The 72089-nt window shown below is 40.9% G+C and overlaps 2 protein-coding genes and 1 long non-coding RNA gene across 7 annotated transcripts in view; all 3 read right to left on the reverse strand.

The window, feature by feature from the left end:
• Positions 1 to 10226: 10226 nt before the first annotated feature.
• LOC124860741 lies at positions 10227 to 36770 on the reverse strand. Of its 3 annotated transcripts, none has more exons than XR_007036425.1 (5): positions 36545 to 36768; positions 34928 to 34996; positions 34606 to 34811; positions 28844 to 28947; positions 10227 to 10555 (listed from the first exon to the last, which is right to left on the reverse strand). It is a non-coding gene; the product is annotated as an uncharacterized LOC124860741 (long non-coding RNA). The 3 variants fall into 3 exon arrangements; XR_007036426.1 differs by lacking the exon at positions 10227 to 10555 and adding an exon at positions 24180 to 24295 and having other exon boundaries at positions 36545 to 36770; XR_007036424.1 differs by lacking the exons at positions 10227 to 10555; positions 28844 to 28947 and having other exon boundaries at positions 34302 to 34811; positions 36545 to 36700.
• Positions 36771 to 54559: 17789 nt separating this feature from the next.
• spry1 (sprouty homolog 1, antagonist of FGF signaling (Drosophila)) lies at positions 54560 to 58291 on the reverse strand. The gene is made up of 2 exons (XM_047352620.1): positions 57721 to 58291; positions 54560 to 56503 (listed from the first exon to the last, which is right to left on the reverse strand). Exon 2 carries the CDS (start codon positions 56451 to 56453, stop codon positions 55380 to 55382), a length of 1074 nt encoding a protein of 357 aa, XP_047208576.1. The 5' UTR covers positions 56454 to 56503; positions 57721 to 58291; the 3' UTR covers positions 54560 to 55379.
• Positions 58292 to 61483: 3192 nt separating this feature from the next.
• Positions 61484 to 72089, reverse strand: part of spata5 (spermatogenesis associated 5) — a 180137-nt gene continuing 169531 nt past the window's right edge. For all 3 annotated transcript variants that reach the window (XM_047352892.1, XM_047352891.1, XM_047352890.1), the window contains one exon: positions 61484 to 61805. In XM_047352892.1, coding sequence (XP_047208848.1) covers positions 61626 to 61805 — 180 coding nt within the window. In that variant the 3' untranslated portion in view covers positions 61484 to 61625. The remainder of the gene's footprint in view (positions 61806 to 72089) is intronic.

Genomic DNA, 72089 nt, shown 5'->3' on the forward strand with positions numbered 1-72089 from the left:
TTTCATCATGACATTATGGAAAATAATGAACTTTATCACAATATGCTAATATTTTGAGAAGGACCTGTATACATGTATGTGATGCGAAATGAACATTGCAAATCACCCCGAACATCCCCACGAGGAAACAGTGGTGGTAGCATCATGCTTTTGGGATGCCTTTCTTCAGTGAGGATGGAAAAGCTAATCAGAGTTGAGGGACAGAGGGATGGAGCTACATACAGGAAAAATCCTGGAAGAAATCCAGGACACAAAAGACTTGGGAGGAGATTCACCTTCCAGCAGGACAAATACCCTACAACTTACAACCAGAGCTACAGTGGAATGGTTTAGATCAAAGCATATTCATGTATTAAAATGGCCCAGTCAAAGTCCAGCTTGAGCCGTTCTGCAAAGAGGAATGGACAAAGTTTCAATCTTTGGATGTACAACGCTGGTAGAGACATGTACCAAAAGACTTTGCGCTAGAAAAAAGTGGGTCTACGAGTTAATGTTTCAGAGGGGCTGAATTAAAATCTATGCAATTTGTTTCATGATTTTCTTAGTGAAAAAACGTAAAAGCCATGTATAAATTTTCCTTCCACTTCTCAATTAAGCAATAAATTACTACATATGTTGCTGCTCTCTGTTGGAGTAGGAGTCCCAGATGAACAAGGCCAAAACCCAACCCGAAAATTTGGTTCAGTTTACAAAAACATTGCTGGTCTCAAATTAATGCACCAGATGTCATTGTTCATTTGTTGTTAATTTTATGCAGACTAAAGAAAAAACAAACAGAATAAAGTCTTGCTAAATTTAGCAGTAGTTTTAAAGTGCTTATTATGTAGAATATTATTCTTTTTGCCATTTTCCTCTTCATAGAGTAATACACTGGAGGCCTAACAAGAGTATAGCCGGTAGTCACTCCATCTGTTCAGTTAGCCAACCTGCAGCCAGCTGCCTAACACACTGGTTGTTTGTAGCTTACCGACTAGTTCCAATACAGTTAACCTAAAATAGATTGTTATGTGGCATTCCTTTACTTGCAGAGATATCGTTCTTAGGGTTTCTGTGATCACAAATATCTCCAAACAGAGATTGTAAATATTGTTGTTGCTGGTGGGTAAAATCTTCTTTTACTCACCTTCTGACAATAAATCAGACTAAACATTACCTGTTTTAGGTCAATTAGGATCACCAAAATTATTTCCATTTGCTAAATGCAAGAATTACATTTTGTGTTATACTTTCTTCAAATTCAGAAAATTGTAATAATCGTCCTTTGTATTTTACTAAAATTGCCTTTAAACTGTATGACCTGGGTCAAACATACCTTTTCAGCTCTGCTCACACATTTCCTTTGTGACTGAACCTAGAGTTTTGTTGTGGCCAATCAATAACATTGACTCAGTTGTCCATGAGCCACTTTGTACACTATTTGGCGTTATGTGGTCATTCTCCATTCTTAGCTGATGTCTTCTAATTTTGTTTCAGCATTTCAACATAGTGTTATTTCATCATAATGATATCCATTTTGTGAACTGCACCAGTCCCTCAGCACAACAACTACCCAACATGATGCAGTCACCCCTGTGCTGCACAGATGGGATGGTATTCAAGTTTGCAAGCTTTCCCCTTTTCCCTCCTAATCTAACAATAGTCATTATACTGTTACAGGATAAATCTCCATAAATTGATGTTTTGTTCCCTGAATGAATTCAAAAACTGTAAATTGTTTTGTTTTTTGTTTTTTTTATGTTGCGGTTGGAGTAATGATCCATTTATCTCTAACTGGTCTTTCAGCTCATGTCGGTTCAGAAGATTGATAGTCTCTTACCAGCTTCAGGAAGCTTCTTCACAAGATTTTTTATGTTGTTGCCACATTCTGGTCCAAGTTTGCTTTCACAAAACAGTTGTCAAACCAACAGGCCATTTTGAATAACGTATTCCAAGTGGAGGGGAATACATGAACCAGAGGTCTCTTCTTTGATCCACACCAGTTTATTGTTCACACTAACCCAAACAAACCAGACTTTCTGAGCGAAAACAGGCTAGATATCAGTTCAACAATGCTGGTATAAATGCACCCGCATTGAAATCTTTGATATTTCTCTATTCAGGATCCATTCAAAGATATTGTTTCTCTTGGAGCACAGGTGTCAAACTCCAGTCCTCGAGGGCCGGTGTCCTACAACTTTTAGATGCGTCTCTCCTTCAATACAACTGAAATAGACTCTGGCGAAACTTGACTACATACTGAGAATGTAATTGAGCTATTTGATTCAGGTGAAATGGAAAAGGAACACATCTAAAGGTTGCAGGACACTGTCTCTTTAGGGCTGGAGTCTGACACTCCTGCCTTAGAACATTAGTTTTTCAGTGGCTTTTTATAATGGCCAATGATGAACCAATCCATGTGGCCTAAAAACAATCTAAACATGCATTTTCAACTCCTAATTCAAACTGTTTATGATTAGATGTGAGGAAATATGAGTAGAAAGATGAACATGGAGGTATTTCCAAAACTTTCTTCATGCACATTTTTAAGTCAACACTTAATTATCCCTTAGTGAGCATGAGCATCATGTGAAGCCATTTATCACATCAGTAAGGGAGAAAAAGACTTTAATCAGAAGTAACTTAACATTAAATCCATGCTAATCCAAACAGATATCATGGTTGATCTTTAAAGTAAAAAAAACCCAACAGTGCCTTTTAAAACCTGCATGCTTTCAGCCTAACCTGGTGAGATATTTTGCGATATCACAGAAATGTTCCCCGTTAAGTACCTCAGTTGTAAGATTTACAGATCATTTTTTGCAGTGGGTGCTTGGTTCTGCGGGTTGGTGTCTGCTCTCCACAGCAGCCCTTGGTACCCGCAAGAGTCAAATCTCGCTCTGGTGTTTCTGAATGAACAGATGGTCTTAGGGAAGGTTTACACTGCAGCATCTTCCCAAATCAATATAAATACTTCCGCTCTCTTCTTGTCCTCCACATGCACGAAGGACATATTGATTACAGCCCTTCAATGAGTCCAGACTGCTTGTAAATGCGTAACCTGAGAGGTTTCTGGGTTTGTCTTTCCAGCACAGACCAAAGCTTCAATTTGAGGCAGTTTTTAATTTTACCAAAACATCATGAAAAACTATTGAGATATAATGGCCCTTGAAGTCATACATTTTACAGCGTTGTGGAGTGAACACCCCATAAGGACACATTCATCAGGTATAAAATTCCCTTTCAGCACCCCTGATCTCCTACAGGTTTCATCATGATCGTGTTACATGTCCCCACAATAAGAGCGTGGGGAGTGGGCCACTTCTGCACGTCCTTATCGTAAAAATGTTTGTCCATTGTACAGATGCCCTGAAGTTGAACTCCTAGAGAGAGTAAACAGAATGAGGTACGGCTATGCAGGCCTTTCCCTCTCTTTCAGCTGCACTAATGATGTTGTGCTGGGCCACAGCTGTTTCGTTGTGGCAGGTGTGCAAGCGGGAGCCACAGCAGACTACACTCTGCCTGGATCGGAGGAATGCCAAAAACAAGACGGAAGGAGAGGAGACAGGGTGCACAGTCAGGCAGTGAAATGAATATCCACACAAGATATAGCTCCCCAAGCTCCCACAAACTTGGACACAATATTCAATTGAGAATTTCCCCTCAACACCTGGCCACCAGCATAAGTGGGATATTGATGTGGGTCCCACGCCAGAGCCCAACAGCTTGACTCATTCGAAAACCTCAGGCAATTTCATGCAGCTTTAAGGCAAAAATGCTTGGACAAGAACTCGTCAGGAGTCCTTTCCTGAGACAGGACGTTGCCAGTATGTCTTAAAGGTTAACTCTGTTGATGTAGGCAGTGAGGACAAAAATGACCCAGAGATTATTTCCTACTTGGATCAGAGGCAAGACGTAGGGAAATTTTAACAAAATATCTGCTCTAAAGATCTCTGGATTACCTGCAAGGATTTATTTTGTACTGTATGCATTGCATGTTTGGTTCATACATACAGTGAAATAAATCTTATGGTGGTCCTTTTTTTGTAGATTTCCTATAATCCAGAGAAATTTTCCACAGTTTTTAATTTTGTCTATAGTGGAGTTGAGAAGTCTAGCTGCTCTCATCAGGACCATGGATGCCATTAATTTTAGGGAAGCATTTTAACCTAATCCTAACGCATAACCCTAAAAAGGTGGAACTTCAATGATTTTTAAAAACTGGAATGGGTTAACAAATTTGATTCATTTGTAATTTATATATAATCTACACAAAAATAAAATTACTCAGAGGCTTAGAGTGGAACTACACCCCAAATCAACTTTTTTTGCCAGATAAACTTTGAAAATTGGGCTTTAAGGGTGCTATCTTTATGTTAATGTGCAAATTGTTTACATTTTCACATAAACTTGTTTTAAATTCTGCAATATTTGTCTTATAACCATCTTAGTGCTGCCCGCTAATGGTTAATGGTGGCTACTGCAGTTGAATTTTCCTGTTTGTTCAAACGGTATAGCTTGGTACATGTCTAGGTCACATGCGTTTAGGAATAAAACCATCTCACTTTATGTTTTCTACCTTTAATGATATGCTTTACTTCAGATAATATAAAGCTACATGTAAATGTAAACTTTCTAAAGGTTTGTTACTACTTTGAACATTAGCATGATGCTGCTCACATCCCTTTACATCTCAGAAACTGGACCCATTCTGTCCTCCACTGCCTTGGCAGTGCAGGCTTTGGGCATCACTGAGTCAGCGCCTTAAGCCAGCGGTTGGGATTGATAAGGTTTAGGCCCGCTGGGCTCCATAAAGCCTCCGTTAACCTCTCGTGACGAGGGGGGTGAAAAATCCTCCACCTCAAAAGACCAATCCGTAGTTACACTACTAGTGTTGCTCTGCTCACTCTCCATGTTTCAACATGTCAAATTAAGCTAGCTGCCACTTTCTCTTGACCTCCTGACCTTACACCTGCTTAACCCCCTCCGCTCCTCCCCACACCAGACCACGCCCCCCATTGTCTCTTGGCACTTTGGTGGCACGTTCCGAAATTTGTCTGTGGACAGAATTATGTTTTTACATTGGGTTTAGTTTCACTTTAAATATGTGCATAAACCTCCGCTAATGTTTGGATTGAATGGTATTTCACAAGATTTCAAGAATCTACACTTTTTGTAACTAATCTTATGCTTTATTTTAATTCTGGACTAGATTTTTAGCTATTATTAGAAATGGTAGAGTTAATTTAAGATGGTTGGATTGCTGGCATAGACTTGGCTTTTAAGCTTTCCAAAACCAGTTTTGATGTGTTTGGATTACTCTCCTGTTTAACATCCAATTGTGTACAAGTTTTGATCATCTGGCCTCAAGTACAAGTTGTTCAGATGTGTTACTACTTTGCCAAGGTCTGGAAAAAGACCTAAAATGGTGCCCTCAGATGAAGAACACAGGAAGCATTAAGGCACAGTTTTTACAGTTAATTCAATTTAGTTTATTTATGGAGCACCAGCTCACAACAAACTTTAGCTCAAGGTACTGAAAGGCAAATAGGTCTTATTTATTTCACAACAAACATTTTTTTCCATTTTACAGTTTTTTTTTCAGATAAATATAAGACTATCACCATAAAACAAAAATGTTATAGTTAACAAACCTTCTGAATCACAATAATAAAGACCAACATGGATGCCTACGACAAGTACAACTCTGCTCCTCAAACAGCTGTATTTTTTTTATATCCAACTCCAATCTCCTAAATAAATCATGAAAGATTTGAAAATAAAATCTTTAGGATTTACATTTGGAGAAGAAGGGATACCCGATTGAGTCCTGTTCTCCCTGGACTTGTGCCTCCAGCTAATATTAAAGCCGAGGCCGTACGTGGTAAATATTAGCTTTTCTCTCCCATGTTGACAGTGTGTGCTTTTCCACACACACACACGGAACAAAGGTCTGCCATATTGCACGCCCACCTGGGGACTCAGATGACTCCAAGTGGTGCTAAGTGTTCATTGCCTGACAGTGGGGTTTCTCGTTGTGTGGCTTACAATTATGAAGTAAACGCCCCCCTCAATAATGATAAATAATGGTGATAATGAAAATAAGGAAATCATTACTATCCTGCAGTGGATATGTCTACCAGATAAATATTTAAAAGTAAAATGCTTCATAGATTTTAAGATATTCTGTATTTGAGGGTAGTGGCCGTTGTTTGCATGAGATTATCCGGTATAACAGGGCCTTGCAGTAACCAAGCAGAAATATTCATACTTCACTGTCTTTTATAAGGATTTTATGTCAGTCCAGCTATAAAGTGAAAGGAAAAGGATCCCTGGTTTTCATTTTTTTAAATAAAAATCACAAATGAGTGGCATGCATATGCTTTCGACCCCGCTAAATAAAACCTAGTTAAACCAACTGCTTTCAAAACTCTCCAGAGTAGTCCCACCGTGTGTGATTTAATCTTAAGTATAAATTTAGCTGTTCTGCAAAGATCTCAGAGGTTAGGTAGAGAACTTTAGCGACCAAACAGCATCAAGGAGCATAACAGACAGGTCAGGAAGAACGTTGTGAAGATGTCTAAAGCAGGATTTGGTTATATGACATTATAACTTTGAACTTGTCATGGAGCACTGTTCAAGCCATCATCTAAAAATGGAAATAGTATGGCACTACTGCAAACCTACCGAGACATGGCCGATGGTTGCCCACCTATGCTGACAGACTTAGTAATTAGAGTTTTAATCAGCGAAGCAGCCAAGAGACCCATGGTAACACTGGAGGAGCTGCAGAGACCCACAGCTAAGGTGGGAGAATCCAAGACAGGTATTAGTCAAGCACCCCACAAATACACTTCACAATTATGCACTACTTTGTGTGAGTAAATCACTTAAAATTCTAATAAATAAAAAGGTGTGGCCTTACATGAAAAAGGTTCAAGGGGTATGAATACTTTTGCAAGGCACTGCATATCTACGAAGGTTCATTTAGACATTCAGGTAGCAGTGAGCTTCTTCTAAAAGGTTTCCACCTTCTAAATTGTAACAAAAAAATTAAACCTTTTTTGAAGAAGGCATTGTATAATACAACTGATGCTTTGGCATATTCAGATGTGTTTAGTTCAGTGTTAATTATCCTGTCACCTGGATGTATGAACACAAACAGAAAAAATATGTCCCTGTTTATTACAGTGATCAACTTGAAAACAGATGTTTGGGTGGTTTTCTTAAAAACAAACTCAAGTCTGTGAGTTAAAATTGACACTATATAACAATATTTTTTGTTAGATGAAGTAAAATGTAGTCTGTTGAAATAAATGCTTTATCTGAATATTCAAACACTACCAGCATGTGCCACTGATCAGAACTAAGGCAGGTCAAAAGTCAGTTCCTAAAAAGCTGGATTCCAGCAGTAGAGGTCCTATCAGAGCAACAGTTTCTCCTCTTCCAGGCACCATCTCCAAAACCTCCCCACCTTCTCCCACTTCCTCCGCACCTCCTTCCCTTCCATCTTTGGCCTGCCAGTGTGGTTTCCCTTGGCTGACTGATAATAAGAGACAAAAATCCTCTTATCCCCTCTGCTTTTTTTTTTTCTCCACTGAAATGAGTCACTTCCTTGCCAGAGCCTTGGTTCCTGGACTGCAGCCAGGAGATACCCTGCTATTTATTGCCCCGTTTCCACCCCAGAAGAAGGGAGCTTGGGAAGGCTTTTTTTTCAGAGGCAAGTCCACAAAAACACACTATAAAAGGCTGAATACACATCCAACGTTAGGACAACATTACAAAGACATGCAAACATACAGAAAAAATCAAAACATACTCAGGCACAAACACACAGTTTCTGGTCAGGTTAAAAGCATCCAAAAATGACCGAGAACACGTTCTTGATTCAACGATTCATGTTTGCGTTCCTCCCCTCAGCTGCAAGCCCACTGCCTTTAAGGTCTCCGTTTTCTGTGACATTCTACCAGGAGCTGGGGAGATTTATACCCCAAGCTCAGGGCATTTTTCAGAAGGAAACTGTCTCTTTTTCTGACCACACAAGCGAAGCACAAACACAGTCTTGCACACAAACAGGCTCTCATGATAAAAACAGAACAAGCTAGAGTTATAGCACGACTGAAAGCATGCATAATTTTTTTACACAGATGTTTAGTATACAGAGACCATCTTTCATGACCATTTCATGTGCTACTGAAGCTGCAGCTGTGCATTCAGGTATTGCACATTTTAATAAAATTCCTGCATGCACATGCAATGAGACAGGGGTCTATTCATTTAGAATGCACATTTAACACAAATATACACTTGCAGTGTCACACACAAGATCCTTGAAAATCCAAAACATTCCTTTCAGCTCATGTTCAGACACATCCCCCTAATAGAGGGGTTTGCATTTTATTCATAGGCCCTTCTTTGGAAATATGGCTGCTTTATAACTTTGTGCCTCACACTCGCTGAGTTCTTTTCTTCACTTCACTGCATTGTCCCTCCTATGTTGCTTTGGAACGCAAAGGATTGTAATTTAAATGGCTTTTGAATACCGCTAATCCACCGGAGGCACGTAAGTTACACAAAGGTAGCTCTGAAAAAGGCCGGGAAAATTCCTGTGGGCAAAGAAAAACTCTTAAATCCAAAGCTCAATTTAAATACCATGGAGGTGACTTTTTAATGGGATGATTTTGTCTTGTGTGTATAGATGGGCCTTAATCAAGTGTGATGGGCTAAGGTGGTTGGAAATAATACTAACCGACCATGACAAAGTGTGTGGACACTTTGTGATATTTGTCCAGATTGAAAGAGGAGGAACACCGTTTCTGCTTCAATCCAATAATTTTACCTTTAAATGTGAAGTCAATTGGTACATCTTTTGTATTTAGAAATAATAAATAAAAACTTTAAAAAAAAATGTTTTCACATTTTTCATTTATTTTAATATAATTTAGGAATTTTGTGAAACTTTTTTTTTAAATACCTATGTAACCCAGGTGTAAATTTTAACTTCCATTTCCTCATTCTCCGATTTTTCACTCTTTAGGCCCGTTCTCTCAAATCTCGCAATAGTTTTAATATAATGGCATCAATTCTCGCGAGACTACTACACTGCCAATCGCTGTTGAGTATCGCAGTCACATGTACCACCGCAGCCTATCTGCTAGGTATATTAGCTGGAGCGGGGAAGTATGAAAGATTAGGACGCGTTGGGAGGAGCAGAGCTGTAGGAGCCAACTACTGTGAGCCGAGAGGAGATGAGATGAGAAAAACCCGGTTGTGTGAGATATAAACTGAGGAATTGGCCAGGTTTTGATGGCGAGCTGAAAATCCAGGCCTAGAGCCTAAGAACGATTGCACTTTTGGTGCATGAAGACTTCTGATTCTCCTGCCAGGCTGGTAGGAGGCTCCTTGCAGCCAGTGAACAATTTGTCCCCACTCTGATCTGACTTATGCAAGTCCATGACCTGCACGGCACCAAGCCCTCTATAATTAACTTGTGTGGGACCTCTAACCAACCCCAGCTTGGGGTGGATGAACTGAAGAGTGTGGGTCTATCAATTAAGGAACTGTGGGATTGATTGATTAATTTTGTTTTTCTTTTGTGCATTTTATATGGCCATTCGGATGTTTCACTGATGTTGTAAATATGTATATAATTTTTCTCACTTTAAATACAAGGCACTTGCAACTGCAAACTTCTAGTTTGTCTGCTCCTTCATGAGTCGTATCTATCTTCTGAGAAAAACTAGCCCATTGACCTTATTGGTCACCATCCATTTACATTGATTTAAAATATAGTATACTGTTATCTTTACAGATATGCTACACCTATCTAAATGATGACATGTTTGTTCTCCTGAAAGAGAAACGAGTGACAGACCATACTCGCCACTTATTCCAAACAAGACCTGAACACAGTGTGGCAAATTGCTATAACATAATCCTTAATAATACAGACATTCAAAGCAAAGTGCTTTGTTTATAACCCAGGAGAACTCTGCATGTTATGGGCTGAAGTTTCAACGAGTCAAAACAGCAAGCTAACGTTAGCTTAGCACCTCAGACATCTTGTGCAAAGATTCTGAGCAGAGCGAAACGTAAGAATAACTGAAGACTTTTTGATTGATAGCCGTATGTGAAGTGTTGGTAGAACATTATATTAGCTTACTGAAAGTTGGAGCAGAGACTTCAGATAAAGAAATGAGGACAGTCTGTGGGAAAAAAAAAAAAACACCACAACATCCTAAGCATAATTATTAGTGAGTTAGAACATAATCTCTATTTGCTGACCATGTCCCACTAATGGAATCCAGTATGAATTTTAACTTTATATTTAACTTTATTACTTTACAAAAAGGATTGTTTCTTTACTTTCCTATAAAACATGTGCTGCTTTGTTACAAAAATGCAGATGGATAACAGATGGGTACATTTTTAATGGCTTTTAATCAAGCAATGTTTTAATCCATGTAGATTTAAGTGGATTTTCTTTTAAACTGCTGACATTTTTTACACCAACCTCATGATAACATTTCTTTAGGCTAATGAATGTGTTTCCTTGATAAAGCTCTTCTGAAATGCAGTTCTGAAAAATAAAAATGGAAAAACAATTCAGGAATAAAACAACATTTCAAAGGATCCAAGGTAGGCATCAGTTTATATGTGCGGTTCATTCTTGTGTGCAAATAAAGGTACTTTTTGTTGCATGAAAATCTATTAACTTAATTAATTTTTGTAATTTAAAAACATTATTTAAAGATTTGGACTAAACTGCGGTTTACTAAATCTCCCAAGTATTTTATACATTAGAATAACTGTATTTATTACAGAAAACACATGGATTACTTGTAGTTTGTTAAGACTAGCAAAGCACCAGTGTGTCTCCAGATGCTCAGAACTTCATGTTTTAGGGATGTAGTGAAAAATAAATTGGGATTTCAAAAGTTCTTATACCCTTTGAACTGTTTTTCTCAATTATGCCATTACAGCAACAAACTACAATAAACTTTATGGGTATTTTATTTGACTGTAAAGTGATGCATAATGGTGATTTTTTCTTTTTTTAACAAAAAATACTGACACTGAAAAATCCGCTACTACAAACTGCCTTTGTGAATCACCAAATGAAAAAACAGAGTCCACATGTGTTTAATAATAACTTGGTATAAATCCAGTTCTGTTTCTGGCCCCATAGGTTTGTTAGAGAGAACATCAGAGAACCAACAGCATCACAGAGACCAAGGAACACAGCAGGTTATTCTAAACCACGAACATCTCACAGAGCTGTTTTCAATCAATCATCTCAAATTAAAAAAAGAATATGGCACAACTGCAAACTTACCTAGACATGAGCAACCACCTAAACCAACAGGCCAAGCAAAAATAGCTTTAATCTGAGAAGCAGCAAAGAGGACAGTGGTAACTCTAGAGGAGCTGCAGAGATCTACAGCTTAAGTGGCAGAATCTGTCAATACGACAACCATTAGTTGTAGATGCCCCATGCCTGCCCTTTATGGAAAAGTGGTAAGAAGAAAACCATTGAAAGAAAGCCATAATGTCCTTTTCCCAGCATGCCGCAAGCCATGCAGGGGGCATGACAAACATGTGGAAGAAGGTGCTACGATCTAAGCAGCCAAAAATTTATTTTTTTGGCTTCAGAGCAAAACATGTGTGTCGAAAACATAACTTAGCACATTACCCAGAGCATACCAACCTTCTCAGTAATATGTGGTGGCAGTATTATGCTGTGGTGATGATTTTGTTCATCAAGGGACAGGGCAGCACACCAAAGACAATGTTCTTCCAGCAGGACAAAACCTCTACACAGAGCCAGAGATTGTATCATCAGTAACTGGAATGTCTAGTCTATTTAGATCATCTCTGACATTTTTGCATTTGATTCTCTCTTTTCTGCAGCTATTCCAGCTCTAGATCCAGATCCATTCCAGGAGGTATAGGTAACCTCTGTGCAGCTACATAATGTAGGTTTGAGTTTATTTGGTTTACTTTAGTTTGCCACTCCATAGTGCATGAATTATCTCAGTTTAGTTTGAGAAATTCTGCATGTTGTGATTACCTAGTCTGGATTAAAGCCATTAACATGATTTAAACCCTCAACCGTTCTATAAAGTTTGGTTTGACCTCCTCTTCTGCCCAGTAGGATTCTACTGCAGAAAACAGAAGATCCTCACCAAAAGATAGTTTTCCCAGTGATTTAAAACCAAATGACGCATTCATGTCAGTTTCTGACTAAATCTGAAAACCCACCCACAAAAGAAAAGCAGGTCAGTGATACAAAAAACTTCATTGTCCTCCTGGTTATTACACGTGCCTGATTTCTTTTTTTTTTTTTTACACCAGCATTACATACTCATGTGCCATTTCATCCACCATTCAGTTATCTGTTTGCTATATCTTCATTCATCCAGTAAAGAAAGAGTAAAACACTGGATATGGTGAAAGAAATTAAGATGAAATTACAAAAGCACTGGAAGCAGCATAAGATGAAAATGCAAAAGAAAGACGTTAGAGGGTAGAGGTAAAATGTATTCTGTACATTTGTTATGATATGAAATTCAAAGTCAATTTCCTTTTCTGTTTAGATAAGATATATAAAATGAGAACTCCTCTGGAGGCGACAGGGGGGGGGTTAACTTGCTGGGTTGAGTAAGAGTATATTGGTCTAACATAGGTGTTTTTTCCCCTAACCTTGTTCTAAGGCCTTGAGTGACCTGCTGCTGAAAGGAGCACAAGCTGTAACAGATGGGGAAGGTATAACCGATCCTGGAAACAGGTCCCAAATAATTTCAGTACATACATCACAAGTGACACCAGTATCTACAAAAATATTAAAATGGATGCTACTAAGATGCTAACGGCCTTTAACATTTTATATTAGTAATCAGTACAGTAGCTTTACTAAATATAAACACCGGTCTTGGTATGTATCCCTGAAGATGATATTGTAGATCCTCACCTTAACTCTAAAAGGATGCCAATATTTCCAAGTCTGGCATGATAGATGTCAGAGGATAAAAGCTCTGAAGGAAATAATAGAGCAACTGTTCAACCTTCCTGTTACCTGTTAAAGTCTTGCTCTCTCACTCAGTCTCTTGCATATAAAATCTTATCTAAATAAAATATAATATATATTGACAAAGTTTTCTTTTAATTCAGGTCAATTTAAAAATACTTTATTCATCCCAAAAGGGAAATTAAATCTTGTTGTAGTTCATATTATGTAGGTTTCTTCACAGCGCCGTTGTAGATCCTGATTGTTGTAAACCAAGATGGCGCCGACAATGGCAGCCTCGGAGCTTCATTCTCTTTGTTTTTGTGTGTTGTGTGTTTTTATGTTTTTTGAGCCACAGTACTGTGGTCTCATTCAGTAGAGAGGAACTTCACAACATCAGAGAGTCCTCTCTTGGGATTTTTTCACCATCTTTCATCGATCCGAGGTTCACTGAGCTCCTGGCAAGCAGAGCTGCGGCACTATACGGGATACTGCGCCGAAAGCGTCGGAGGGGAAACCGTGCTGGCACGCTGGTAAAGCTCCGCAAAAGGGGACTTCGCACACCACTGCCTTCAATCCACCTGGCAAATGTCGGCTCTCTAAGCAACAAGATGGACGAGCTGCTTCTCCTCACCGGTGAAAACACGGACCTCCGCGAATCAGCGGTTCTCTGCTTCACCGAGATATGACTGAGTGAAAACATGCCGGACCGCGCACTGCTGATGCCGGGCTTCCAGCTGCTCAGAGCGGATCGCAGCGCGGAGCTATCGGGGAAGAGGCGAGGAGGCGGAATCTGCTTTTATATAAATGAAGGTTGGTGCAGAGACATAAAAGTGCTCGGAAAACATGTAGCCCGGATCTGGAGTCATTTTCCATAATCTGTAAACTGTTTTATTCACCGAGAGAGTTTTCCTCGTTTATAATAATCGGCTCATATTTTCCACCACATGGCTGCACTTCTGCTGCTGAAAAACATCTCGCTGAGCTGATTACAGACGTGGAGAAAAAATACACGGACTCTTTCATCATAATACTGGGAGATTTTAACACTGCAAACCTCTCAAATGAACTCCCCAAATACAGACAGCATATTATGTGTCCCACCAGAGACAAAAACACACTGGACCATTGTTACACAACTTTAATGGACTCATATTACGCTGTTACCAGGGATGCTCTGGGTTTTTCAGATCATTATCTAATCCACCTCATCCCAACCTACAGACAGAGACTAAGAGCTTCCAAACCCAAGGTTCACACTGTTAAGAAGTGGACTGAGGAATCAAAGCAGATGCTACAGGCCTGCTTTGAATGCACAGACTGGACTGTTTTTGAAACTTCGGCCACTGACTTAAACCAACTAACTGATGTGGTGACATCATACATCAGTTTCTGTGAGGACATGTGTGTGCAGACCAAGACCTTCTGCACCTTTGGAAACAACAAGCCATGGTTTACTCCACACCTCAGGAATCTGCGCAGGGAAAAGGAAGAAGCTCACAGCAGTGGAGATTGGGCGCGGTACAGGCAGTCCAGGAACAGACTAACAAAGGACATCAAAGCAGCTAAGAGAAGCTACAGTGAGAAGCTTAAGAACAGCCTTTCTACTGGTGACACTTCAGCTGTATGGACTGGTCTGAGAAACCTGACTGCCTATAGGAGCCCCCCCACCTTCCTGAACAGAGTCGTCTGCTGGCCAACCGTCTGAATGGCTTCTACTGCAGATATGACAAAAAGCCATTCACACCTCAAACCATCTCCTCCACATCCCATTCAGGAAAACAATCCTCCCATAAAGCTACCAACAACCTACCTTCAGATCCTCTGCCTGCACTAAAGATCTCTGAGGATGATGTAAACAGGCTCTTTCAGCGCATGAAAACAAAGAAAGCTGGAGGACCTGATAACGTCTCCCCATCATGTCTGAAAGCCTGCGCACATCAACTTGCTCCGATCTTCACAAGGATCTTCAATAAATCACTGGAGAAATGTGAAGTCCCCTGCTGTCTCAAACGATCCACCATCATCCTAGTGACCAAGAAACCCACCATCCTAGGATTAAATGACTACAGGCCTGTAGCCCTGACGTCTGTGGTCATTAAATCCTTTGAGCGGCTGGTGTTGAAGCATCTGAAAGACATCACAGGCCCCCTGCTGGACCCCCTGCAATTTGCTTACCGAGCAAACAGGTCGGCAGATGATGCTGTTAACTTAGGTCTACACTTTATCCTGCAAAACCTCGACCGTCCAGGGACGTACGCCAGGATCCTGTTTGTAGACTTCAGCTCGGCCTTCAACACCATCATACCAGACATCCTCCACCAGAAGCTCACCCAGCTCAACGTCCCACCTGTCAGTGGATCAACAGCTTCCTGACGGACCGACAGCAGCAGGTGAGACTGGGAAGCATCTTCTCCTGATCCAGATCAATAAGTACTGGTGCCCCCCAGGGATGTGTTCTATCCCCACTCCTCTTCTCTCTGTACACAAATGACTGCACCTCATCGGACTCGTCCGTGAAACTCCTGAAGTTCGCAGATGACACCACTGTCATTGGACTGATCCAGGACGGTGATGAGTCTGCATACAGACAGCAGGTGGATCGGATGGTCCACTGGTGTAGTCAGAACTACCTTGAACTGAACCCACTCAAGACTGTGGAAATGGTGGTGGACTTTCGGAGAACACCACCCCCATACACCCCCCTGACCATCCTCAACAACACTGTATCGGCCGTGGACCACTTCAGATTCCTAGGAACCACCATCTCTGAGGACCTGAGATGGTCTTCACACATAGACACTGTTCGAAAAAGGCCCAGCAGAGACTGTACTTCCTGAGGCAACTCAAGAAGTTCAACCTTCCACAGGAGCTGCTGGTCATCTTCTACACTGCCATCATCCAATCTGTCCTGTCTTCATCCATCTCAGTGTGGTTTGGATCATGCACAAAACAGGACAGGTCCAGACTGCAACGAACAATCAGGAATGCAGAGAGAATAATTAGGGCTGACCTTCCCTCCATCCAGGACTTATACAGGTCTAGGGTCAGGAAAAGAGCTGCTAAAATCTCTGCAGACCCCACACACCCTGCACATAAACTGTTCAGAGCTTTACCTTCAGGCCGCCACTACACTGTTCGTTAAACCAGCCGCCACAGAGACAGTTTCTTTCCCCAGGCTGTTTCGCTGTTGAACATTTAATAGAGTAGAAAACAACAGCATACAGATGTTGCAAATGCACCTTTTTATTTATATATGTGTATATTGTACATTGTAAACATGTATATTCTGTAATGCAAAAACAAAACCAAAGAGCAAAGTGTACCGGAGTCAAATTCCTTGTTTGTATGTACGAACTTGGCAATAAAGCTGATTCTGATTCTGTGGGCAGGAAGGATCTCCTGTAGTGGTATGTCTTAGCAGATCTGAAGAAGCCTCTCATTGAAGACACTCTGTTGTTGTAGGACAGTCTCATGAAGAGGATATTCAGGGTTCTCCATAATGTTCTTCCTTTTATGAAGAATCTTTCTTTGCACAATGATCTCCAGAGGTTCCAGGAGTCCCCAGAACAGAATCAGAACTTCTTTATTAGCTTGCTGAGCTTTTTTTTAATTCCCTGGCTCTGATGCTGCTACCCCAGCAGATGATGGCAGAAGAGATCACACTCTCCACAACAGACTTATAGAAGATATGCAGCATCTTGCTGTAAACACTGAAGGACCTAAGCTTCCTCAAGAAGAACAATCTGCTCTGTCCCTTCTTGTAGATGACTTCACAGTTGCATCTCCACTCCAGTCTGTTGTCCAGGTGAACAGCGAGGTATTTATACTCCTCCACCACCTCCACTTCTTCTGCCATGATGGAAATTGTGTTTGACGTATTCCTGTTTCTTTTAAAATCTACAATCATCTCCTTTGTTTTATTAACGTTCAAGATGAGATGATTGTTTCCACACCATGCCACAAGGCAGTCCACCAGCTCCCTGTACTCAGCTTCTTGTCCATCTCATCCAGGAGGATGCTGAGCTTGTTTTTGAACTGAACCTATTGAAGAATTAAGTAGCTCTTAACATCTCTTTGCCTCCCCCGACCCTGTTTTAAACACCTCACTAATAATAAGTAATGCCGAGTGTTCTTCCCTCACTAACAGAGTCCATACCGATGGGTGTTGTTGTGACCTGTTAGGACTCAGGTAGGTGTGTTTACTAGTTGGAAAATTAGTTAAATTTCTAGTCAGCTTGTCACCAATCAAGCTAAAACAGCAGTCCAATTCTGGTCACTAGCATATTGCTTAGTGCATCTCTAGTTCTTAACTGAGACGCAAGTGATTTATTTTTATTTTGTATTTTTTTCATATATGTTTTATTGTGGTATTTCAGGGATACCATAGGGAGAAGCTGGTTCCCTACATGTACAAGGACAACTTTGTTCTACAAAAAGACATCTGGAGATGGTATCCTAATTATTTGATTTACTTTGTTAAAATAAGGATGCATGTGCCATCACAGTTGACAGGTTGCATTAACAAAATACAAACCTGTGTTTGTATGACCTTCAATCTTCTGGGTCATTTGAATATGCGCATGTGTTTGCATGTGTGTAGAGTAGGTGTGTGCTAGTTTGTCATCTGGAACTGTGAAGATGTTACAACGGCGATAAAAGTGGAAACCTTGCAGCACCCAAGACCAGTGCCCAAGCACAGCAAGTCTAGACCCATGTGATTTAAATTTAAATAATTTGCACTGAAAAGAAAGGAGACATTGGCAACTTGTTTGCTCTGTTTGCTGCTGTGGTAGCAGCATTTTCCAGTCAAAGTGAGCCCTTGAGTGCAAACCTTAAGATTTACAGTCCAAGCTCCTGCTGAAGTGAAGGCTTGCAGTATGGGGTTAGTTAATGTTTAGCCAGAAACTATGTAATTACAGACTTCCCCCTAATAAACTGTTGCAGAAAGCGGACCACAAGCGTCCTGTTGTAACGTTGTTATTATCAATAGGCTTCAAGAACTCACTCCCTCTCTACCTCATTAACACAAATATACGAAAACACACCAATGACTCCACATGCACATAAACCTTTAACCAGACAGGTGAAATACACCAAAAATTGGCTTATTATATGGTAAAGCCATTTCCAACGAAATTCAAGATCTGAGAAAAAAATGCAAAAAAATCTGAATTCAAAGCAAAAAAAGCCTCAAAAGGCAGCATTTACAGTACCCATAAGAAGTTTACACTCAAAATTGTTAAACTCAACTGAGCTTATTTACAATATATAGCACCAGTTCACAAGAATGATTCATCAGGAATGTTAAAGCTCATTTAAACTGGCTGGTTCTTGCACTTTTATGCACGCAGTGTAAATGTATGCGTAACAGTGGTGAGGTGAGGGCCGTTCCAAAAACATGGTCTTCTTTACTCGTAGTCTTCCGCTTATCCGGGACCGGGTCGCAGGGGCAGCAGACTCGGCAGAGACACCCAGACGTCCCTCTCCCCAGACACCTCCTCCAGCTCCTCCAGGGGGAGCCCGAGGCGTTCCCAGGCCAGCCGACAGACATAGTCCCTCCAGGGTGTCCTGGGCCATCCCCTGGGCCTCCTCCCGGTGGGACTTGCCTGGAACACCTCCCGAGGAAGGCGTCCAGGAGGCATCCAGGTATAGATGCCCGAGCCACCTCAACTGGCTCCTCTCGATGTGGAGGAGCAGCGGCTCTACTCTGAGCCCCTCCCAGATGGCCAAGCTCCTCACAATATCTCTAAGGGAGTGCCCGGCCACCCTACGGAGGAAGCTCATTTCAGCCGCTTATATTCAGGATCTCGTTTTTTCGGTCATGACTCAAAGTTCATGGCCATAGGTGAGGGTAGGAACGTAGACTGACCAGTAAATCGAGAGCTTCGTTTTTCCCCTCAGCTCTCTCTTCACCACAACGGACCGGCATAGTGCCCCCCATTACTGCGGCAGCCGCACCAATCCGTTTGTCGATGTCCCACTCCATTCTTCCCTCACTCGTGAACAAGACCCTGAGATGCTTGAACTCCTCCACTTGAGGCAGGAACTCCCCTCCAACCTGAAGAGGACAAGCCAACCTTTTCCGGTCGAGTACCATGGCCTCTGACTTGGAGGAGCTGATCTTCATCCCAGCCACTTCACACTCGGCTGCGAACCGCCACAGCGCATGCTGTAGGTCTTGGCTAGAGGGGCCAGCAGGACCACGTCATCTGCAAAAAGAAGAGACAGAATCCACTGGTCCCCAAACCAGACCCCTTCCGGCCCTTGTCTGCATCTAGAAATAAAAGTTATGAACAGGACCGGTGACAAAGGACAGCCCTGCCGCAGTCCAACATGCACCGGGAACAGGTCCAACTTAGTGCCGGCAATGCGAACCAAACTCCTGCTCCGCTTGTACAGAGACCGGATGGCCCCTAATAAAGGGCCCCCGATTCCATACTCCTGGAGCACCCCCCACAGGGCATCACGAGGGACACAGTCGAATGCTTTCTCCAGGTCCACAAAACACATGTGGACTGGTTGGGCAAACTCCCATGAACCCTCAAGTACCCTATAGAGGGTATAGAGGTGGTCCAGTGTTCCACAGCCGGGTCGAAAACCACACTGCTCCTCCTGAAGCCGAGGTTCGACTATTGGCCGGGCTCTCCTCTCCACTACCCTGGCTTAGGCCTTACCAGGGAGGCTGAGGAGTGTGATCCCCCTGTAGTTGGAACACACCCTCCGGTCACCCTTCTTATGAAGGAGGACCACCACCCCAGTCTGCCAGTCCAGAGGCACTGTCCCCGACCACCACACAATGTTGAAGAGGCGTGTCAACCATGACAGCCCCACAACATCCAGAGATTTGAAGTACTCAGGGCGGATCTCATCCAACCTCGAAGCCTTGCCACCGCGGAGCTTTTTAACCACCTCGGTGACTTCAGCCTGGGTGATGAAAGAGTCCAACCCCGAGTCCCCACCCTCTGTTTCCACCAGGGAATGCGTGATGACAGGATTAAGGAGATCCTCGAAGTACTCCTTCCACCGCCCGATAATGTCCTCAGTTGAGGTCAACAGCCTCCTACCCCCACTATAAACAGTGTTGGCGAAGCACTGCTTCCCCCTCCTGAGGCGCCGGACGGTTTGCCAGAATCGCTTCGAGGCCAACCGGTAGTCCTTCTCCATGGCCTCACCGAACTCCTCCCAGACCCGGTTTTTTGCCTCTGCCACCGCCCGGGCCACAGCACGCTTGGCCTCACGGTACCCGTCAGCTGCCTCAGGAGTTCCACAAGCCAACCACAGCCGATAGGACTCCTTCTTCAGCTTGACAGCATCCCTTACTGCTGGTGTCCACCACCGGGTTCGGGGATTGTCGCCATGACAGGCACCGCAGACCTTACGGCCGCAGCTATGGGCAGCAGCATCGACAATAGATGCGGAGAACATGGTCCACTCGGACTCTATGTCTCCAACATCCCTCGGAATCTGGTCAAAGATCTTCCGGAAGTGGGAGTTGAATACATCCCTGGCCGAAGCCTCCGCCAGGCGTTCCCAGCAGACCCTCACTATGCACTTGGGCCTGCCAAGTCTGTCCGGCTTTCACCTCCTCCAGCGGATCCAACTCACCACCAGGTGGTGATCAGTGGACAGCTCAGCCCCTCTCTTCACCCGAGTGTCCAAAACATGCGGCCGAAGGTCTGATGATATGACAACAAAGTCGATCATTGACCTCCTGCCTAGGGTGTCCTGGTGCCAAATGCACTGATGGAAACCCTTATGTTTGAACATGGTGTTCATTATGGACAATCCATGACTAGCACAGAACTCCAGTAACAAAACACCACTCGGATTCAGATCGAGGAGGCCATTCTTCCCGATCACGCCTCTCCAGGTGTCACTGTCGTTTTCCACGTGGGCGTTGAAGTCCCCCAGCAGAATGATGGAGTCCCCGGGAGGGCACTATTCACTGGGGTAAACCCCAACACGAGAAGGCTGAGCTGGGGGGCAACAAGCAAACCCACACCAGCCCGCCGCCTCTCCCCGTGGGCCACTCCAGAGTAGAAGAGAGTCCAACCCCTCTCAAGGAGATGGGTTCCAGAGCCCACGCTGTGCGTGGAGCCGAGCCCGACTATTTTTAGTCGATATCACTCGACCTCCCGCACAAGCTCAGGCTCCTTCCCCACCAGCGAGGTGACCTTCCACGTCCCTAGAGCCAGCCTAAGCATCCGGGGATCGGGCCGCTGAGGTCTCCACCTTCCGCCGCCCAATCCTCTTTGCACTGGTCCCTCACGGTTCCCCCTGCAAGTGGTGGGTCCACTGGGGGATGGCCTCGCGTCTCTCGTTCAGGCTTGGCCCGGCCGGGTCCCACGAGGAGCAACCCGGCCACCAGGCGCTCTCCGGTGAGTCCTGACCCCAGGCCTGGCTCAAGGGTAGGATGTCACATGACTCGATATATTAGTCCTCATGAAGGATTCTTGAACTGCTCTTTGTCTGACCCATCACCTTGAGCCTGTTTGCCATGGGAGACCCTACCAGGGGCATTTAAGCCCCAGACAACATAGCCTCTAGGATCATTCCAGTGTTAAAGTGTTTGGGGAAAGATGTGCTGCCTCGTGTAGACAGCAAATAATTTTTAGAACACCGCCAGCCGCTATGTTTGTTATGAGAAATAATTAACTCAAAACCTTAAGTTTTTGAGTTAAGCTTTTGAGTTTAACTCAAAAGCAAGGTGTGTTGCCCTTTATGAATCAATATTAAATCTGTTCAAACATAACTGCCATCAGATTAAGAGTAAAACATCAGCAAGGTATTGGTGAATATGGAGAAAGGCTTATTACCATTTTATATTTTGACTCCCAAGAAACATCTTATTGTTTAATGCATTTAATTATTTAATGAATAATTTGCAACATTGCAAATTATTCCTTTTAGGAAAACCAAATTTAGTAGCTATGATTCTTCTTTCTGTAGTTAAAACTCAGCAGCACTGCACCAGTCTGGAAAAATGTTAATATTCAGATCAGATTAAAAACTAGTTATTCTGTTTTTCTGGCTGCAGATGTAATTTTGAAACCACAAAGAAACACTGAATGACTCGGTTGAGGCTGTGGCTGGTTGACGTAGCCTACATTCATGATTGCTGTTCAAAGCATGTCTTTAAAAGACCATTAGAGGTGGCATTATTTAATGCAGGAGTATTTTTACATTCTACATGCACATTTGTGTCATCTATTTGAGCATTTTCCTCTTTTCAGAAAGATTTCTTAATTTCTGCTTTTGCTTTTCTATAATAATTCTAGACATCTTTCCCCTTCCCTGTTTAATATATAGAGACAAATTGCACTACTTTAATACAGACAGCTGTGTAAAAAGTCAAGACGGCCACCATGTCATTACTAAGAAACCCACTGCTCTGGAGATCATTAACAGTCCCAGACATATTGGAAAAGAGAAAAAGAAAGAATGCAATAAAGAAATTATTAATGTTTTTACTTTATATTGTGAAAACTACTGATTAACTTTGCACCATGCTGTGCTACTGTAGCTTCCTGTCAATCCAATAAATTAAGTTAATCAAGAACAAGTTTTCACATTTTTCTGAGACAAATTCACCAATTAGTCCCAGAAACCATTTCTGTTCTCATCGTTTGTTTAAAACTCACAGAATGGGGTGAGTTGGGGAACTGGCCCCAAGGGGGGATTCATTCTGGTGCCCACGACAGACAGACAGACAGACAGGCAGACCGACAGACACCCAACACAAACACATACTGTACTGTACTTCTAAACATATACTCACTCACACACAATTACTCAAATCGTTAAAGGTCATACAAACACAGGATACTATAACTTCAATGTGGCCTGCCTACTCTTATGATGGATTGAATCCAGAGTTAATAAAGTTAATCATGCAATTAGGATACTGTCAAGATATTCTTTTTGTAGAGCAAAACCACCCTGGCACATGTAGGCAACCATCTGCTCCATATGGTATGCTTAAAATGCCCCAACAAGACACGTCAAAAATAAATAAATAAATTCACAGATTTCATGTGTTTCTACTTCATTGAGCCATGCAGTATTGCATACTATGGCGAAACATGGAATTTGATCCCAGTATTTCCCACCTAAGTATGGAAAACATATATATTTCCAAAATGTATTCTCTCTTAATGATCTGAATTTCCCAAAATGAGTTTGTATCACCAGATCTTTTTTCACTCATTGCCTCTGAGGTTTACTTGTAACTTGGACATGGCAACCCCAATGCGAGCCGTTTCTTCATCTAACATATCAAGTCTTTAGGTGAATATTCTAAACAAAGCTGTTATTTCATGGAAAGACGTTGCTTTGGTAGTCCACCGGGTAACGAAAAAGGTGACGCCTTCTTTCCTCAATTTACTTTTTGGCATTTCATTTTGCAGTTCACATATTAAACGGCTGACAACTACAAACATCTGCTGATATTTCATATTTAATTTTAGTTAAGAATTGCTGAGCACAGGTTTGCACCTGTTAATTTTTGGTTGAGAAAAAGGTAACCTTCAGCGATGTATAAAAGAAGCTACTTGGTATGAGGGAGGAGCTGTATGAGCATCTTGTAAGAAATAGCTAGCCGACCGACGCATAGAATGCACATCTTGGACACTGGCTGGATTGTAGCCCATAAACCCATAAGAGGCCTGCACATGTTTGATTTTGGCCAACTTTTAACCAAAGCTTGCTGCTAACAGCCCTCCAGATATAAAGAGATGGCTCTATTGTAAAACCTATATGCTGATGCTGTGGAACATATCTAAGCTAAGTGTATAGCATCATTAATATACAAAGTGCTTTACAGTAGAATAAAGGAAACGGGTGTAGAAAATTACATTTGAGACACGAAATACATTAAAAGGAATAAAATAAAATAAACAGCATTACATAAAGAGAAACAGTAAAATGCGAATTCAAAACAAAAAAAACTTAATTGAATTGCAAGCCCCAAGAAATTGTGACCCTTTCATAGTTGGAGGACATATTCTGTCCTCCAAGAGATACTGAAGAGATGTGTCAACTAGAACAGCCCAACCAGGTCCAGAGGCTTCAGCATCCCGGTGTGAATCTCATCCATCCATGGTCCCATGTCGCAAGGAAGGAGCTTTAACCTACCTTAAAAACCTCTTCCATGCTGATAGACTAAACCGAAAGTCCTTCCATATCCACTACTAATTATCTATGCCGGAGTATTTGTTTCTGAAACAACAGAAGCTGGAGTTCTTCTGGCCACCCCATTCCTGTCAACTCCTCCAGGAGTCTGGAAAAGCATGGACTTCTGAAATGAAAAAGCTGTAGGAACACCATCACATTATGGTTAAACTTGCATAAGGGAAGGTAAGCATGGATACAGTAGGTGGGTTCATGAACAGGAGTGCTTTTTTTAGTGTCCTCAAATGAAAAAAATGGGTCATCCTTGCATCTCTGAACCTTTGAAAGGGGCGGGGGTTTGGATGGCGGCTGGCGGTGGAGTGGTGCAGTTTCTATTTTCCTCTCCTCCAAATCTATACTGGCCAGCTGCCTTCAACACCACCTCTTCCGTGAGCTGGGCATAAAGTGTGTGTGTGTTCTTGTACTTGTTGCTGAGTGAGAACCATTTTTCGTATTTTTATCGCAAAGTGAGGACATTTTGACAAACTGAGGACATTTTCCTGGTCCTCACTTTTTAAAATTCCGTTCTTGGGACAGGGGTTCGGTTTAGGACTAGGGTATGAATTGAGTTATTGTTAGGGTGAGGTATTAACTGGTTAGGGTTAGGGTTAGTGTTAGGGTCAGGGTTAGGCACTAAAAATCAAGGAAAATGAATGGAAGTCAATGGAAGTAACCGAAAGGTCCTCATAAAGATAGTAAAACATGGATGTGTGTGTGTGTGTGTGTGTGTGTGTCTGTAAAGTGGCTCTTCTTGAGACTGAACAGAGTGGAACCCCTCACATTGTCTCACCTCCTGCGCCCCACCTTGTTGCCATCTCACCCCCCTTCTCCCCCATTCCTCTCCAGGGACAAAGAATGCCCTGAATGCCTGGCGTCTCCTGTAGTGTCAAATAACTAAAAGGATAGGTCGAGTGGAGCAGGAAGAAAACCAAGTTGAATGAGAGCAATACAGTAAGAGCTAAGTAGCATTTTTCCACCCTAGATTCATGCTAGTCACTTTACTCCTAGAGTCCAAAAACATGTAAAGTTAATTTGTGTCACTAAAATCTTCAAGTGTGTACAGAAAGCATTTGGAGGAAATGTATTTTACCATGTACTATTAAACAAAATCATACTTGCAATCTCACTGAGCTTGAGCCATTTTGCAAAGAAATAGGCAAACATGTCAGTCTCTAAATGTGCAATACCGCTAGACAACCTAGAAGACTTGCAGCTGCAGTTAGATGAAGATGTGGTTCTACAAAGCATTCAGTCACACAACTCAAAAGATTTTTGATGTGTAAAACGTTTTTAAAGCATTGCATCATTTTCCTTCCAGTTGACATTAATCTTCTACTTGGTGGTGATCAATCACATAAAATCCCATTAAAATAGCAATAAATAAAAAGAGGTTTGTGGTTGTAATGTTTCAAAATGTGAAAACATCCAAGGGGTATAATTATTGTTGCCTGGCATTGTAAATGTCCACAATCTCAACCTTTGTTATGAAAGATTCACAATTCTACCAAGTCTTTAAATTGCCTAAAATCTGTCCCAACACATTTTGCAACTGCATGCATACATAACAAAACTCAAAGGCTTTACTCATTTAATATCATTCAGAAGGGGTTTAGATAATATTGTCCAGAGAGGCTTAAAGTGATCGCACATGTTTGAACATTACCAGAGGTTTTCGCTACCATCTTATTTGTGTGAGGAGGACAATGTTCATTTGGGTCAGAAAGTGCACATGCTCGTTTTTTCCTCTTTATACTTTGAACCTCCGATAAAGTACAGAGGGCTGGTGTGACAGAAGAGTATTTTTGGAAAAGCGAGCCAGAAGCAGAACATCCTCTGTGATATCTCTATGATAGCAGCCAAAAGACAGGAAAAAAAAAGTCCCTTATGGTGACCATCTTAAACATCTGATTTTAAAATTTATATTGATTTTCCAGTGTTGTGCCCCATGTAAACCAAATGCTGAGTGATGTCTTTTCTCAGAGAAATAAACCAATTTCATTCTGAAAGTAATAACTACCGCCATGTCAGTGGAGACAGATTTATTTTTGTAGTGTTTCTGTAGACATTAGAAACAAGTTGGGTAATATTTATGCTTCATGATGATTTGAATGGAATTGAGTAATCCTCTTCTAGTTTGATTATGGGAATTGATTGTTCCCTTCCTGAATACCACGCAGCATTATGAGGTCCAATAACTCATGGGAAACTTTTGTTTTCTGCATCGAAAAGCTTAATTGTTTACTGGTGATGCTCAAACATATTTCACTCGTCGCAACAAACATTTACCGAAGCAGTCTTTTGAAACTGAAAAGTGTTGGTTTAAAATTGTCCTTTGAGGTTTTAAGTTTACATCTACAAACACACTTATGCTGTTCTTTCTTTCTAATTTTCTATAACCACTTAGACATGCTGCATAACTATCATGCAGTAAGTGGCTGTACTAATTGCTGCAGCACTTCAGAGCAACATAAGCAACATGGATTATTCTACAAGTTAATGTTAAATAAGACAACATCATCTGGTTGGGAGTCCATCAAGCTGTCATACTAACATCCTCTCCTCTCCAATGGTCAAACTCTGTATATTTACAGGCTGTAGCCCTGAAAATGCAACAAAGAGTCCAGTTTGAATGATTTGCTGGTGATATTGTGTTGGGATTTGATGTTCACACCACTCAAGTTACAAATAAAATAAATACTCAATTGTACAGTCCTGGAAATTTTAACGACAGTGATGGACAAAAACAATGATACCCCATGATTTAAAAGATTGTTCCATTTAGATTGTAATGTTCTCTACAGATGAGTGGACCAGATTTGTTTTGTGTTGAATCATTGTCCTCGTTTATGTGTCAGGTTGGCACAAGCTGGCCTCATATTTCACTACATAATTCTTTGGTAAACGGCTCATGGTAAACTCAATGATCACATAATGCCCTGCTTCTGTGGGTGCAGAACAAGCCCAAATCAGAGATACCTACTTTTTCATGTGTCCAAAAGACATTGCTCTAGAAGCCTTGTCCTTCACTCACATGTAATTTTCCAAACCTGCAACATTCCTATTAGATGCAACCTTTTTAAATACACTGTACATGTTCAGTCTTTCTCCAATTATCCCTGTGAATAACCTGTCTCACAGTAGAATAATGGACTTTATGTTGTTTGGAATTAATTTATAACCCTTCTCCAACTCATGGGTATCAAGGATTTTTTTTTTGTCTATTGTCATTGATGATGTCTTTCCACTCTGTTGAGAGAAACCTGCAAGCTTTTGCTTTTGTCCTTGTGGTCAAACAAATGATTAATGAACTGATCTAGTGCATTTGATTAGCAGCACCTGGCTGCTGCTTTCCCTAATACGTATTCTAAAAGCAAGAGTTTTTCCTTTTGCTGTACTGACATGGAAACCCATTCTCTTTAAACTGCCATTTCACTACAGTAAAGTACACATGCAACTTCTCAGCTATAGAACTGTCCAATAGCTCTAATGTGCCATAAAAGAGATTCTAATTTTAAATTAAAAAGAAATCACCACTGGACATTTATAAGTCAGCTACTCGCAACTCCTGATAAAAATTAAATATGCCAATAGCCATGCAAGATGTGCTGCAATTTGGTTGCAAAACAAAAAGCTTACAAAAATGATGTAAATGAGCACCCTAGAGTAGGTAGAGTCTTGCAGAAGTATTCATGCCTTCTTTTTCAAATTTTGTCATGTGACCACAAACATTCGTGCATTTTACTGGGAGCCAGATGACCACAAAGTTGTGTACTAGTGTGAATAGAAAGACAAATGATACATGGTTTTATTTTTATATACAAAGAAAAATCTGAAGCCTTGTCAAACCACCTGATGCTGCAGTTATTTGGGGTAACTTCTTTACGATCTTTACACATCTGGAAACTGACATTATTGCTCAGTCTTCTTTCCAAAATAGCTCCAGCTTAATTAGATTGGATGGAGATCGCCTCAAAATCCCAGTTGGGTTTAGGTTTGAACTTTGGCTGGGCCATTCTAACACATTAATATGCTTTGACCTGAACCTTTTTATTGTAGCTATTGCTGGATGTTTAAGGTCAACGTCTTTACTGGAAAGTCAAACTCTGCCCCAGTCTCAAGTCTTTTGTATCCTCCTACAGGTTTTCTTTCAGAAATTCCCTGTATTTAGCTCCATTTAGCTTCTCTGTCCCTTCTGAAGAAAAGCACCCCACACCATGATTCTGCCACCTACATGTTTTCCCATGAGGATGGTGTGTTCATCCTGAACATTTGTTTTGTATACACAACATTTTGCATAGAGGCCAAATATTAAAATTTTCATCTGACTATAGCATCGTCTTCCACATCATGCTGTGCTCCACATGTGGCTTGTGGCAAAATACAGATAGCACTTCTTCTGGCTTTCAACAGTCTTCTTGCAACTCTATTATAGGACAGGTTTGTGTAATGCATGACTAATAGTTGTCCTGTCAACAGATTCTCCCACCTGAACTGTGGATCCATGCAATTCCTCCAGAGTTACCGTGGATCTCTTGGATAATAAATGCTCTCCTTGCCTTACATATCAGCTTAAATGGACATCCATGTATTGTCAAGTTTGAAGTTGTGCCATACTCTTCATTTTCAGATGATGGATAGAACAATATTCCATAAGGTGTTCAACACTTGAGATATTAATTAAGAACCTACCTCTGCTTTAAACATCTCCACAACATTCTCCCTGACCCATCTGGCGTGTTCTTTGGTCTTCATGATGCCTTTTGTTTCCTAATGTTCTCCAATAAACCCGAGGCCTTCAGAGAGCAGAAGATTTTATGAAAAACTCCAGAGAGGTGGACTCCATTTACTATTAAGTGTCTTCTGAAGTCAACTGTAGGCACTGGATTTTATTTTTGGGGGGAAAAAGTAAATGGGGATAAATACAAATGCACACCAGTTTTCAGATTTTAATGTGCAAATACTTTTGAAAACCATGCATAATTTTCTTTCCGCTTCACAGTTATGCATTACTGAGTTGGTCCATCACAGAAAATCCCGACAGCAGAAAATCCCAGTAAAATACATTGAAGTTTTTTTTAAAGGGACAAACTTCAAAGGGTGTAAAACTTTTGCAAGGCACCATAAAGACTCACAAAATCCAGAACCAGCAGGTGGCAGTGTGAAGGCTCCAGCACTGTCTTCTGGTGCCATTTGGCAGGACCCCACCAGTAGTGGCTTATACCAGCAGAGACAGGATGAAAGTTTGGCTAAGCGCTGATCTGTGGTAAGATATGCAGCTGCTCTGCAAATGGGCCTTTCTGCAGCTGAAAACTTGAGTTACCTTTGTCACAGCATGAGGCTGCAAGCTTTTTGTTTCTTTTTTTTCTTTAAGTCGACAAAATTTCTTTCATCTGCTGATCAAAACCTTTGTTGGATTGTGATATGATGAGGCCGTAAGAAGACTTGGTTCAATTCCAATAGGGTTTGGAAGATGAAGCTGGACATCTGTGCAAAGAGGCTCCAACTCTTTTAATGGATTGATATAGTGAACATAGATGAGAAGGATTTTATATTCCTAACCAAAACAAAATGTATCTTAAAATGAACTTGAGTAAACAAGTGAGACCATTTAGGTTGTAACAAATGCCTGATTGCCAAAGATGGGAGCATTTTACTTGAATGATTGGAACAGTAAACTGCAGAGAGGAGCAGAATGACAGTCATGTGGATTAATCAGGCACATGGTGTTTGTATTGTAAAATAATCACTTTCCCTCCCTCCTCATGCTGACATAATATATGATCTACAGGATGGAGAAAGAAAGCAAAGGGAATGCTTGAGAGCCAGAAATTGAATGTGCACAAACAGTCCGAGTTGGAAGGTTTGGTGGATTTCTCCTGCCTCAAACAGGACTCCTTAAAAAGAAAAGCCTGAAAATCATCTTGGGTCTTGAGTTCCACTGCCAGCCTATCAAACACACAATGTAGTTAAGTGAAATGACTGGAAAGGGTACTCTGAACTCAGCCTTGGGCTAAGGTCGCATTCAAGCAGAAATTTAAAAGTTCCTGCCCCTTACGGGGGCCTCCTGTTCAGAGCTCTCCCTATAAAGAGACTTATAGCTGGTTGCAGGGGCTTGGAAAGGAGCCCATAGATGGTCCAACAAGCCTCAACCAGCATTATTTCCTGTCGGTCTCTTTGTTTGGTGAAGCCTTTTATTTTGGCATGCTTCCTATTGTAGCGCTAGACATCCCATTCAGAAAACAACCCAGCCCCCCTCTGCCCAACTCTTAAAGCCACGAGGATGCATCACACTTCTATTTTTGTTGTGAGCTGCCTTCTCCAGGTTTCTGGCCTTCAAGCATCCTTAAACAAATTAGTCAAAGCATGAATGCCAATCATTATTATTTTTTTATTATTGTTATGTCAGAAATGCGCATATTAAGTACCCAACAACGCCTACTTTAAGCCCTTACTGCCTAGATTTATTTACAATTAGTTAAAATAAAAGATTTACTTTTGGATGTCAAGCCAATTATAAAAGAAGTAGAGATCATTAACTTGAATAATGAACCAAAAGAAAAGTAGGGTGAAAATGGGGGGTTTTCACATGACGTCACGGTCACGTGACCGCACTTCGCGATCGCCATCTTGGGTGGCAGCTGCAGCCTGTTTTCGTTGTTTTAGCGTGATCAGTGAAACAAAACTCCAGACCATTCATTTAACTATGGGTGTGTATGTGCTGCGCGTGGTGGTCAAGACCAACGTTTATTCTAACGTCTGCCAGCCGTGATAGAAAATCAGTGTGAGAAAACAAAAAACACCGAGGACACAACGTCGACTACTGCAGCTGAATCGGATATCCAAGGCGGATTTAGGCGGCTTGAACCTCACTTACGCCCGAGTGTGCAGTGCACATTTAGTAACAGATAAATAAATAATGTTCATCTACATGTATTATTATTATTCTGGAAAGTAGTCTGCCAAGACTGTGAGCTGATCAGTTAATTCTTAGCACTCAGCACTGCCACCCAGCGCTGTGACCTACTTCAGTAAGCTGCACTCTCACACCTTAACCAGCTAGATGTAGGCTGCAGTTTCTTTACTGTTATGCTGTAAATGTATTACGTAGTAATATACACATTATGTAATTATCCAATAAAAGGCAATATTGAACTTAACATGAAGTTTTGCCTATATTGTGGCTAAGAAAAAAATAGCAGCCAATTGTCCAAATTTGCACTAAAACCAATAGGCAGTACATATGGATCCACCTTGTTGATAATCGCAATTTTCTTGAAGGTATATGGCCTTATCAGGAGGCTGTAACGACTTGATACTTATCCATGGTCGAAAAAGTATGCAATGTTGCAATATTGGGAAATGCGTGAAGCGATACGGAGAGACCCAGGATGGCGGACCGGCGACTAGAGTGACATCAATGAAAACCCCGCCATTACCAAAATTAGGCATAATGGACATAACTGACTGTTAGATGGTGGCAATGTGCCTTCAACGTACCCCTTGATGTAAGTAGAATAGACATCACCAGGCATTAGTGGTATACATACTTCACCTTGGCTATGTGGTAGTTGGAGGTTAATTTTCCAACAACAGTCTACAAAGGGTTAATGACTGGTCAAGTTTTAAGTATCAAGTTGGTTTATTTATTAATTTATGTGTGTGTATGCTTGAGTATATACTCTCACCTAGCCTAGCCGACTCCTCACATTGCAGCAACTCCGATATTTAAGACTAGATGTTGTACAAGAAAAGTTGCTGAAATTCAAAGCAAACATCAGAATGGGGAACTAAGCGGATACAAATGACTATAGGTGGAATGGTTGTCAGTGACCCGATTATTCAGAAGCTCCTGACCTGCTGGGATTATTATTATTATTATTATTTATTTTTTTTAAACAACCATCTGTGGGGTTCACAATAGTGCATTGTTGATGTCAGGAGAAAAGTCAGACCATTTAAAATGATACAAAGGACACAGTAACACCTGTAATGTCCATTTGTCACAACCACAGTATGCAGATCAGTAAGTGCTTAACACGACAAACCTTAAAGCTGAAGGGATACAAAAGCAGAAGGCCACACCTAGTGCCACCTGACACTAGGAAACTGAGGCTAAAATTTACCAAAATGAGCAACAGATTGGAAAAATATTTCCTGCTCCAATGGGTCTTAAAGTTCAGCGGCAAAATCCACATAATTAGGTCAGAATTTGGTGTAAACACGATGAAAGCATGGATTCATCCTGCCCTGCATCAGTGCTCCAGGCTGGTGATGGTGTAATGATGTAATGTAATGGTGTCCATCACTTTGTAACCATGGTGTACCCATCTGGCTACTTCTAGCAGGATAATACACCATGTCAAAAAGCTAAAATCATCTCTAGCTGGTTTATAGAACCTGATAATGAGTTCACTTTACTCCACCCTTCATTCCACTCATCTTGTAATCTATATTAAAAAGGTGCCATGCCTTGTCCACTTTGTTGCCTGCCTGAGCCACAAGCCATCTGTTACGCCTTTAATTCAATAAAGTCAATCAAGCAACATGTGGAACTTTTTATTTTACCCCATCCTCAGAAGTTGATGAAAAGAATAAAAGCTCCTGGTTTACAAATGATTCACACAAGCAAAGTGATCTATTCTTTTATTTTAGGGCTAATTTATAAAGGTTCCAGGAGTTAATAGCTTCCTTGCCTCCCTCAACAGCTTACAGAGAATTGGAGCTCCTAATTAAATTTGAGCCAAATTTATTGTTACCCGATAAAATAAAGTTACCCTCAATTACCAAATAAATTACCCTAAAAAAGGTACTGTAAACAATTATATTCAGTCTTTATTCTTCCCTTTGTGCCTTTCTGAGCAAAAACGACCGTTGGAAGTTGGATTGAGCCATTTGAAGTAAATGAGCCACGGGGCTGAAACAGGTTGGCATGGTTCAACATGTCAGTCACAGTCCACAAGCAGAGCACAGTAGCACCTTTCCATGTTGCCCAGCTGCCTGTCAGCGGCTACATTAAGCCATTACACCAGTGTGGAAACCGCCCCCGTGGCTGGTCCACTGCAGTACACACATCCGCTCAGGGATACATACCATAATTATCCCCCCACTTCAAACTCATCTCCCCTGGCAACAGCAATCATACAGCCGAAATAGCTTGGGCTAATTCATTACTTCGGTGGAGGGAAGTTGGCTGCCTATAATGACACCAATTGCCCTGACCTAAACAGCGGTAATAGGACCTCTCTGTACACTGGCAATGAAATGGCTGCAATTGAGGCTCCTCTACTTCCTAGCAACCAAAGCTTGGACCTAAAAGCCAGAGGGGGAAATGCTTTGCATTACCTGTGCCCTGCAGCATGAAATGCAGCCTGATGAAACCAAAATTGTAGGAATTAAGCAGAATTTAGTGGGAGGCAAACAGAAAAGTGGAAGCATGTGTGTCAAATGGGGTTTCTAGCTGATACAATAACTGTCTACATGGTAGAATAGACCTGACCAGAACCTGCTGGTCAGAAAATCAGGCAAGATCACAAGGAAAACTATATCTATCTATATACACACACACACACACTGCAAAGGGTGAAAGAGAGTTCATCAATGCAAAGCGAAGGGAATGTTTCCAAAAGTGTCAAGAAGGGACAAAGTTCTCTGAAGACAAGCTAAAAGCTCACATGGTCATTAGTTAAAGGGTTTCATGAAGGACAAACACCATCATTGTTTACTGCAGAAAGCTGGAGCCAAAATGGAAATCCGTGTGGTAAAAATTAAGTATACCCAAAGATTCTGTGGCCTTTTCAGCAGCTATAACTTGTCAGTTTCCATATAAAATCTTTCCTAACAAGCTATATTTGTTTTGACTATTTCTAACTGTCCTCTTATCAATTTCCACATCTAACATGCTGAGCCCTGAGGATGCAGGAATAATACGAACATGCATTATCTTCCAACTGAATTACATAGAATACTTTTGTCTAATTGAATCCTGAATCATATTTGAAATAAAAGTAGTCATCCTTTGTTTTTTGGTATGATGTCTCTGCAAATCTAAAGTCAGCAGCTGCAGGAGAAAAACTGTTTTCTTTTAAACTGCCATCATTTTAAGAACCACCTTATTTAAGACACACAAAAACAAGGTTACACTGAGATGTGGTGTACTCAAGCATATTTATAGTTTCCACATAGTGAAAGGAACAAATATTTCCAATAATTCAACAAAAGTCTAACTTTTAAGCAGAAAGAGTTTTTTGTGTTGCAACAAATCAAAAAAACTTAAGTCAACTTTTGCTCAGCAGCTTTTTATAAACAAACCTACTAACCTCAGTCAGAATTACCTCAAACAGAAAACACAGGTTGGCCCCATATTACTGCTGGACCACATCTCTGCTCTCCTATTGGTTGGCTCTTAATAAAAGCAGCTTTCTTTGTACCAGCTCATCTGCTGGAAAGGCTACCTGTGGGATGGGGTATGGATCCAGGCACCAGATTGGTCCAGAGATAATGTTATCTGGCTGATCATCAGTCGGAGAAGATGAGGCCAAGAGAACGACAGGGCCAGAGAAACGTTCCAGTGGTGAACTGGTGGGCAGATGGGGGCCAGGAGTGTTCATCTTCCTGCTGTAGTCCAGGTGGAGGTCCTGGCAAACTGTTTCATGACACCCTGGGTACACAGACAACAGTTCTCTTTATTTCAGAAATCTTGTTCAGAAGCTTCAAAATAGTTCAACAATTTAGTTCAAACTTTCCTGGAAATCTAGCAAAATCATTTAAAATTACCTTAGAGCCCAGTTGGATTCCCATGAGCACAAACATTCTCCGCGCTACTCCAGAGATGTTGAAAGGTGTCTGGAAAGAACAAAGAAGCATGGAATGAAATGTCTGGAATCAATTTCTTGTCTGTTTTTAAATCCTCAACAGGTGTAACTAAACCAGAAACACGTCGCTTTGCAAACGAATCCCCCAAATCAGGACGGCTGCTCAAAAATATAAACCACTGCTCTCAGTGGCAGCACGCTCTGTAGCCTCAGAAACCCAGTAACTCAGTTGTCTAGGAGCACGATGGGCCACCACGTATATAAGTGTTTTACATTTGAATTTATAATGATATTCCTGATTGTGAGTTGTTTCTTATGGAGAGCAGATCCCTGACAGGAGTTGGTTGGGCACTGGAAAAAAACAACAGGAGAACTCTGTCTGCAAGGTTTGATTCAGTTTTAACCAGGGGCAAATAGCTCCCAAATTTTCTTGAATTGCAATCGGGGGCCACACAGAAACAGTTCAGGGCCACACTTTGAGCTAAGACATAGCTATTCACTTAAACTAATGGCTCAGGCATGGAAAGTAGCCTACTGACTGCCCAGACTCACTCTGAAGCCACTGGTATCTTACAATGTTGAGCCTGGAAAACCAGTAATAAAAAATATTTGTTGGCTTGCTGTCTAAAGTTTACGCAGTTCTTATTATTCTGATTTGATGGTTGATCACGTTGATGGTTGTGATTGGTTATGCTCAGAACGTCATCTGCAGCAGTGAATTGTGGGTAATATACTTCGACGAAGTCCGCTTAGATGCGGGTTTCGCCGAATGGCGGATGTGGGGCACAAAGGGGGTGGGGCTAAGGACCACTCTGGAGAATTGGGACACACTACACCCTCGAACCCATCAACGGGAACACGCAATTCAGGGACACAATGGTGGAAGTGCGGGTATTGGGACAGGGCCCTGCAGGCCAGGTGGAAAAATCCGGTCATTACGGAAGAGTGCCGAAAAAAAAAAAAAAAAAAACACACTTTATGAAGTCCAGTACCATAAACTCTGTAAGGGACACAGCAAACATGGGAGAAAACATTCTGGTCAGAGACCAAAAAAATATGTGTGGTGAAAAATTAAGATTTAAGGCATGACACATATGCTGGAAAAAAGGCAGTCTTGGAGGAAAACCTTTCCATGTGTTAGAATGGCCTAGTCAAAGTCAAGACTATTGTGGCATGCAATCTGACTGAGCTTGAGCTACCTTGCAAACAATATTTGACAGAGCTTATACTCTCTAGATGTGCAATGTGAGTAGAGACACACACCAAAGACTTGCGGCTGTAACTGCAGCAAAAGCTGCTTCCTCAAAATGTCAACAATTGGGAGACTAACTAAAGCACACTTTCCTTTACAAAGTTTTTTTGTGGATATGTTAAAAACCAAGCATTTTCCTTGCACTTTACATCTATTCACTGCTTTGTGTTGGCATTCAACATTAAATTCCATTGAAAAATATTTAAGTTTGATGTTTTGATGTTGCAAAATGTGTAAAGCTTCAAGGAGTTTGAATACGTTTGCACAGCACTGTCAGCAAGCATTATGACATAGATTAAATCAGCATTGTAATCTTCAAACACTTACCAGATGATCTTGAAGATAAATTTTATGCTCCTCAAGGTTTTTGTTTTTATGATCTGATTATGTTTGTTTCTTTATGTTCAAATTCTGACTGCATGGCATTTCCTAAGACTGTCTCTGTTGGTCTTTTCTGTTGTCCCTAAACACCTGCTTGCAATTTCCTAATCAGCACACCTGCTTTGTATCTACTCATTTAGTCTCTAAATGTGTCAATTTTCTACCAGTATGACAGTGAATAACCCAGATAAAAGTGCTGATGAGCAGCAATTTAGGTGTTTGGAAAAGCAGGCAGCAGGGCCCGGCTTTTAGATGTCATGCAGCAAACATCTTTACCACTGCTTTGTTCTGCTTATGTTTAGCTCCTGGATATCAGGAGAGGGTATTTCCTGCTTCAAGTTAACACACAGCATGTACAGCCGCAAGCAAGAGACTGCTGCATTTTTGCAGCAACCTATTCAAATCAAGCTGGACGTGCTAGCAGGTTAGTTAATAATAATAATAATGATTCCTGGCGTCAAAGTGCTGAACCTGCTGTAACACCTATATCAGGTACAGGTGTTGAGGTATTCATTGGCCAGTTGGTCCCAGGTGCTGGTTGATCTCCTTCACCCGATATCCTCTGGTCAAAAGAAATTTAAAATGTTTTTGATTTTATGTTTTTGATAAGTGTAAAATGACAGTTCATTCCTTAACAATTTGATCTCTACTGTGCACATTCAAACAGTACAGGATGGTACAGTTTTGTGTGTGCAACTCATTCACTAAAATACAAACTTACAGAGGTGCAAATTAAGGTCTGATCAGCACCATGGATATGTGAATTTAATAGGAATTCTAGTTCATTCTTTCCAAGGAAAGTATCCCTGGCTCAGTGCTTCTGTGTTTGTTTGTTTGTTTGTTTTTTCTGTGTCTTTTTCCTCTCCTCTGAGAACCAGTTGGGTCATACTGAGCCGGGTTCTGCTGTAGGTTATTTTCTCTTTTAAACGTAAGTGGTTTTTCTCCACTGCCACCACATTCTTGCTCAGGATAAGCTATTTCTGCATATTCAGGGACTTAATGAACTTTTTAAATCAAATGAATTTGACTTATTGTTTTTAAATTCAGGGCTGAAATGAATTTAAATTTGAAGATGAAAATATGATTCTCCCCGTGCATGTGTGGGTTCTCTCCAGGTACTCCAGCTTCCTCCCACAGTCCAAAAACATGACTGTTAGGTTAATTGGTCTCTTAGGTATGACTGTGTGCATGGTTGCTTGTCCTGTGTTTGTCTGTGATTGACTGGTGACCTGTCCAGGGCATACCCCACCTCTGGCCCAATGACAGCTGGAGACAGGCATCAGGCCCCATGTGACCCTGCAAGGATAAGACATATCCTTGTCATAGTATTTGTGACTAGATGAATGTTTGTTCTAAGAAGTGACCTGACATGACATTTGCAAAGTATCTGTCTCATAAATAAACAGAATTTAAAACTGAACTTCTTTTCTGAATATTGCAAGTTCAGGGTTAAACCATCACATCAAGTCTTGGCTTTACTTCGACTCATTTTAGGCAATGTGGCGGCAGGAGTGTGCAAGCCTAGCATATGCAGTCTCGACCAGAAACAAATCAAAGGAGAGGGAAGTTTAGAATGTTTCTGTAACTTCATAAAACTAACTTTTCTCAGAGGAAGAAGTTCAGTCTAAAGAAAAAGAGAAATAAATCAGAACGAGAATAATCATACACACATTTAGTTTTAAGTACATATTATGAGAAAAAAACTGAGCTGCAAAATAATGTATCTTATTAAAATACAATTTTAAAACTGTTGCTGAAAGTTAACTTGAGTGATCCAAAAGTGAAATATTGAACCCACATGAATCGAATCCAGTAATCTGGAAGACTGAGATGTGAACTACTGACTAAACTGTTCAGAATAAAACTTAAACATTGCAGCATTGCTGAGCTCCTCCTTTTGTGCTATCCATCTGCAGCAGGCCATGTGTTTGGTGACGCTTTGAGAAGTGGGTCAGAGCAGCTGAGGAGCCCACCATCAGTCACATTTGGCTGCTTCAAGTCACATCACACAAACAATGGCACTGCATGGGTAGGAGCTTGTCTTCCTTCCTGGCTTCCTGTCAATCGTTCTGCCTGAGCTGGCAAACTCAATGTGTCACCCCCCCTCTTTCTCCACTCCACCTCCTCCTCAGTCCGCCCTCCATCGAACAGTTCTCTCTTCCTCCTGAATCAAACAGCAGAGCTGGTAAAGTGTAAGGAAATAGGAGGGCTGACAAAGTGACAAAAAAGCAATGATAAATGACAACAACACTACATCTGTGGAAGTGGAACTTACCAAGTCAACAAGCAGGGGCCATTGTTATGTAGATGGGGGTGGCGGTGGGGTGTGAAGGTATTGAATGTACTGTTTGGCACCTACAGTGCAGTAAACTTTTTACCCCGCCCACCACCTCTAGCTCCTTTCTGATGCAGAGCCTGGGAAACAGATTGATAGTAGCTGTACACTTCCTATGCACAGAGCATGACCTTTACTTCTTTAAGAGCTGACCATTGAACATTCAAGGCCATAATGCACACAAAAGAAAGTAGGAAATCATCCTGTGATGGATCACTGATGAACACATACCACCAAGAGCATCTCTTTAAGTACCAACAGCTCCAGTCAGAAATTTTTATCTTCTTGTCATGGGCATGAGTGTTATGTTTGGATTATTTTAGGCTTCAGATGTTTTTTTCAATTGTCCTTACACTGTGATTGATGAAATTACTTAAAATCAGGGGTTAGGTGCAATATAGAAATATCCTTTGTTGTCCATTAGTAGGGGAAATTCAAGTGTACCAGCAACAAAGTTAAAGACAAATGGAAGCATGCAGATACACACAAAGGTTAAAAAAACAAATACAAAAACATAAAACGAAAAAGAAAAAGAAAAAGGGGAATGTACACTAAGGGCAAGTTTACAACATAAGAAAAATACTGTATAGTAATTAAAAATAGCATACTTCAGTTCAAAGAAATGAGCAACTGAGTAGGATCATTTAAAAGAAATGTACAAAATGTGCATGTATATTTGTGCTTAAACAACATACTATTTACAAGAAATGGAAATTTGAGTTTGTTGGGAGCCGTGATGGTTTAAAGTCTAACAGCTGCTAGAAGGAAGGACCTGCGATTACCCTCGTCTGAGGAAAATAATCCCAAACAGTTCCTTGAGTCAATAAAACAGGCTATCATTAAACATCTGGAATGACCCTCACCTCAACCCACCTCAAACCTAAAATGTGTGCACATTGCCTTAAAGGTAAGTCTGTGCAAGAAAATCAACCAATTTAAATGAACTCCACCTGTTCTTCCAAATAATTGGTCAAATTTCCACCAGAATGAACATTTGCACCCAATAGTTTCTTTAAAAATCATTGAAGTTGTATGTTCTATAATTAGTCAACCCTGATAATGAAGAGTTCAAATAAATCTATAAAAAATTTTTAAAATCTATAATTAAAATGATATTCATGCTAATGAGTGGATGCAAACTTCCTATTTAAGTTCATTTGCATCTTATTAGTTAAGATTAGCATTAAAATAAATAACAAACGTCTGCAGCATGGCTTAACCCACAGCTTTGCAATACTGTGAATTCTTGAAGAGTTTGTACATTACTTCCTGAGGATGCAAGACAGCTTATCTGTTGCAGACCTATTTAGATCACTTGTAGTTCAACATGTCTGCTCCACAGGCAGAGGAAAGAAGCAACCTTTAGCATTATGAGGAACAGTTTCATCTACTCAGGATGATTTACTGCCATTTTAATGGCATCCTGACAACTTTGCTATCAGCAGCTTGAATCGCAGATTACGGGCGCAAAGTCATAAAGTCCAAATAATACCTGCGAGCGGCAGGACTGACATCACCGGCCTGCTCGTCCATGGACGGGGGGAAGCTGCAGAGCAGTTCCAGGGGGAGACAGATGGTAATTTTGTCTGTTTGGTTTTAGAGGTTTTCTCAGGCTATAATTTTAGATAAAGTTCATTTATACCATTTACGATACAAAATGTTCTCGCTATGCCTATCCTTCACTCGTCCTTATACGTCAGATTTGCAGAATTATGATCTGTCTTGAAGCTCGGTGTCCCAGAGTATATCCAATATTGATTTATGAACAGGAACAGATATGTTCCTTTTTATGTTTTCTCTGTGCCTCGAGGCTGTTTGATTGATAGATATGCATTTTTGTTGTACAACACAATAACATCTTCCTTTGATCACTCATACCAAGTCAGAACTGCTGCACAGAGACAGCAATATCCCTAAATAACTATCATGCAGCTGACAGCAAGGAATGTAAAAGTCAGAGTCCTAGTCCCCTGGCATCAGATGCAACAAAATATCACTCCAACCTTTAAATTATCATATAAAAGAAAGGAGTGCTGAGAAAGGGAGATTTTTTTTCCTGTACTGCAGGCATTCAGTCTGCCTTCAGTGAGAGCTCTTTTAATGTTGCACCTGTACAGGTGGTAAGTCTGCAGGCTTGATGTGGACCCACTGTGTTTTCTACACCCTCAGGAAAAGAGAGCCTTCGAAGGAGCTTTGTTGTCTGCACTTGTTACACCTCATATATATTTTAAAGGGACAAATACAAAAGAGCAATCCCTTGTTTATAACTCAGCATGGCGGAAGGCCTCTGATATTCCCGTAAAGGTAAATTAAGCGTTTGATTGTGCCCAAACTTCCACATGAATATGAGCCTTCATCATCACACACAGTAAATGAGGCACAGACAGCTGGTTTCACTTTTTCGCTCACTCTGTTCCTCTCATGCTTTTCTTTTGTTCAAAGTCGACCTCTTTTGATTCTTCCTGAGTAATGGTGTGACATTCCCTTTCAACCTCTCACACGGCTTCCACAGCTGGTCGTCCTCTGAGCAGAACGCTGAAGCAGGCGCAGATGAGGAACTATAGACCTGTCTCCATGATAGCCATGTTTTTCTATTAGCTTTGTAACTGTTTCAATCCAGCTCTCTGTACTTGTTGTCTACTCTTATGTCACCTTACTATTTACACATACTGCACATATATAGTCCACAATATATTTCACAAATGTTTTGAAAGAGTTTCCTGCTTATATTTTATATTTCAAACATTTTATTGCAGGAATCATTGATGTCACCACTTTCATACCGCGATAATAAGGACATAGACTGACATAGACAGAATAAATATGTCTTAAATTCAAATCTTTTTGGAGAACAGTTATGTCGTATTTGAGCAAACTAGAGGTGGTATCCTCTTATTTACCCCCTTAACAAGATTTGAAGCACTTTTGCATTTCTGTATGTTTTTTCTATTCATTCACCATTTTATATCTTTTTTTCTCCATGGATGTGAGCATTGGGATTCACAGCCTCAGTAATGAATATTGTTAAGGGGAGGTTTAGAAAAGTAAATTTTGCTTCACATCTAATTTGTATTTTCCTGTAAATGACCTGAATAAGGGGCTGCATGGTGGCACAGTTGGTAGTGCTGTTGCCTTGCAGCAAGAAGGTTCTGGGTTTGACTCCCAGCCATGGGTCTTTCTGCATGGTGCTTGCAGGTTTTCCCTGTGCATGCCATTTTTTTTTACCTGTCCAGCTTCCTTCCACATGCCTGTTAATTAGTCTCTATAAATTACCCTTAGGTGTGTGAATGAGTGTTTGCTTGGTTGTTTGTGTGCTGCCCTGCGATGGACTGGGAACCTGTCCAGGGTGTACCCCACCTCCTGCCCATAGACTGCTGGAAATAGGCACCAGCTTCCCTGTGACCCACTATGGAAGATGACTGACTGACTGACTAAACAGAATTAGACACATTAGGTTTTTTGTATAGTGTCCTGGGATCAGCTCAGTTCAATCCAGACCAATCCATTCTTGTCTACTCTAGTTTAGTCTATATCTATTCAATTCAGTTCATTTTAATTCAGTCCGTTTTGTCCACTTCAGCTGACTATGATCCAGATGAGTTCAGTCAAGTCCAACTCACTCCTGTTCTGTCCAGTTGAATACCATTAAATGCAATTCAGAATACTCATATCTAGTCTACTTTTGGTAAGTTGAGTTCAATTTAGTTAAATTCATGAACAGTCTATTCTTCATAAAAAACTGTATAAAAACAAAGTCCAGTTGATTTCAGTTAAATATTGTTCAACTTATTTTCTTCTGTTTCTCCCCTTGAATTGGACTGAACATTACTGAGTTGAATTTCACCACATGGCTGCTGCTTTTACATTCTCAATACAACAGCTGATATGTATTTCCCAGGACCAACAGTGTTCTCTGCTGTCACTTGGCTGGCTGCAACATAGATCAGTTTAAAAAGGTGTAATTGATGTCATAGCAGCAACTGACGTCTTTGATCCAAACATGAATCCATCCAACCCCACGATGGATGTGGGGATCTGGTGCCTATCTCCAGCAGTCTACGGGTTAGAGGCAGGGTACACCCTGGACAGGTCGCCAATCCATCACAGGGAAACACAGGACAAATAACCATGCACACACCAATTTATACCTAAGTGCAATATAGAGAGACCAATTACAGTCATGTTTTTGAACTGTGGGAGGAAGTCAGAGTACCCGGAGAGAATCCACGCATGCACAGGGAGAAAATGCAAACTCCAAGCAGAAAAACCACAGGCTAGGAGTTGAACCTACAACCTTCTTGCTGCAAGGCAACAGTGCTATCAACTGTGCCACAGTGTAGCCCTGACCCAAACATTGTTTTCTGAAATATTTTCAAAGAAAGGTTCAAGTTGAACTATTAAAATGCTGCCACACTTACATATCTACATAATTAGACTTTTTATTTTATATCAAATAGCCAGGATAGGTGCTTTGCAACCAGAAGCCATCATGTTGCACAAGCATTTCTCTATTTTCCCTATAGCCTTTTTTAAATCCTATGAAGTGCCAATCACTCCACAGCTAACTATGTCAGGGTCTCACCAGGCCCTGTGATCGACAGGTCTTTTTCCGCACAGAGGTGTGGTCTGTAGGAGTCAAGCTGGGTTGTATTATTGGGGGACATACTTAATAAGATCTACAGCAGGGAAAGTGCCGGCCCTTAAGGTCCGATTTCCCCTTTGGCATAATACCGCCTTTGTGGGGCATGGAGATAGAATCGCACCTCTTGCAGAGTTCTAAATTGAAATGTAAAGGAGTGGGCAGTGTGGGAAAAGAAATGATTAAATTATGTTCAGTCTTTTGACAAGAAAGAGGGAAAACTTCCATAAGGAAAAACACTCTTTTACATCACATTTGACAAGTTGTTTTCATTTTGATATTTAACACTTAGTTTCACTAAAGCCCCTCAAAAAACTCTTAAAAACCCCCCATGTTGAAAGACGTGGAGAAAACAAATGTGTGGAAAAAAAAGAAATGAAAGGAGGTAGATTCAGTGATCCAACCATGTAATTCCTTGACACATTTCTAGTACCCGCTGCTTGATCTTAAGCCCAGAATCAACAACAGATAAGCCATTTCTATGTCGCTGCTCTTTGATCTGGAGAGCCCCCCCAGGGCTGATAAAGGAGGGGGTACTACTCATACGGTTCCTGTTCAGGACTGCTGTTCTGGATCTGGTGTTGAAGACCCTTGAAGAAGGGAAAGGGGGCCCTGCTAAACAGATGCCTGCAATCTTTCCACTGGCCATGATTCCTTCATTGTAATAAACTGTCTGTAAACACATGATGATATGATTATGAAAAGTATTTTTAAAGGAATTTATGTAAGACCACCCCCATTTGTAGTCTATGCCTCTTCGTCCATACACCAGGGATTCAAATCATTACGTACTGAGCATTTAAGTGTGTTTTACTCTGAAGAAGCAGCAAATTAAAATACCCTAAAAGGAAAAGAAGAGTCACATAAGGTCAGCTCTTTTATGGAGGTAATAGGAGTTCTCTTCCTGTCTATTCTTGCCCTATTCACAGAAGCTGGCCTTCACTCCCAAACTGAAACTGGACACCCGAGGGTTTTGTTATGGGTTTACAGCTCCAGAGGACAAGGAGACAAATAAGCCAGAGAAGGGAAAAGGGGGGGCAGTGTTGCCTTTGGTGTTGGAGCTCTGCTGTAAAACTGACATGGAAAAATACTTCTGAGGTTTGTGCTTTTAATGAAAATGTTAGTTGCGTTACTCAACCATGTTTATAGATCAATTAAACTAGTTTGAAAGGAACCGAACCACAGAGGAAATAGATGCAAACTGTTAACTCGTCATTGCATCCTATTGGGAAACTACTTCAGTTTGCTCCAAGTTCATAGAATATCAACAGAAAAGTGAGGCTTCAGTGAAGAGTAGTTAGGCACTGTTGAATCATTCACAACTATCACTGTAAAAACCACTGATTAGTCGTCTGATGTCTCTTATTTGGTCAGAAGTTTAGATTCACTCATCATGGACATGCACATCATATGAAATTTGGGCTTTGCAGCTGGGCAAGTCTGAACTTGATGTGGATTCTTTCTAATCCACACACAGTCAAAATTATACATAATGGCTATATACACTCCCACTCACCACTAATATTTGGATAACTGCCCTTAGTAATTTGTAGAGAAACCACATGCTTTGAGGAGCCATCAACAAGCTCCTGGTAGAAATCTGGCTGGATATTTCACCACTCTTCTTATCAAAAATGGTAGAGCTCAGTAAAAATGGTAGAGTGTAGAAAGCAGGGATTTTTTCAGGAAAAATTATTTTTAACTCACGGCCACAAATGTCACTCTAAAGTCACCATTTTCGGTCAGTTTGTAGGGCCGGGCCTCTGCTTTCAGACAATATCTTTAAAATTGTTCTAGGTCTCACGGTTTTCTGTCAAACACCCCTCGATCGCCAAGAGTCAGAAGAATTCTGTAGGCCTTCTCCCATGTATTTTCATTGAGTTTCACCAGTAATCCATGAGTGACTACATTTGTTTCCATCGTACTATTTTATACTGTGAATGACATAGAGCTATGAAACTCTCCATGATTGGGGACGGGGGACGGGTGTCACCCACAGTTCAAAGATTTTTCAAATACGATGTATGGTTTCCGAGATATTAGACTTTGTTCGGGAGCATTTTCAGGCATTTTTGTCTTTTTCTCCATTTTCCCTCTCTTTTCACCTAGTGTTGTGTCTTTATTATTATATTTTTTTTTAAAAAGGGATTGATAAAAACGGTCCAAGAATGACGTCAATAGCCCCTGTGGTTTCTGAGTTACCGGCAGTAGTTCGGGAGCATGCGCATCCATGTTAAAAGCCCAGGCCAGGGGGAGGCGATAGTGAGGTGCTGCATTAGAAATGCTGCAGGTGTCAAGTTAGACTGACGCTCTTTGCTGATTGGCTGATTCATTCCTCATTGTTCTATTTATAGCTCTGTGTATCTCCTATTGTATATGTCTGGATGTGATTCTGTCTGTGTCTCACACACACACACATCCATGGATTACTATCTTTTTGAGGACTTTGCATTGACTTCCATTGATTTTCAGTCGTTTCTATGGCTTAAACCTGACCCGACCCCTAACCCTTTGACCATCTTCATAGGAGGCAACTACATGGCGGCCATGTTGTGTGGGGAACTTAAACAGCATGTACTGCTGTTCCAACACCCAGACAACAGTGATTAACCCTAAAGGTCAATTTTTTTTCATCAACCTTCCATGGTTACTCATGATTTTTTAATGCTGATAATAGCATACACAATGGTTTCAGAAGAGCAAGCAGGTTCTATGTAACTAATGGAACTAACTCAGACCTGAAAGCACAACCGTGCTGGATTTCAAAATAAGACAAAACAAGCTATACAAAATAAAAGTCTTTGCATTTAAACAATATATTTTTTCAGGACTGGGCTTCACACTAATGTTGGAGCTCACCTAGTGTTGAAAATAGGACCATGTTGGCCTTTTAAAATAAGGCTTACAGAAAATTTCAAAATAAAAGCCTCAGTCTTCCAGAGTAACTAGTAATTTTTTTACAATGATTTTTAAATAGCAAGCTCTGGTCCGAGGAGCACACACCAAGAGGCAGGCCCCGTCTAAATTTCTTCTGAAATTTTCTAGTTTTAGTCTAGAATTCAACTATTTTTACAGGAAAGTTTTTCAAGCCAATTAATTCTGATGTATGAATCCCTTACACATAAAGAATTTGCTCTTAAATTTATTCTTTTTTGTGACTTTTCAAATTTAGAAGTGCTCCTGACTTCCTCATTTATTAAGCATACATGGTACAACATGCTGGTAGGTAGAGACCAGTCTTGACCACTTTCAAGTAATATAAGAAATCCCAGGAAACAAACAAGGCTGGCCTGTGGTATAGTAAAACTTTGCATCTACAAAAGACATGCTCACAAATTCAACAGGGGAATATACACAAAATAAAACCTTCACCGTTTAAAAGTTATGCTAACGGAGTCATAAATTAGAGCTAATTTAGTAATGTTTGAACTGGTAAAACATGTTATGCACACAATCCGTAAACAGATCAGCTAATATTAGCCAGTTTTTTTCACGGTTGCTTGTAATTGCGACATCAAACTTGGCCCCTGCTGTGGAATATAGAATACAAAAAAGTGAGAAAACCTAATTAAAGCCAAGAAACCAAAAGAAGAAAACTACAAAACCGACAAACACAATGTAACAAAACAGAAACTGAGATAAAGCTCAAACAGGGTAAAAAACTATAGAAGTAAAACACAAAACAGGCAAACAAAAAATCCCCCAAAGAAAATTGCACAATGCATGCATGCATGCAAAAAAATCCATATTTTATCTCTTAAACTGACCAGGAGTCAGGTGGAATAAAGCTTGGAGCAAATTTGGAGTCCTCATTTCCCTGGGACCAGACCTGAACATTTGTAGAGAACTCAGTATTTAACATGATCAAGGCCAGCCTGATCTGAAGCTCCACAAAAGGCAGAAATATGTCAACAGGCCCACCTGTTGGTGGACCACACAGCAGACTCAAAGGTCCCCTGATAGTGTAGGAGATTAAAGCCTATCTATCTGTGTCTGAGCAGGCTCTTAAAGGGCAGCGGGGGTCATCAGGAAAGGGAGGTGAAGGAGTCTTTGAGGGTCGAAGGGTGAGCATCCGGCAACTGGAAGGTTAACCATGGCACTGGGCATGGGGGGTTGGGATGAAGGATTGGGACTTCCAGTCGGTCACTAGTTGAGTAATGGGAAAAAAAAGAAAGTCCCTCATGACCCCCACCCCTTTGCTCCCCAACCGAGAAGAGTTGGAGGGAACTAAAGCCCCCCATTGTTATCCCCTCACACGGGATCACCAAGTCCCCTGGCAGTAATAGGGGGATGGGGGGCTGGGGAAAGGATGGTTCTGTAGTTGGAGGGGGTAGGTATGGTGTGTGTGAGTGTTGGGAAGTGATGGGGGGCGGAAGGGGTGTCGTCCCGTCAGCTCAAACACAATTGTGTGATAGGACTTGGCCCTATCTAATCAAGGGCAGGAGGTCACTTCCGAACAACTGGGCAATAAAAGATTATTTCCAGCCACATAACAGAGGAGCCGTTGAAGGGGGGGAGAAGGAGAGAGGGAGAGGGGTGGTACAGAGCGACAGCAGGAGGAGGGGGGAGAGTGGCTGTCTGTGACGAGAGGAAGTGAATTGAAAAAAGCCAGCAGACGGGAACCATCTGTCTGGATGCGTAGTCTAATCTCAGAAAAAAGAGGGAATGAAGTGGGGCGGGGGGGTATGAGGGGATAAAGAAAGCCAAGCTTCCTCCTCTTCATTGCCAAATCTGTCTATCTTTTCTAGCTGTGTACCTGATATGCATGTGTGATGCTTTTTTTGTTGTTTCTGGTTGAGATATCAAAGAAGAAAACAGAACAAAAGTGGGTGCAGGGGGCTGGAATGCAGCAAACATATAAAAAACTGTCCCCTGGGGCCGTTAAAGACGAACAAGGACGTGATCTTGTTAGAGTCAAAGGACAAAAAGGAAAACCGTAGAGATTTTTCAGCTGGAAAAGTGGGCTCTTATGGTTCATTTTCATCAAGGTGATTTATATGTGATGCAGGCTTTGATTTTTATTTGTTTAGGCTGGAGTATTTTTATATGGCTTGCAAAGCATTCACCTTTTACATACTTACATTACAATGACTAACCTTGATGTGTTTTATTGGGATTTTATGTGACACAGCAACATTTGTGAGGCAAGGCAAATTTTTTTTTTTTACTATAAATCTCTCAAACGTGTGACATGCATTTGCACTTTGTGTTTTGTGTCCATTCTTTGCAAAATAGCTGAAGCGCATTCAGACTGGATTATTTTTGACCAGCTTTCCCTGTGTGATTCTGCCACTCTCATGTTTGATTGTGGGGATGGTGTGTTCAGGATGATAGGCAGCGACCCATATCTGTTTGTATTTAGGCCCGAAAAGGTCAGTTTTGGTCTCATCTGAGCAGAGCAGATTCTTCAGCATAGTTACTGTGTTCTCTAGATGGCCTGTGCCAAGCAGGACATGTTATTGCTTTCTTCCAACAATGTTCTTTGTTCTGGCCACTCTTGAATATGGGCTTAACTTGAAATTTTAAATAGTTTGTAGATTATCCCACCTGAGCTGTGGATCTCTGCAGCACCTCCAAACCTAACCGTGCTTTAAACTTCTCCTTCACCTGTCTGCTGTGTTCCTTGGTCTTCACGATGCTGTTTATTCACTAATGTTCTCTAATGAACCTCTGAGGCCTTCACCGAGGAGCTGCAAACATGCATCCCACACTTTTGGGACTTTTTTGCAAGAACATTTTAAAGCCGTGACTTATCTTTCTTCGACAACTTTGAGTTGGACCGTAACATAAATTGCTAGTATGAAACCCTGATGTTTGTTATTCCAATGTGACAAAATTTAGAGAAATGTGTAAATACCAAGGCATTATTTCTTTTGAGCCATAGTTCACATATCTGTGGATCAGACCCAATGACTTGAAAGCTGCTGTTTACAACAATAAGAGTGACTGATTGATACCTCTCAGCCACCTAACTGAGAACTGGCAAAGCCATTTGTTGCATCAACTTTGCAGACACTCTGAGTCAATCAATGTGATGAAACTGCTGATCAACAGAAAACCCAACTTTGAATTAATTACTAAAGGATCTCAGTAAATGATTGCTGAGGGTCGTGTGCTACTGTATTGATCCTCTGGGTTCCTACCTCTCACTGTAAGAACCATTTGCTCCTACTGGTCTTTGTTCAGAAAACAGAAGACATAGATGAGTGACTGCAAGAAGGTTCAGAGGACAAGTTGGTATCTATTGGCTGGTATAAGGAAGCATGAACATCCACCAAGTTAAAGAAGAGTGTGTGACAATTTTACACTTTTTGGTTTCTGCGGGTGTGTGCACCCAGAAGCAAATGCTTAAGTGACTCAAGCCCTGGTGAAAAACCTCCATCCTGAGCAACCCTTGACACCTGGTAAAACACTGCTTTATCCCTTAAGGCTCTTTACGGCTCCTGAGTAGGAAAAAGGCTGCGTAAATACCTGTTTTTCCTCTCACACACTGCTCATCTGATGAACAGGAAGAAGCTAGGAGCTAATTGATGTGTCAATTGGTTTTGTGTTAAGTTTTTATGGGTTTAAGTCCTATTTAGGCGTTATTTCCTGGTCTGTATAATCAGATATGCACTGCCCATTATTGCTGTTCTAATAGTAAAGCTTCTGTCCAGAAATGCATCCATTTCTAAAGTTGTTGCTGATGTTCACTTGTCTTTTTTTTTATGTCAACATAAAAGTTTATAGCATTCTTTTTTCCATTGTACTCTCTTCATCTCCTATCTTCCATCAAATTTAAACACAAAGATATTGTGCAAACAGAGTGTTGGCCCTTTGAAACACTTGCCTGTTGAACATTGTGCACTTTTTCTATGAAATCATAATCATAGAAATTCTCAAATCTTACATTTAATTGTATTTAATTGCTTATTTATTTTTGACAAATGTATCTTATGCCATATTTCCACTGGTTCTAACCACTATATGGGTCAGTTGACTCTCATGACATATGACCCCAGATCACATAAAAAAAAACTATGAATGACGTCTGGTTGGTCAATCAGTTACTTTGGTAACTCCGAAGCCACATCACCACATTTCCCTATAATCGAAAATGATTCAATTTAAAATTTAATTGAAATTGTTGGTTTTCAAGGGAGACGTAAAATGACGCATCGTTAGTACGAAACATCCCATGGCAGACTGGCAAAACTGCAAAAATTCAAAATCAGGATTAGGGAAAGTGACAACACACTTGTTAGGATATGTATTGGTTGTTAATGTAGATGAAGCTTTAATCTTTATGTTTAACTAGATTAGGTTAGATTTTGCAGGAATATAGCAAAGCATCAATGTAGAAAACGTGTTAAGCAACAATTTAATAAGGTGTTTGTAATCTACATATTCACTTAATTATGAAGCACATATAGACACTCTTTAATGGAGGTCTTAAAGTGAAGCAAGACCAAATCCTAAACACAAGAGAGTTTATTTGTTCTTCATAAGATGAGATTTATCGTAAACTGACAGGGGCAAAGACCTTCTGGAGAATAAAAAAGTTTTTTTTTTCTTTATTATAGTAACAATATCTGTCACAACTCCAAGTTAGTGGATTTTTTATGTTGAAAGGTTTTGTGGGATCTCATTGATCTCTTAAACGTGAAGTTATGAAGCAAAGATAAGTTTCTGTTTGTAATGTTTATAATTTTGGACCTTTCATCTGGCAGTGTGCAAAGCATTCATTTCTGGTGCTTGAAAGTAGCTGAACTTTTGGTCCAGGATTTATCAGGACATGTACTGGAAATAAAATCTTTACCCAACGTTCTTCAAACTTCATTTATGTGAGTCCCGTGTTGCTCTCCAGTACTAAATTCAACCAAAGTAGGATATCTGAGCAGATAACTTCCATAAACTTTGGTTTAAAAAAAAAACAGCCTTTCCTGTCCAATTTCCACCGCCTTCACATTTACATTTTTTTTTACCCTGATTACTTACTTCTATTTATACGCCATGAGGGGAAATAATGAAAACCAGATGAGCGTGGGGAGGAAAGCTGAAGTAGGCCTTTTTGGTGATGAATGCTGTGGAAGGCGATGACTGTTTATATCCTGCCATGCCAGCAGAGGTGCCCTGGCTAAGAAAAGGACTGCCCCGGTAAGGATGTGTGGGCTAGAGGTTCCATCGTGACTCACTTGGTAGTCAGGCATGCTTGTACTTGTGTCAGCCCCCTAAAAAAAAAAGTAAAAACCCTAAAGTTGCAGTAAAGGCTCAGCCAAGGCTGACAGCATTATGTGGGCGTGTAAAGCAGCCAAATATACTCTGAGACAAGTGCAAAAAGGAGGAAGAAGGGGAGGATGTCGTCACTGTTTGAGTCACATTTTAGTTTTTTCACGCAGTTTCCCACACAATAAGTACTGAACAGATCAACATAGTTCTGAGCAATTATATTACTATGGCTATTGGCATAAAATGTACCCCAGATGTCTGTAACAATCCAGGTAATCCATAGACACAAATAAATCAAAACAAATTAGTCTGTAAATTTTAAGATGTATATAATAAAGTGGAATGCCACAAGGGAATAAGAATTGAATCTACTTTCTGAAATATAATTGACACTTGTTAGAAAAGCCTATTTTCGTAACAACAGCTTAAGGATAGAGAAATTAGTTCCATTCTTTGCTCAGGTCTGAGTTATATTTATTTACAAACTGTCTTTAAATCTTAAAGGTTCAAAGGCCTTTAATATGCCCTCTGATCTTCAGTTCTATTTAAGTCAGTTAACTAATGAGAGCCACTCCAGCAGCTTTAGTTTGTCTGTGTTTTATTCTTATCAAGCTTTCATAAATTTCCACTGATTCTTCCTTTAATTATATAAAGTTGGAATCAAATGCTCAAAGACAGACCCATACCATGATACTCCCATTGTTGGTGGTACGTTTCTGGGTGATGTGCTATTCCTCATCCAAACATGGTGCCGGAATTAACATCCAGCATCTAGCCAGACTATTTTCTCTCAATGAAATGGGCTTGGCCAAATGTTCTGCAACAGCTTTAACATGTCTTTTCTTTAGCAGTGGAGTCTTGTGCATAGAGCTCATTGCAGTTGAGTGCATAACTTGGTTTCTGCTATTTCCAAGTCTTTCTAAAGCTCACTATGAGTGCTACTTGAGTCTTGGCAAATCTTATTATGATTATTACTATGATTATTCATTTGACACATCAGTCGGAAAATAAGCAAGATGCATCTGGACGGGGTTGGTTTATGGTGAAATGATTTTTCCACTTCCAGATTATGAACTCCAGATTATGAACTCAACAGTGCTCGCTGGAACATTCAGAGGTTTAGAAATACATCTGGAACCAATGCCATCAATGTTCTGCAACAATAAGGTTCTGGATGGCTTGAGAAAGTTCTTTGCTTCGACCCATCATGAAAAGTTTCTAGTGTGATATCTTGGTAATTAAAAACCTTATTGATTTGTACATTTTTTTTAATACTTACAGGTTTCAGTGGTTCCTTAACTTTCTGCCATTTTGTAGCCTCTCCTTCTTCAAGTGTTGAAGATGTATTCCCTTATTATACTTTATTACAGATAACTTGATTAATGGGCTTATTTGTTTTGTTATTTTAGTATGAATGGATTACCTGGGTTGTTACCAACATATGGGGTGGATTTATTGTCAGTAGACTCATTATATTTACTGAGAAAAATGTTGATGCGTTCAGTTGTTTTTCTCTCTGCTGTAATTAGAAAATCTTACTCAGTTTTGAACTCTTTTTCTTCACCACCTCGTGAATACAGTTTAGATCACCTCCATGCCTCCCTCATCTGCAAAGAGGAACTACAGTAAAACCTGCAAAACAAAGAAAAAAAAGAGGCCTCCTATTGTTTGCTATCATCCAGGAGCCAGAAGCAAATGTGGTCTCAAATTACAGGTGTGAAAGGTAACAGGAAATTGACAAATCGCTTATTCACTCTTAACTATTCAGAGCAACAAAGGGTAGGACCCAAAGGGCCCATTTGGGGAGGAGGATTTGAGTGGGTCTGAATAAGAGAAAAAAAATACTCTTCCTGTCTAATTGGGTTTAGGCCTCAAAAAGAGCCACTTATTTCCTGTGCAAAATCCAAAGACCCGTAGACCTGTTTCATGAAACTCCTGAGGGGCACCACTGCCACCATGTTGCCAAAGCAGCTGCAGTACATTTCTCTTCTTTGTCCCAGAGGAATTTCCAGGGTGAAGTTTGCACTTCCCAAACTGCTGCTGTTTCTTCCTGACCATCCAACTCTCTAAGAGATGACCTCATCCCCTGAGGGCCCAGAGGTGGAGAAGTGTGGGGGTGTCAGTTGGTGGCTGTGGGGGTGGGAGGGTCAACAGGCTTCCAATGTGATAAATTCACTGACAAAAAAAAGAGTAGGGGGTGTGTGGGTCTGGGTGGTGGCTGGATTGGCCCGTCGTTGTCTTTAGTGCAGGAACCGTGCCATAAAAGCAAAGCATTGATAGCCTTGGTTTATTATCTTTAAACAGGTGGCTCCGGCTACTCGTAATAGTCGCTCTTATTCCTGCAAGGCCTTCCTGCAGCGTGGAGACCATTTGGGAGTTTGGGAATATCCCAATATAGATGCACTAAAGTTCGGGGAATGAACCGCATAGTTTTGCGCTGACTCGTTTGGCTGGTGTGAGTGGATCACAGACGTTTTTTTTTTTTTACGTAAAAGAAGAATGTGGAGAAAGCTAATCATGTCAGTGACCTGTGCTGTTTTAATTTCAAGCTTACTGAGGAGAATCGCAGCAAAGAAACTCTCAGGGAATGCAAATAGTCGCTTTCAAGCTGCAAAACGTTTGTGCAAGGTGCTCATTTTCAGTTTCTCTGCCAGAAAATTCCCCACACACACACCATAAACACTCACACACACACACACACAAACACACAAGAAACATACTTCAGCTTCAAAATAAGCCAGAAGTCACATCTTCTCAATCAAGACACCACACAGCGCCATATTTTTCATTAATTAATATATTTTCTGCATTAAAGTTAACATAGTTTTCTTTTGTGCCACCCTTTAATTTTCAGTAAGTATTTTGATATTTTGTTATATTCAGACATGAGTAAATTTAAGACTGTCTCTTGCAATAAATATCATAAAATAATAGAGCTTCACATAATAAATATTTTTTACAACAAAAAAACAAAATGTTTAACAGACATTTCTTTTCTTTTTTTAAAAATAGCCAAAATTCCTCTCACGGAATATACAATTTACACAAAAAAAAAAACATGGGAGAATGCCAAAGAATGTTTGTGAACAGTCCAGACGGGTGGAAGGAGAAACATATCCGAGTGGAGAATACTATGATAAGGATGTGCTTTTGTTAATGCAACACGAGCAGAAGAGCCACAGGTTTAGTGTGGCAGCAACAAACCTGGTAACAGCTACATAATCGCCCTAAAACAGATCGTCCTTCACAGATTTGGTGGGAGGCAGCCCCCAACAGGCATAGGCCAGAAGAAACTGCCAGCCTCAAACGGAAGAAGTACTTTTTCATTTTTTTAATTAGAATAAAAAAATAGTGTTATTAAGGGAGCTGAGGACAGACAGAGAAAGAATTAAGGCAAACACTGGTCTGTAAAAACATGGTCCTGATCCAGAGAAAGCAAAAATAAAAATAATTGAGTGGTTTTTCATTACTCCTTTGTAGCTCCTTCAGGTTCTGCAGCCAGGAGAGGAGTCATGTGGGAGGTGCTTAGAACGTCAACGTTTTTACTGTTATCATATGATCCACATCAGGAGCGTCCTATGCACACACACAGAAAGCAATCAGGATAGTTTTTCCTGGCTCTGTGGGGCCCAGCTCTCCAGTTTACAATACACAGTGTTGGTGTTCTTGCAGCGACAGCCAGGCCTGTTGACCCGGTCATAGCAGCCCTGGCACACCTTCAAACAGCCCTTGACAGGAGGGTAACATAGCAGACAGGGGAAGAGTACCGACATTAATCCCATGCACAGGAAGCGGGAGCAGCAGTGGGAGCGTGACAGCGAGCAGGGGTGATCAGCACACGAATCCCCCTCGTCGTCGTTGGAGCAGTGGTAAAAGATGCCTTTGACCAGACACATGCACGTGCCGTGCTCCAGTGCGCTCTCTGCAGAGCACAGGCATTGGCCGTTACATGCCAGACATGAGGGCAGGCTCCTGGGGGCCGTGCAGTCCCTGCACTTGCACTTCCCACAGCGCTCACAGATAAATTGGTGCCCAGCAGCGGCAACTACCCCAAAGTCTGATTTCCCTTTGGTTGGGGGCTTGAGTGGAGCCTCCAGAGGAGGCTGGTGGAGGTGAGGTCCCTGCTGTGGCTGTAAAAGGGGCTTGGATTTGGGCTGAGTCCGAACGGGTCGCTCTGCTCGGTGGTGGTGCTGCAAAATCACACCAGGCCTTGTTGGTGGCGAACGTGTCAGGAGTCCCTGGTCAGAGGAGGCACTGCTGTTGCTTCCCGAACTGGCAGCACTTCCTGTGCTGGTAGAGCGGCTGAGTCCCGGGGCCCGAGAGCCGCCATACTGCTGCCCCACAGCCGCCACCACCAATCCACCCCCACTGTGGTGGTGATGGCCCAATGGTTGGCGCTCGTAGTTGTTGTTGACATTGACGAGGATGACCTCATGAGTCCTTTCTTGCTTGTCCTGGGGCCTGGGGGCCACACGGGGTGCTGGGGGCCTCCGCGCCACTGAGGGCCCCTCTGTGTACTCATTGCTGGAGCGGATGGCCTTGATTTGTTCCAGGGAGAGAATGGCGGCATGCTGGAGCTCCCGCTCGTAATCCGACCTCTGCCGGGTGTCAAGGGAAGGCTGCTGGATCACCACTAATGATCCGGCAGGGCCATGTTGACTTTGGAGCTCCATCTGGGGGAATCACCACTTCCGACATTCACCGTGGATATGCATTGGAAAACCTGTCAGAAAGAGGGACAAAGGAGAGACAGGGAGGGAGGAGATGTGATCAGAGAGAGCTCAGACATGGCATAACTGGAAAACTCACACTGTCCTTATGGAAAAAGGGCAAAAAAACACAATTCTAAGGATTTTTCGGATTACCAGCCCAGAACACTGTTTTCTTATTATCTTTATTACCAAACTGCATCATAGGAGCTGCAGAAGCACATACTTTAATTATCTAAAGTCCCTGTTTATCCTTTAAACAGCCCTTAACTTCTGATCCTGTGAAGTGAGGAGAAAAAGTTGAGTATGAACGAGACTTTTTGAGACTTTTCCTCCCCAACGCACAGATTCCAACTTCAACAGGCCCTACAAACACTTCCCCTCCTCATTTACATTTCTATGACTAGTTAACATTTAAATGCAGCACAGCGACGAAATGAGGACACGATCCAAGGGAACTAAATGAGCTGCCTCACTTAGTATTCTATTACAACACCAAAGAGAAGCTCAGAGACATTGGGGGCAAAACTACAGGATTTGAAATAAATAAGGTCAGGGCAAATTCACTCTTTGGTTTGGACTGATGAAGGATTAAAATGTGTTAAGGCAAAGTAGATTTTTTGGAGTTATTATAGTGCAAATATTTCCCCTGATGTGCATGTTTACACCATAAATAAGGGGAAGGAATTTCAGTTTTAGCCTTCAGGGGTGTTCTAAAGCAAAAGTCAACCTGCAGGAGGCCTAAAAGCTGCACGACTGACACACAAAACACATAAAGTCTGTTGATCTCAGCAGACAAAATACTAAATAGATCGATTGTTGTAACTTTGCAAATAAACAGAATCTTCTGCGTGATATTGCGCACCTCATTTTGGATGAAGGAGGCAGAGCGCGTTTAGCTAAGCAGAAGCGATAAAAAATGGGATCCTGGGGAAAACAGTCGGAGTCAGAGATCAGGAGGCTTCCAAAGACAGGGAGGAACTTATGAATGAAAACAACCGCCGTGGGTGGGGGGAGGGGTGTTTATTACAGCGCAACCACAGAGCGACACGGGCATGGAGACCCATCAGCCGAAAACACAGTGAAAATGTCACGGAAAGTCCAAGGATTCGTGCGCAACTGTACCGGGGCGTTTAAATCAGACCCCAGCGTGCCTCCTGCGCTTTTATCGAACAACAAATAACAGAAAACTCAACATAAATTAGATAAAACCCGATAGAAGAGCGCTTACCTATATGCAAGCATCCATAACGTGGAATCCATCAACCAAATAATTTATTAAAAGTCCATCCAGCAGGAAAGGGTCAATGTCCAAGCGCAGACTGCAAGGTCTAACGCATAACATTGAGTTTTATAATCCAAGCTCGAAAGAATCGTCTTTTCTGTGTTATTCCCTTTACTTTTAGTCTCTGTTTGGAGAAAAAAGTTCAGCGTATGGTGCGCATGCATAAATCCACGACAGAAGTCACCCGTGGGGAGCTACTACGCACTTGTGGAGGCCGATCTGTGAAGTCGAGAGGAGGCAGTTAAAGGAGTCCCGTTGGAAGAGTAGCAAAGAAGAAGAAAAACACGTCCAGGAGAAATGCGAGCTTAGATCCAACACTGCTGGGTGCACCGTTTACGCTCTGTCCTTTAATTCTAGTTAAAACTGCGCTTTGGTGCGGAGGAAGAAGCAAGAAAAAACGCAGCGTTCTCTGTGCGCTCCCTTCAGCTCTGCGGGCCTGTTTTGCACTGAATGAATGGGAACGCAGCGCTCAGTGTTTGCTCCCCAAGCCAACTCCCATTGGCCATTCACTGCGCTGAAAAAGGATACATCGCATCCGCTCCTGATTCATTGGGCAGATGTGGGAGGCCGGCCGATGGAGATAGAGGGCGCGCTGTGTTAAGGTGGAACGGCTTTTCCATTCTGCGTTGGCGCGACGAGAGGAGAAGGGAGGAGGACCAGGCAGCTGCAGAAACAGTTTCCGAGTGTTATGATTAACGAGATGAATGAGGTTAATATGACTAATAGTTATGCAATGAGCGCCCCGTGTGCTTTATTTATATCATCTTTCGGTTTAGTTATTATATTTGCTGCATGATTTAAACAACTTTAGAACATTTGTAGTATATTTGGCCTTTTCTCTGACATATTCACTAACATTTCGACCTGATTAATAGGGAAATATTAAACTATCATATGCAACAAACCATATAAGGCCAAGACTCTTATCATATAGTTTTATTACACACAGCGATATCACGCTTTTGTTTTTGTTCATTTTGACAATAATGGGTTAAAGCGAATAAAACCCAAGATTTTCTTATTTTTTTCAAATTAAATAAATTCAAATAAAAAGGGAATTTTGATATAGAAATGTTATGTTTTGGCAATTCTATGGCCTACTCATTTAAGGGTGCTGATTTGATAGTGGTCCAGTAAAGGGAGACTGAAACTCTAAGCTGCAAAAGTTCATTGCTAATGAAGCTGGTTGTTCACAGAGTGCAGTATTCAAGCAAGTTCATAGAACGTTGAGTGGAAGGAAAAAGTATTTTAGGAATAGCTGCCTCAACAAAAGGGGGAACCGCACCCTTGGAGGATTATCAAGCTAAATTAATTGAAATGTATCTCTGAGTTTAAAAAGAAATCATTAGGTGAATTAATTGTTTCTTATTGGTTGTTCTGTCCTGTGTTGATTTGCATATATTGCTCATTTTGGTGTATCGGCAGGCACTACCTCTCTTTTTTAAGAGCCCATTGCCTCTTGTGATGTCATCAACCCAAATAATTTTCTGCATACTTTTGAAAAACGTTGTGTCCTGTAGCGTCCTGCAATGGAAGTCCACACTCCATCCTCCAGCTGTAGTTTTATTGTCATTATTAGTGAAAGACAATCCACTACTGGATATCAACTTTAAACACGTCAGACTTCATCTGTGTGACTATCCAGGCAGATTTATGAAGAACACATCAACAGGTCTTCTGTCCTCCCCGTAATGTTCCCATTGCGCATTCATTCGCGTCATCAGCGGAAATGAAATGCGTGGGGGTAAGTTTTACGCATCATGCTGGAGCTTAATGCTTGCGCTCATTCTATATATATATATATATATATTATTTTATTTTTATTTTTTTGCATGGGGTGGAAACGTGTTAGCTTGGGGCCACCTTAAGAATAAAAGGCAGCCCTGCAGCCAGGGGAAAGACTTTGCCCCCCTCTGCGCCTCTCTTCTGCCACCCACTCCCTCGCCGCTCTCCTCTGTTCCTGACTGTCTGGTTTGATTGGTGTCGCGGATGCGCTACATCCGGATCCATGAGAAAAGGAAGTTCAATACAAAGTCAATTTATCCCATTCAAATGGAAAAATCTGTAGCTGAATGACTAAGGGCGTCATTTAAGGTCAGCAAATGCTTGGAAAAAAGAATACATAAAAAGAGCTATAGGCTTTAGGCTGAGTGAAGCGAGTTTGTGGCGCAGTAATGAGTGGATGTAAAAATCCTGCCTCTTGGTGATAAAGCAAATCCCGCGACAGATGGTCGCCTGGATCCCCACTCGTAGTGGTCGGAAGTGCGGACGGAAATCTCACGATTACAGCAATTAGCCTATTTTCCATGTATGGATGAGATGAATATACCAGCCGTGACCGTTTTCCTCCCCGTGGATTCTGAGCTGCAGCTCCACAAAGCAAAGTTTAGGAAGCAGAGAAGTTGTTTAATTAAATACACAGTAATAGTCTGACCATGATCTCGGTATGGCGCCATAGTTACAATGGTTTTACTTTAAATTTAATGGTTTACTGCTTTTTAGCGATTTATGTAGGTTTTTAAAACCACACAAAAAGACACTCGGTTCATAATATCCGAATAAAAGTTTTTTGATACAAGCATCTGGTGGAAAATGTGTCTGAAATAAATTTAATACATTTAGAAAGTAAACTAAATATTTTCTTAAATGGACCGGGGGAAAAAAATGTGCCTTGGAAAGATATTTTTACCCGTTAATCCTTCTCACATTTTTCCATGTTAATAACAAACTTCAGTGTATTTTATTTGGATTTTATGTGACAAACTAATGCAAAGTGGTGCATTAGGGGGTGGAAAGAAAGCGATACAAAAATATATTTGACAAATAAAAGGAGTGGCATGCATTTGTGTTCTGGTCCCCGATGACAAAACTTTGGAAAGCAGTCTTTTGCACCAATAACAGATACCTTTAATCATTTTTATAGTTTATTTAATTTACTTGTAATAATCCATGTGAAGCACCTATCTGTGAAAAGTCATATAAAGTTTACTTACTTATGGTGGTGTGTGTCTCCAGCAGCTTTGCACATCTAGAGACTGAAAGTTTGTAAATTCTTCTTTGCAAACAGCTCAAACTCAGAGTGAACGAAGAGCATCTGTGAACATCAGTTTTCAAGCCTTGTATTTAGGTCTGGACTTTGACTGGGCCATTCAAACACATATTTATCCTTTGATCTAAACCATTGCAGTTTTGGTTGTATGTTTAGTATGTTTAGATGAACCTCTAGCCCCAGTCTGTAAGCGCTTGCAGCCTCCTGACGGGTTTTCTTCCAGGATTATCCTGTATCCATCCAACTTCCCCTCAACTCAACCCTGATCCTGTCCCTGCCGAAGAAAAGCATGATGCTGCCATCATCATGTTTCACTGTGGGATGGTGTTTTCAGGCTGATTGCAGTTAGTTGCTGTGGATTTTATTTAGAGATATAAAAGTAAAGGAGAATACAAAGGCATACTACACCTTTTAAATTATTATTTGAAAATTATCGAAAACAATGCATAATTTTCCCCATAACTCAACTGTTATGAACTACATTGTCTACTAGACAAAATCCCAAAAAAAACACTTTTACAAGGCACTGTAATGTAGCATACAGAGTTGAATTATGGATATATTTTCCTTATCAAACATGTCACTGACGCATAATATTTTCAGCTACAGAATAACACAAAAATGTGGGGTACATTTCTCAAAAACAGATTTCAGCCTCCATGATAGTCACAAAATGTCCAAAGTTTTATTTTGAAGCACAAATAATAACAATTTTGTATATACATTTGGATCAAAATTCAATATGTAATATGCCTTGTAAAATCTGTGCTACTACAGTATTAATGAGCCCAGAGTGGTGTCGTCAGAAGGAGCAGAGGCCACTGTGTTGCTGCTGATAGCTGGTGTATGACTGGATGAGCGAGTCGGGGATTCGGGGCTTCACTGTGTTCAGTGCACTTTCAAAGTGTCTGGCCTCGATGTGCTCGGCTTTGATGTCCTCCTGCAGGGCCAGGAGGGCGGCCTCTCTGCATACTGCTGTTATCTGGGACAGGAAACAGACACAGACATTCAGCTGTCAGGCTGAGCGCACAACTTCACCGTGTCATGTGAGCAGCTACAGTCCAATCGACTTCAACGACACGCTGCTGAGCAGACAGAACAAGGCATGAAGCTACAAAGAGACGAGGACCAAATAAAAACCTGTGCAATGCCAGTTACATTTGCTCTTACAATTTTTTTAGAAAATGATTTCATTTTAGTCCTTTATTTAATTCAAATCAACATAAACAATGTTCATTATATTTATTCTTTTTGTGCGGATGGTTGTAGATCATCAGATGTAAAGATGGGATGTAAAAAGGGTTTCATTTGCATGCTAATAAAGAATGAAACAAATGTTTTTGTCATCTTCATACAACCCAGATTTGTACAAAATACAATAACCTTCCGAGGACACATAATTGGTAAATAGAGTCCACTTGTGTGTGATGTAATCGCAGTATAAATGCAGCTGTTCTGTGAAGGCCTCAGAGGTTAAAGAACATCAGTGAACAAACAGCATCAAGAAGACCAGAGAACACACCAGACACGTCCTTGTCTGCCTAAGTTTAAAGTAGGGCTAGGTTTTAAAACAACAGAGCTCTGTTCAATCAATCATCTGAAAATAGAAAAAGTATGTCACATCAGGACACCTAACAAGACACGACAGTCCACCTAAACTGACAGACCCAGCAAGGAGAACATTAATCAAAGATGCAGCCAAGAGGTTCGTAATACTTCTGGAGGAGCTGCTGAGATCCACAGCTCAGGTATGGCAATCTGATGTCAGGACTACTCCTACTACTAGTTATGCACTCTGCAAATCTGACCTTTATGGAAGAGTGGCAAGAAGAAAGTCTTTGTTGAAAGAAAGCCAGAAGCATTCCCATTTGCAGTTTGCCACAAGCTATTTAGGGGATACAGCAAACACGTGGAAGAAGGTGCTCTGATCAGATGAGAACACAAGTGAATCTTTTAGCCTCTATGCAAAACACTATGTGGAGGTAAGCTAACTGCACATCAGTCTAACTACACCATCCCCACAGTGAAACGTGGTGGTGGCAGTATCATGAGCAGGGACAGGGAAGCCGGTAAGAGTTGAGGGTTTGGATCAGCGGTGTCAAAATTTGCTAAGCAGGCTATTATTGTAATGCAGAAAGTATTTGCAGGCTTTAGAATGCCGAAACTTATTCCATTGCAATTTTTCCCACTTTAACATGCTACCTAAGGATTGTCTAATTATTTTAGAAAACAGATCTATAATTCATGTTAGACACGAAAATATAAAAAGAGTATTATAATTTTGCATTATTAAAAGAAAGGCAAATAATTTCAGAAAGTTTAGGGTCAGTTGTTATAGACTACGGTCAGCATCATGAATAGAATATTTCTTACTGTTTCTTCAAAAACACTTGCAGCAACTTATAAACTGCCCGCGCCGGTCAGGGTTGTACTATTGTTAAATTGCATTCAGGGGACGCACAAATGGGCCCCAGGCCCCTCTTTGGGCACCCCTGGTTCAAAGCACACTCATGAGTTAGACTAGACTCAACATAAATCTAACTGATAATCTGTGGAAAAAAGTTAAACATTGATGTTCCATCCAAACTGACTGAACATGAGCTTTTTCTGAAGAATCATGGACAAAAATATCAGTGTGTAGATGTGCAAAAACAGCAAGACTCGCAGCAATACATTTAGTGAAAGGTGTTTTTATTAAGTATCAACTCAGGGGGGCTGAGTACACATGTATAGCGCACCTTTCCGATTTTTTGATAAGTAAATAAACATGAAAATAATATTTTTTATTCAGCTTTACAATTATGCACAACTTTAGGCCAGTTTACGACATAAAATTTCAATATAATACATAAAGAGGCAATGTTGTAACATCTCGTTGCAGCTTGGTATCCTAAATGTTAGGCAGATATGCAACAGTGAGCTGGGTGTAAAAGTCTCTTAATGCAGAAATGTGAAGTTAAATAAATCTAAGTGCAAATTTCTATATTTTCTTTTCAGTTTACACAGAACAAAGCCTGTTGTTGACAGAACAAAGTTATTTTACCACAAAATGATCCCTGAGTATAAGCATCAGCAACGCCAGCATCCCAAACAGACCAAGAGTATGAACATGTTGGAGACAGGAAAAAACATGGCAGAGGCTGTCAATTGTTAAAGCATATGATGATCGAGGCGTTCTTCCAAACTCGGGGCAGGAGGAGATGGAGGTCTGAATGCGCTCAAGAATGCTCGCAGCACGTCTCGGGACAGGTGCTTTGCAGATGTCAGGATGTGAGAGGCCTATTTCCCCCTTTCTTCTGCTTCAAGCCAATGAGCTGCACGATTCAGGCAGGGTAAACACGCACGGCCGGGTTAATTTTGTATAAGAGCTTCCCATCATTCAAGTCATTTAGGCCTGTCAGTAATAATGATGCAAAACAATGAGGCTATGCATCCCCACCGCCTGTTTATAAATGCAGAATGGGGACTGAGAGAGATGCCACATGTTGAACAATGTGAGTTCGCAAAGTTTCCAGGCAACATCCACAAACAGGAACAGACAAACACTGCAGCACAATCAAATTGCGATTTCTTATTTATGCTGAAGCTGAGGAGGCGCAAGTGCGCAACTGTAAAATATTATTAGTCTGTTTTTAGCCACACCCTTTAGGTAGGATTATTAAAAAATAATCTGAAATACTCAAACGATGTATGAAAAAACACTCATAAGCCCTCACATTCATCCTGCCTGGGTTCATGAGCTGTTCTGTGAGGGCGATCAACAACTCAGTGTTTCCTGCAGAGTGTTTGCCCATACAGAGCTTAAAAAACATGAAGCCACAAAGGCAAACAGGATGAGCATAAGAGCTGGGTTGTTTGTAGATTTGAAGGCATTCCTGAACTCAGCCAAAGGCCCAGTACTACCTTGATACCCCTATAGATGCCCCATGCTTCTGCAACGGAAAACTGGAGGAAGGGGGAAAACTGCAAATGCACAGAGATGAGGTGTGTGTGTGTGTTTGCGTGTGGTCGGTGGCAAAGATTGCTGACTTTTGGCAGGCCAAATAAATTGCAGAACTCTATTTTAATGTTATTGCAATGCAGACTTTATTTTTCAATCCTGTCATAAATTGTGTCAGCAATCACTTAAATATATGGGGAGGGCTGGGCCGGTGCATTGCGTTGGCGGCTCTCTGGTGATGTGGGCGAGCTCAGAGCTCCTGCCGGTGGCACACAGCCAGTCATAAAGCAAAGCAAACCCAAAAAAAAGTCATCAAGAGCCTCTCAGTTTGAAGGTAAAACCTGCTGACTCATGATGATGATAAAAGTTAAAGGCCAAGACAAAGTTCTAATGAGACAGCAAAAACTGAGTTAACACATTCTACCCCAGTGCCTCTTTCTTTCTACCAATTTACTCAAAACAGAAATACCCATAACAGTTTCACAAAAAATATGGTTTTAATGTTGCTATTTACAGATTATAACACATACATTTGTCTTGACTAGTCTGATGTGGACTGCAAGTATTAACAGGATTTTTACACAATCATGTAAAATTTTCAGACTTTTTCAGATTGCAATTTCCAAATTCCCAACAGATTACTTTATAATATGAAACAAAAGTATAAAATTATTTGAAATATTTACTTATTTAAAAATGTTAATTCGAGATATTTCAACATAGAAGGTACACACACAGGAAGGAAGGAAGGAAGGAAGGATGGATGGATGGATGGATGGATGGATGGATGGATGGATTATCCTGAAGGCATACTGGACCAGCATGGCTACCACAGCATCTTGCAGTAGCATTCTATTCCATCCGGTTTGCTTTTAGTTGGACCATCATTTATTTTTCAACAGGACAATGACCCCAAACACACCTCCAGGCTGTGTAAGGGCTATTTGACCAAGAAGAAGAGTGATGGGGTGCTGCGCCAGATGACCTGGCCTCCACAGTCACCGGACCAGAACCCAATCGAGATGGTTTGGGGTGAGCTGGACCGCAGAGTGAAGGCAAAAGGGCCAACAAGTGCTAAGCATCTCTGGGAACTCCTTCAAAACTGTTGGAAAACCATTTCAGGTGACTACCTCTTGAAGCTCATCAACAGAATGCCAAGAGTGTGTGGAGCAGTAATCAAAGCAAAAGGTGGCTACTTTGAAGAACCTAGAATATAAGACATATTTTCAGTTGTTTCACACTTTTTTGTTCAGTATATAATTCCACATGTGTTAATTTATAGTTTTGATGCCTTCAGTGTGAAGCTACAATATTCATAGTCATGAAAATAAAGAAAACTCTTTGAATGAGAAGGTGTGTCCAAACGTTTGGTCTGTACTGTACTTGTTGCACTGGTAAAGTGTGTGTATTTTTTTTACAGTGAAACTGTGAATCTTAACTTGTCTTACATACAGTTTGTACACCTGTTGACCTTACCCTTTTCAGGTAGAACATCTCCAATATTCAGGATATCTTAGTTTTTGGTAATTACTGGTCTAACTTTTCTTCATCACTAAAATGTATCTCTTTGCATTCTGTTAAAAATATGTTTGTTACATCCACATTCAAACGTTCTTCTTTATTTTCTGCTATGTTCATTTCTTGATGAATGTTTTGTTTTATCCTCTCCGGTTGAGAGTTCAGTTGTCTTAACTTACAACAACTCGACTTGCCATGCAGAGCTGAACATGCTGCCATATATCACTTTATGCCTGCACTATCTTCTTTGCAGCAGTGTGCAGTGAAGCAGCATGGGTGTAGGGTGTAGCTGTGACTTGGGAGAGGACTGTAGTCCAGTGACTAGAAGAGCATAAAGGCTGCTGTTGTATTCAGGGTTCTGGGTTGTGGCTCCCTATTGGGTGGACCAGCAACAGTCTGCAGCCCTGAGCGAAAGTCAGTCCAGTTTCATTTCATAGCTCCATTAAAATGACTTCAGTGTCCAAAATCCTGTTTTCAGGCCAAAGTAGAAGCCATAAATTAGACAATAAAACAAAATGTTTCCAAAAAAACATATTAGGCTGTTTTATGAATTTTATATTTTAAAACTCAAACTAAACAGCTATGAGGTGTTAGGTTTTTCAGACAGAAGCAAACTGTTACTCTTTACTCTTTCATCAAATATAAATATCATATTAGCCAGTTTTGCGTTTATTATTTCAGGAATCACCACAGATTCAATAATATTAAAAAAGGAATATCTGAGGAAGCAGCACCCAATATCATTTTCAAAAACAAATGTTCTGCTCTAAAATTTTCTGGTCAAATTGCTGAACTTTCTGCTCCATTAAGTGGAACCAATATTGGAAGAAACTCCTTCCCTTAATCAGGTTCTGTACTGTGTTATTCTGTTTGCGTTACATGGATTAATGCCTGCTTCAGGCAATAATGTGTTTAAAATTAAATGTTAGGAAAAATATGAAATACATCCAATTACATGAAGATCAATACAACTATAAGTTTGTAAAGGTTTTACAATCTCGTCATGTTTTCAAAACTATATGTTTTAAAATGTAACTTTGCTCAACTTAGGGTCCAAACCTTTGGTCTGTACTGTATGTGTTTATGCACAATAAATCTACTTCTCAATAGCAGAATGTACACGGAAGGATGATACAAACACACTGTACATATCTACAGTCACAGTAAAAAGAAAGTACACCCTCTTTCTGTTCTCGAATACCAGTTGCTAAATTTATCAAAAATCCTCCACCACACAAATGATTCCACATTATCTTTTAAACAAACACAAAGTGGAAAAGCTGGGTTTGAAAAACAAAGTACACCCCATGAATCAACTGTATGATGTTTTTGGTCTCGAACATGGTTATATGGTTTGTAGAAATTTGTTTCTGTGCATATTTAGAACCTACCACAGCATCTCAATCAGGCTGAGGTCTGGGCTTTGACTGGAACATTGCAAGCTCTTGATTCTTCTCTTTTTCAACCATTATGTTACAGATTGGCAGCAGAGGAATTTGTGGTCGATTCAAAACAGGAAGGTACTCAGTACCTGTGGCTGCCTAACAAGCCCAAATCATCACTGCTTTACTACGGTGCTTAACAGTGAGCAGGATATTTTCCCAGAAATATGCTGCCATGCATCAAAAGTTACTGTTCCAGAAACCTCGTGGTTCATTGTAACACAACTAAGTAAACAACAAGTAAACACGAGCTTCTTGGAATTGTACAGATTCTGTAAACACTGCAAACTTTTCAGGTGAATTCAATAGGATGTTTACTCCTGGAAAGTTAGACAGCTGTTTAAAATGTTTATTTGTGATCAACGTTTCTCTCTGTGAATAGATAAGACTCCAGAGCTGGTCACACTGATAAATCTAGTGAATTTGATCAGGAGACCTACATACTTTGGAAGCAGCAGGGGTGCACTTAGTTTTTTATTTTTTTATTTTAGAACCTGCTAAAGAATTGGTCATTTTTTACAATGTCCTGCTATGTAGGACCCTACAAATGAAGCAGGGTGTACTTTCTTTTGCCATGTTTGAAGTCTAAAAAGCATGTTGCTGCTCTCAAAAATTGCTGTTTACATACATAATGCATGTGAACTGCAAATATGTATACTTCCCTGCAATATTTTACCTGCAGCAGCTAAGAAGTAGCCCCAGGCATAGGACAACCTGTCCAGCATGACAAAAATAAATCCTTCTGAAGGTGGAAGGAGAGGGGAAAAAGCTTGTGACTGGTGATGGTGCATGCCAACGTTCTCAGGTCCAATCTGTCTGGAGTACTTTTCGCTTCCTACTTCAACAAAGGTGCTCAGTGAGTGTATCAGACGGCCTTAATGAAAGGCTTGTTAGCCAGGCTGCCGGTTGCAGATCCACTAGACCTGGAGTGTGTGTTTACTATCAATCCACCCTTGTGTCTACGGCGGGCCACATACACTCCCCCCCACCCCACCCGCAGCCCATTTCTCGCGCACACAAACGGCCACATTTATAGGAGCAAGCTCTGACAACTCTGCCTCTGCGCTGCCTCCCACCAAAAGCCTCTCCCTGTCCTCCATCACTCCACAAATCCTGCACACATATCCTACAGTGCACACGCCCTGGCTAACATATGAAGGAGTACATGTTTGCCAACACTGATGCAATCATTTGCATTTGGTTTATTAATCCAAATTACATACATCTAAGAAAAACCTTACGTAACCACACATGCATGCATGCATGGACACAAACACATACCCCCCTACAGCACACGGTGCATACAAATGTCAGTCTGCTTGCAAAGACATGAATTCCTGGGAAGTGTTGTGTAAACACATACATGTGTGCTTAGCAAGAAATTCAAACAGTCATTCAACCCTCAGAAGTTGTAGCTAAAACACAGTTTTAAAATTAACTCCCGAGTTAGAAACAACCTAACAAAAAACACCCCTTAATAAGTCCTTTTAATATTGATGGACTTTGATAAGGTACTAGAAATTATGAATATAATTATTTTTACTACTTTAATCCATTGCATGTTCAAGACAGCACGCTTCACATGAATTCTCCTACAATAACCCATTAGAGTGACATATTACCACTGTCAAGCCTTCGACTAAAATGAATACATACAGAGATCTGTTGCATTCAATTTTCAGAGGAAATTAAATATTACGTAAATCAAACAATGTTTGGGGGACAGGGTCAGGGGGGGGTGGCATAGAGCCCGAAGCCTCAACCAGAAATAAAGCATTTCATCCTCCAAAAAGGCTGAGAGGAAGTGTCAGCAGTGACATGGCTCGGCCAAGAGAAACAAGGCCTGACCACAACTCCATGTGAAACCTATTTAAGATTACAAGGCGCGAGTGAGATTGGAGGTGAAAGAGAGGGAGGTGAGGTTAAGCACGGAGGGAGGAGCGTCATGGGGGCGGGAGAGAACGGAAACATGGCATATGATCATAAATAGCTGAGCCGAGTGCCTGAGCCGTGGATGAACGTGCGCGTGCATGTGCTCCCAGCAGAGGAATTTAGGCTCTGCAGAAAAGTGTGATGATGAAATAAAGACCTTGGGAGCTTTTGTCACCATGTTGAAGCTGTGACAATCTGAGCAGAGGGAAAATATCTGACATTACAACACTAAATTATCTTTTAATAAGAAGGATGGACGTTTTTCTATTTTATTAGGTTAAAACCGTTATATAAAAACATTAAATATCTGACACAACAAAACAATTGTGTGGAAGTTTGAAATTATTTGTAGTTCTTGACCCATAGCATCAAGGTATCAGGTAAATAGAACCAGTCTGACAACATGAAGTAAGCTAAAGGTTTTGAAACACACCAAGTCCTGAGGACATTCATGCAAACATTAGTTTTTTGCAAATTTAAACCTGAAGTATAATTTTAACCTTTTGTGAGTTGTAGAAAAAAAAGTTGTGCACCAAATTTCAGCCATTTCATATTTTTACTCTGGAAATACAACAATTGAAATGAATAATTAAAAGCCAATATTGATAACATAGGCATGTCCGAAATGAGTGGATGTAAACATTTGACCTGCACTGTACTGTGAAATCACTTAAAACAAATAATATCTAATAATATAATAATAATAATTATAAGAGAAACCCTTAATTAAGGATCTGATCTACTCAGTGAGTACCTTGGTTAAAACATGTCTGCTAATGAAAATAGAGTCAGCAACAACTGAAGGAATTTTGGCTGCTCGTTTTGTATTGAGACATTTTAATACAAATAATTTATTACATTTATAATGCACTTTATATTTTAAAAGCTCGAATTGCTACAGGAGGAAGGAGTGAGTAAAAAGAAATAAAACAAGCACCAAAAGCAGCAAAATTAAAGGAACATTTAAACACACTTTTTTAAAAAGATAAGTATTCAGTTCTTGCTTAAAATGGTCAAAAGTCTGTGGCATTCTCAGATGTCTAATCAGAATCCGGGCTGCACTGTAGAAGGAGGTCTTGCAGAGGTGTTTAATGTGTGTTTCAAATGTAAGAGTCAAATCTTACTCTGAGGTTACTGAAGAAAGGGAAATGTTCTGGAAGTTGACTGTACCTGGTTAGAGGAGCCGGCTAGTATGGCTTCTGTTTTGAAGGTGTTTGGTTGGAGGAAATTGGAGTTCATCCATCCTCTTACCTCCTCAAGACAGGTGGTGAGGGTAGAGACTGATGATGGTGAGGATGCAGAGAGCTGTGAGTCTGTTTTAATGTAAAGCTGTGTGTCGACTGTGAAACAATGAAATGAAATCCTGTGTTGAGGGATGATCTGACCAACTACTTATCCTGACAATTTTAAATAAAGAGATAACTGAACGCTTACAGTCCTCAGGATATGTTATGTTATTACTTAGATTTTAGTTATTAAAAATAATACATGGTAAATAAGCAGATTTTTATAGCACTTTCATTCTCTTATTGACGACTTTAAGCTCTTTAGAAGAGGGCAAAGGTCACCCAATCTTAAGCACCTCGCATTCACCAATATTAGGAAGGAGTAAGGAAAACAGTAATCAACTTAGTGTTATGTGCCTTGCACAGGGGGACATCGACGTGTGGCAAGTGCAAGGTAGAATCGTACCCACAGCTTTCCAATTGCAAGCTAACTACTCTGCCCTCTGAGCCAGTCGCCCTTTCCCAGTAGATTGAGAAAACAAAGTAGAAAAAGTGTCATCAATGCTTTTCAGTCAGGTTTTCGAGCACACCACAGCAATGAGACTAAATGTTTTAACTGACATACATCTTAACAGTGATGCATCTAAAGCTTCCATGCTAGCATAAACAAATCTCAGAAATCATTTCCAACAGGAAGACTATGAAGTTGACATACATAATTAAAATCTTAAGGATTTGGCCAACAACAGGATGATACGCTGAGTTTGTCCGTTATTAATGTTTTGAAAAGAATAGTATGAGGAGACGTCATACCCAGATTTTATGTGTAATGTTGATGTCAATGCTGCATTTCCTGTCGCCCTCCTTGTTTTTTGAAGCATAACAGCTTTGTGGGATGCAAGTCTACCCACTTGTGATTTATGAAAGGCCAGTCTTTGCTGGTTTATGATGGATATGTTTTGTGTTGCCCCTAGCTCAGATTATGTACTATTACAACATCTGTTATCTTATGCTTTCTAATACCTACACATAGCTTTATATTTCTGTGACCATATGACGAGAGTCTCTTATAGTCCCTAGTCCCTTATGAGTCTGTATGAATGTTTAGCTTCTATACTCTCATCTCACAAACTTCCTGAGAACCCAAGATGTGTCAAAACTATCGGAACTACATTCTGCCAGTTATACGGTTGTTACCTATGGGCAGA

Source organism: Girardinichthys multiradiatus, chromosome 23 (assembly GCF_021462225.1).
Source record: "Girardinichthys multiradiatus isolate DD_20200921_A chromosome 23, DD_fGirMul_XY1, whole genome shotgun sequence".
NCBI lineage: Eukaryota > Metazoa > Chordata > Actinopteri > Cyprinodontiformes > Goodeidae > Girardinichthys > Girardinichthys multiradiatus.

Coding starts and splice junctions, on each gene's coding strand:
- spry1 (XM_047352620.1), bottom strand. CDS start 56,453: ATGGAGCTCCAAAGTCAACATGGCCCTGCCGGATCATTAGTGGTGATC.